Genomic DNA, 72,089 nt, shown 5'->3' with positions numbered 1-72,089 from the left:
GCTTCTCAAATTGCCAGAATGCCTTCATCATTTGACGTGAATAATAATATCTAAAGTACAGAAAGCAAAATATTCTACAAAGGTAAGGATGCCTTTAAAATAGACTCCAACACTGCTGACCTGAAGAACATATTGGGCTAACACCCCCATGTTATGGATTAACTATGTTATAGTAAAAGAAAATGGAGGAATGTATTCTATAAAAATAACGGCAAATGCTAAATATTAGAATTTGTAATTGTAAATTGTCTTAACCCCAGGTGACCATAGGCTGCTCTCTCCTTTGAGAGGGAAAACTGACTGGTGGTGATTTAACTTGAGGGTCACCACACCTTAGGCGAGAGGCAAGGTTGAAAAGGTGGACCTTCATGAATAACCTCAGCCAGTATGGGAATATATCCACTGTGGTTAGCATTACTCTGCATCACTAACCAGCCATCCAACCAAATGAGCTGAACTAACCCCCAAATATTATAAAACAAATGGCAATGTACTTATGGAAGGAATATTTAACAATTCCACAGTGAAGTAATCACAACTAACTAAAAAAACATTCTGTGTAATGGAATATTAGTTTATAGTTGATGTATTCTGTTTGGCATCTGAGTTACTTGGTCAGCTGCCATTTGTCGTTGCTCAGAATTTTCATTTTGTCTTGTTGTGTTGTATAATGGGTGGAAATATATAAGGTTAGGAAAGAAAGTGTTGTAAAATGGATCTCAAAGGGCCATATTCTTCTCCATTTTGGAAATAATAACATTACATTTTTGTAGATTTTCATGAGCCTCAAGTTTGATCTTCCTGTTGGATAATTTCACCTAATGAGATTTTATTAGTAAGAACAGTAAGAAAGTCAACAAAGTACAACATATCAGCATTAATCCTCTATCAATATTTTGGAAGCAATTCAATTAAGTTGCTATTTAACTGGCATGAACTATGAATAGTTCTCTTGTGCCATGTATAATCTTTAGGAATATGTAATAAAAGTGGAGGAAATCCTTAATTTTATCCTGCATGCGATAAAAATTACTGTTGAATCATTGAATGGCCAAGTGCTTATGTTTGCGATAGATTAGAAAGCAGCTACATTAATTTGAATCAGAATATGCACCATATATGTTGGAGTCAATTATATAATTAATGCTCCTGGCATGAAACTTCAGGAATGCACATATCGAATGTTAGAGAATGTGATTTTGACAGTCAAATTCATTAAATTCACCCAATTTCTTTAAAAGACAATAAAGCATTCATTGTTCAAAGATTCCACTAACAATTATATTAGCTCCACATATTCTATATATCCATGGAAGTTAAAATTAACATAGAAACATAAAACATAGGAGCAGGAGTGGAGCTAGAGTGTGTCCCACCTCGGCTCCATTCCATTGAGTATCCTGGTAAGGGGTCTTTCCATGAAACGCGGTGTTGCCTTCTTGGCTGCCATCTCCTGCAGTTGCTGTTTATATGAAGCTCCCCGTTGCTTGCAGCAGTTAAGCCATTGCAGGGTGGGTGAATCTGAAGGAACCACACTGCTGGAGGGGCATGAAACTTGTGGGCATATAAATTGTTGCAAATGAGGTAGAAGATTTGGCCCAAAAAACACGTTGGTGCTGTCAATGGGAAACACTCGTGTTGGAATCAATGCAATGCTATTTTTGGTAAGACTTTGCCTTGAATGTTCTGATTGTCATTTTGGGTGAGAAAATCAGTGTTTCACCAATTTTCTTCTGTTTTCCTACAAAATCGTGTTTTGAGAAGGTGGTTCTGAGAGAAGCGAGGCCTGAACATGGCTTCACAGAGAGGAAAAATAAAAGTGCTTGTTCTCAAATTGAAATTAAGGATTTCCTCAGTCCCCAGGGGCATCAGGAACCCCTCCTTCCCCTCATTGAAGGGATGTCTACCCAACAAAGATTTCAGACATTAGGCCATTGGTGTCATTCCAATTGGTCACCCTTCAAGACGCTCATCTTGAACCTTGTCTCTTCATGCTCCTCTTTGTGACTCCCCACTTGATGATGTTGCATTCTTGACCTCCAATTCATGCCATCACTATTTCATGAACTCCATTTAGAAACCATCCCTTCATGACCACCCACCCATGATCCCCCCATCATAACAACCCTCATCATGACCGCCACCCCTCCCCTTCATTTCACCCCTCATGCCACAGCCCCCTCAGGCTCCACCCCTTTCATGCTCCAGTGTGCCAGGGACAGTGTCCCCTCGGCACGGTCCCAACACCTTGGCAGTGACAGCTGGGTACTTCATGGCAATGCCCAGCCATATCTCCAACCGCCAGGGGCTTCAATGGCCTCTGAGCACCACCCCCTCCATCTCCCGCCATGACCATCATGCCTGGTCCCACCAAGTGATTCTTGCTGGGCTTGTGCCCGAGGGTACCAGCAGCAGGGTAGATCCAATCTTGAGTGGACTCAGCATATTTAAATGTTAATTTAAATATACTGATCTTGTTCTCACCTTTACTAGGTGGGAAGCAGATTATATCAGGGAGCAGTAGATGGGGAGACCCCAATGGCATCGGCACAGTACGTGCTAAACCACCCACTTGCAATTCCCCAGTTCCACTCTAATGCATTCTGCACTGGGCGAGATGCCGCTGGAAATTTGCAGCTAATGTGTTCCTATTAACCTCCGTCCACTAGCAAAGGTTTATGTGTACAGTTGTTATTTCTCCATTGACCAGCTGGTAACTGTTTGGGATGAAGGTAAGCAGGCTCTCTTTGACTTGCGGTGGCAGTGAAAGCACCAAATCAAACCTGTGGCAACTGTAACCTCAGGTACCCAAGAGAGATGGAAACACCTGACTCGAGAGCACAATTGATGCATGAGCAGCCAGTCTGGTTCACAAATTGAACCTGAGGGGAGAATGGTGCTGCTGAAGCCTAGGCTCTTTCCAATTGGCTTTTACTAAAACTCATTGTCACAAAGTGGATATCAGTGGCAAAGCTGAAATTCATTGTCAATCCCTGATTGTCTTTGAGTAGGTAATGGTGAGTCTTTGTCTTGAATTGCTGCAGCCTGTGTAGTGAAAGGTAAGGTGCTTATACAGTGTTTTATGGTAGGGAGCTCCAGGATTTTGACTCAGTGACCATGAAGGAACAGCTGACAATCTATGACCAAATATGTGACTTGGAGGAAAATGTTTATTTGGTTGTATTTCTATGCACTTGCTTATTTAGGTGGTGGTGCTTGTCATTTTGGGATGTGTCTCAAAGAAACCTCTTCAGTTAGCTGCAGTATGTTCTGTGGATAGCACACACTGCAGTTACAGTGTACCTGCAGACTGCAGAGGGAATGGACATTAAAACAGCGGATGGATGCAAATCACATGCAATGCTTTGTCCTGAACAGTGTCAAGCTTCTTGAGAGTTGTTGGATCTGTATATAATACCCCATGTTATTAAGCTGCATGGATTTAGCTGGTTAAATTTCAGAGCGCTCCTGGACATACTCAGTCTTTGCCAAACTTGGTCAATATGTACCTGAGAAAGTAAGACATGCCTCTGTGGGCACTTTTGTGAAATGTAAGCAAAAATTCAGCTTCTTGGTAGAGCATTGAAAGAATTTAAACATAGTGATAAGTCTCTTTGTGTGACAGACATTGACTGAAAATAGAACATTATTTGGGAAGATTGTAAATTCATATCAGTGGAGTTTACTTCACATCTTTGGAACTCATGTTTCAGACTTAGTCTACGCCAATGACATACTCCATCTAATAGATTTGAGGGTTATGTATGAAATTAATGTGGGCAGTTTTACCTGAATTACTAGTGGGTATGGGGTCCAGAACCAAATCTGACCACAAGCCAACAGAAATTGGCATTAATTCAGCACTCTGGCAAAGGGAAACTTTAGGCACGATGGATGTGCAGCTGAAAAAGTTCAAACATCTTCCAAACTATGGCACACAGTGGTTTTGCGAAGTAAAGAGATATTTGCTCTCCATCTAGCAGTTCCACACTTGGTTCAGAGTACTTGTCAGCGGCATTGAGGGCTCATTTTTCAATGAATGTCAACACATTTAGCCATCTTTCCAGGTTTGTCATTACTCTTTTTGTTTTTGTGTTTCAGAAGAGGTAATTTGTTATGGATAGTGGATTTCCTGTAGGATTCAGGACATCTGGAGGGAGCCAGCCACTGTAAAGCCATGATATTTGGGCAATTTGTAACAACAACACAGGCAACTGGATATTTAAAGAGACAGAGGAGACTGAAAGAGAAGGAAAACTCTTTGTTGGCATTTAGGCTACTGGAACAAAATGAGAACAGTAGATTTCTAGAGACACTCCAATCTAAATTTGAACACTTTGTAGATGTTATTGCCACACTATGTTGGATCTATTATAGCTTTTCACTTGGGATCAGTAATTAAAAACAACAAACACAGGGGATGAGAGACTTTGGTTCCCCTGTCGACTTTTAGATGTGTTGGACAGTAGAGAAGGGAAAGTACAAGAATATGACAGTTGTACCAAGCCAATTTTTTTGCTGTATCCTATAGTATTTGAGTAGGATTATAGAGCAAATTCCAGCCCTCGGTATCCAAAATAGATGCCATTTGATACCTCTGACGTCCATCATTATTCTAAGTATTATAAAAAGTTGCTAGCTTGTTGCTGAAACAAGCAAAATTATGGATGAGACTGGCTCTGGGAACATAGAACATAGAACATGGAACATGGAACATATAACATAGAACAGTACAGCACGATACAGGCCCTTTGACCCTCTATGTTGTGCCAAGCTATGTCTGAACCCAAGATCAAGTTATCCCACTCTCTATCATTCTGGTTTGCTCCTTGTGCCCATCCAATAACCGCTTGAAAGTTCCTAAAGTGTCCGACTCCACTATCACAGCAGGCAGTGCATTCCACACCCCAACCGTTTTCTGAGTAAAGAATCTACCTCGGACATCCCTTCTATATCTCCCGCCATAAATCTTAACGTTATGCCCCTTAGTACTGATTTAGAATTTTTTCGGAATGTTGGTCAATCACACCTGGAAACTTATCCAAAAGTTCTGTCCATGTTGCAATTGCATAAAAGGGATCTTTTAAATTATCTTTTTTGACTATTCATTTGAATGGATTCAAAAATCCATTTGAGTGCATTTTAGAATTTAAATTAGCATCATGAGTGCTTTACATGTGAAAACTATTTTGTAATTCAACAACTTTAATTTGAACTTCTACTTTGTTTGCACAGTCCTGAAACTGTATTCCATCCATCAGCCATTATTGCTGAAGTCTACAAATTGTTTGAACATTACTAATTACTAAATAAATGGTAAAGATAAAGGGAAAAGAAGAACTTTCATTTTTATTCTGTTTTTCATAATCACCCTGAAGAGCTTGTCAGAAGATAAAGTACTTCTGAAGTTGCACACCTATGTAGTCATACTCAGGGATTTTTGGAAAATTAAACACTTAAACAAAGTGGAGAATGGACACTATGGCCGGAATTTTACCGGCACACCCATCCCAGAATTGGGGCAGGTGAGGCTCATATATACAACACATGGTACCATACAAAGTTGCAAGCGAGTTTGCTTATCTGGACAGGACACTGAAATGCAAATGACTTTTTTGGGACATTTCATTGAGAAGCATTAAAATGCATCAAACCTTTCTTGTGGAATATTCTTCACTTGCCTGGATTAGTGGAGCTCCAACAACACTCATGAAGATCAACACCATCCAGGACAAAGTAGCCTGCTTAATTGACACCCCTTCCACAAATGTTCCCTCCACCACTGACGCACAATGGCAGCTGTATATACTATCTACAAAATGCACTGCAGGAACTCACCAAACATCCTCAGGCAGCACATTTTAACCACTCCCATCTAGGAGGACAAAGGCATCTGACACGTGGGAACATCAACACCAAGAAGTTCCCTTCCAAACCACTCACCATTGTGATTTGAAAATGTAATCACTGTTGCTGGAACTCCCTCCTTATCAACAAAGTGGTGTACCTACACTACATGGACTGCAGGGATTCAAGAAAGCAGCTCATGACTATTTTCTCAAGAGCAATTAGGGATAGGGAATAAATGCTGCCCTAACCAGTGATGCTCAAATTCCAAGAACGGATTTTAAAAACAGTAATGGTTGCCATTATCCAATGCTTACAGAATCTAGTTCAAAATGTGCTTGCAGAATAAAATTACACATAATGGGTTTGGGAAGAAACCTATCCTATCAGAAGGAGATGCAAATGGGTGAAAGTCAAGCACTGTTGTGCATTAATGCTAAAGTCAATAAGAAACCATTTGAGTGAATATGGAAAACAGATATATGGCCATCTTATAGTAACCAAGTTATGATAACTTGGTGCGTATTGACACAGTTTGAGAACAACCCCAGTCAATATGTAAGACATAGAGACTCTGAGGGAATAGATCCAACCCAACAAAGGAAGGGTCCTGCCTAAGATTTACCAATGCACAGAGAATGGAGACCAGCCCTTTTACCTATCAATTTGAAGAACCAAACCAGATTTTCACTATATGTTCTAATGCGCTTGAACTGGAATGAAGCCTTAAACCTGCTGCTGCAAGCAGTGAGTCGCTGCAACTCTATCACTGGAAACTTCCACTCTCCATTCCTTCAGTGTACCAAAGGGGAATGATCAGGTCTGCAAGATTTCAAGATTCCATCTTGAGAGAACCAACTTTAACCATGAACTTTTGGAGTTTTAAAACTTAAGTGCATGCTATCTCTTTTGTTATCAGCTTTTATTGTGTGTGTGTGTGTGGGTGTGTGTGTGTGTGTGTGTGAGAGAGAATTGGTGCTGTTCTGCATAAATACAGCTGTTGAGAAATAAACATTTTATGATGCTCTTAAAAAATGAGAAAACTTGTCTTTTCTTGACAGTCACAGCATTTAAGGAGTAAAAAAAAACCCTTTAAAGCACAATTGTGTCCAGCCAGTCAAGAGATGGAAAAAACAGTACATATCCTATCATTTTCCTCCTGTCTGTAATGTTGTATAGTCCTTGTTGCACTGTAGGATATAAGAAGATGCTCACAACATTTTTTTTGTCTCATATTGCACGAGCCATATAATCTAGTTAAGGTCAGAAATTGTTTTGTTTGAATAGTTAAAGCAATTCAGAAGAGAAAGCAGTGCCAGAAAATTTATTATTATTTATACTGCAGCTACAAGGGTTGTCTTTAAGCTAATCGCTGCAGAGTTTCAAGAATATTGTATTAAAACATTACTTAGTTGAGAAATTAGACTTTGTTCTTAGACATAAAAAAGTGTTCATCTACTGACGGTAGAATAACTTTGACATTACCGATGCAATCGTCCCTAGTGCAGCACTGAGGCATCCTTGATAGCAACTCCATCAGATCTTTCACTTCATTATGTCAAATGTTTACAAGTTACAAAACATCGATGGAGAGTTGTTTCTGCAGGACTGTGAATGCTCAAATTGAATTTGTTTTAGTTACCCGCACACTTATGTAAGCGACCTTATATTGATAAAGCAACCCTATCAAAGGGGGACCCACCAGACAATCCACCTCAGGCTACTCAGCTATCAATTTTACATGGGTAGTTCAACATAATATATTTGGAACCTAACAAACTGATGTCAACTGTCACTTGGACCCAGTGAAAGATTGGTGTTAAAACCTCTAACCAACAGGCAGTGTGAACATGGGCGGCACTGTGGCACAACAGTGCTTAGCAGTGCTGCCTCACAGCGCTAGGGATCCAGGTTCAGTTCCAGCTTCGGGTGACTATCTATGTGGAGTTTGCACGTTCTCCCCATTGTATGCGAGGGTTTTCTTTGAATTCTCTGGTTTCCTCCCACAATCAAAAGATACGTGGGTTAGGTTGATTGGCCATGCTAAATTGCCCCCTGGTGTCAAGGTGACTAGCAGGATAAATACATAGAGTTGCAGGGATAGGGCCTGGTTCGGATTGTTGTGGGTGAAGGTGGGATGGGCCAAATGGCCTCCTTCTGCACTTTAGGGATTCTGTGATTCAAAGTAATCTGATATCGTACCATGGACATTCATAAAGCAGAAGAGGAAAATGTTTGCCAGTCTACATCGGTGGTATGCATGCAGAAACAACATCCATAGTTCAGGAGGTTGAACTTATTCGTGAATATCTCAGTATAATTAGAGTTGATATATGCCTATAAATTAAAATGGATTAAAATCCTTGACATTAATTGGATCCTTATGATTCTCATAACAGAATCTGTAAATATGTAACTTATGTTTTAGTGTTCTGCTTTGCTGTATATAAAATAGTGTGAAAGAATTACAACCCTCTTCATATCATGGACTGTCTGAGTTTGGCAAGGTTTCTCATTATTATGGAAATAAAGAGTTGTTTAAAGCAGCATCATTTCTGTTTCCAGCTGCTTTCCTGTTTGACTGGTCTGCACAGAGGGAAAACAAAGTGCGAATGGACTTTATTCAACAGCACTTCATGTTACCTTGTGTAAAATATATGTCATTTTTAATTGGGGAAAGAAAGCTTTCCAACACGGACTTGATGGCTTTATTACTTTTGTTTTCAAAGTAGGATTTTTCTTTGTTTTACAATCTGACTATAATAAACTGACAGCTTGGGAAGGAGATTTCTTGTGTGTGATAGGTGTAGCAAAATTGTGAACCCATTTATAAAGAATAAGCTCAGCATGTCATTGAACTCTTTCCCCTTAGTGATCCATCAGAATCTTGTTCAAGCTCTGTCTTAAATAATTAGTCAATGTCAAAAGTGGTTGACAGAATGCAGTTGCAAAGTAGTGAACAACAAAATGACTTACCATGAAAAGCTAGCAGCATCTATTCACATAATATTAAATCAGAACTACTTTTCATTCCAGATAGACCCAATTCATAGTTTATAAGGGCATCTGCCATGATAAATCATTCCTGCTTTGCACTGTGAGCTTTTTTTAGGCTAACGTATAACTTCACCATTACATTCATCCATAGAACCATCAAATTCCTACTGTGCAGAAAGAGGCCATTTGGCCCATTGAATCTGCACCAACTCTCTGAAAGAGCATCTTACACAGGCCAACCCTACTCCAACCCCTTCCGACCCCCACCCTATCCCCGTAACCCACACATTTACCGTGGCTAATCGATCTAATCTACACATCTTTGGATGCCAAGGGTCAATTCTTTTAGTATAAAGGCAAAATATTGCAGATGTTGGAATCTGAAACAGAAAGAGAAAATGCTGGAAAACCTCAGCAAGTCTGACAGCATCTGTGGAGAGAGAACAGAGGCAACATTTCAAGTCAGGATGACCCTTCGTCAGAGCTGACAATCCTTTTTGCATGGCTAATCCATCTAACCCACACGTCTTTGGACTACATGTTTATATGATGACAGCCTTTTTATTTTGTAAATTTATAATCAAAACTATCAAAAAAGAGACCTGGCAATGTGACATGAAGAGCTAGAGACTCTGAAATTAAGGTACTTGACCAAGGGTGACTCTGAGATTTATTTTGCTGTTTATATTAATAAAATGTAGGACCATGACTGAATTTATTAATTTACAAGGAGCTAGCTCTGCAACAGGTTTTCAAAGGTTCAGGTTCCCTACATTTTTACGGTGCATTTATAACAAAAATCACATCCTGCAATGCAAAAGAATGACCACAAATGACAAAAATTATAATGCATAATGAAAGTATTGGTGAAACAATGCAAGAAAACATATTCTGTGCAAAGAACTTTTACCTTATTTTAATTTAAAATGAACTGCCTCTAGTCTAAAAACAGCCTTTAAAAAGCTCTCCGCCTGCTAGAAATAATGGGGTGGGAACAGCAAGGGTAGTGGCATTAAAGGGTTAAATTTTACGAAGGGCTTTGGTACGCTCATGTTGGCTAAAATGGTGGATACCAAGGTCACACTTGCCGGCGTGGGAATAGAGGGGCAATTTTAGCCACAGTTAGTTTCCCAATTGTCCACCTGTGGGCTAGTAGTCAAATAAAGGAAGGGTGGATGAGTTCCTGATGTTGCTGGCCCAATCTGGTGGCTGGGAGCTCTGAAGCTTCAGCAGTGCCATCGAGACAGACGGTCACTACAGAGGAAGGCAGGAGAACTGGAAACTCCAAGATGCAAGCTAAGAAAAAGAATTCACAGGGCTGAGTGTTGGGATACACACCCCTTAGAGAGGTCATTGAGGTCACAGGTCCTTTCCTAGTTAGGATCTTTTCTTTAGCCCATGGAGCCTTGTCTGATGGACAATAGCAGGAAGGCTACCTCCATTTAGCTGGCAGTAATCCCCCATGACGGGAGGGTTTGCCTTGCTATCGGCAAAATGCTGACGGGCACTATAAAATGACCCCTATTTCGGCCTTTAATTGTGAAAATCAGCTGCTACTCATTGGAGTGGGCAGCCCCTCCACACATAGTTCTGCCATTAATTGGCATGTCCCTTGCCACCCACAATTTTACCCATCCTGCCATCTCACACCCCAGTTCTCAGACACCATAATATCCGAGCCAAAATGGCGGACTCTCTGCCTCTTATCCACTCTACTGGCATTTTCCCCACGGCCTTGTGTTTGCTCTGGCTGAGTCTAGCTGAAGCCTTACTAATGCATGCAAATCAAATTCTTGGAACATCTGCCTTGGAAATGTAGCTCAGTAAAATTTGACAGCACCACCAGCAGAGAAGCATTCGGAATAAAGTGAATGAGCTGGTGGCGCAGATCAGCACAAATGGATATGATCTGGTGGCCATTACAGAGACGTGGCTACAAGGTGACAGGGACTGGGAGCTGAATGTACAGGGGTATCAAGTGTTTAGGAAGGATAGGCAGGAGGAAAAAGCGGGGGGGCATAGCTCTGCTGATTAAGGATAGCATCAGGGTGGTAGTAAGGGATGATATAGGAGCCAAAGAGCAGAAAGTGGAATCGTTGTGGGTGGAGATTAGGAACAGCAAAGGGAGGAAGACGCTGGTGGGTGTTGTTTACAGGCCCCCAAATAATGATCTGGAGGTGGGGCGGGCTGTTAACGCGCAGATAAATGTGGAGTGCAGGAATGGAACGGCGATAATTATGGGGGGTTTCAATCTACATATTGATTGGTCGACCCATGTTGGACACGGTGGGCTTGAGGAAGAGTTCTTGGAATGCTGCCGGGATAGTTTCCTTGAACAGTGTGTGTTGGAGCCGACGAGGGAGCGAGCTATCTTGGATCTGGTGTTATGTAATGAGGCAAGTAGAATTAGGGACCTTGTGGTGAGGGATCCTCTTAGGAAGAGTGATCATTGTATGGTGGAGTTTCTGATGCAGATGGAGGAGGAGAAAGTGGGTTCCCGGATATGTGTCCTTTGTTTGAACAGAAGGGAGTACAGTAGGATGAGAGAGGAATTGGTGAATGTTGATTGGGGGAGCACGTTGGAAGGTAGGTCTGCTGAGGAACAGTGGAGGATCTTCAAGGAGATCTTTCTTGGCGCTCAGCAGAAATTTATTCCGATGGTTAAAAAGGATCGTAGGAGGAGAGATAATCAGCCGTGGATAACGAAGGAGTTAAAGGAAAATATTAAATTAAAAGCAGATGCGTTTAGAGTAGCTAAGAGTAGTGGGCGAGAAGAGGATTAGGAGAGGTTTAAATGTCAACAAAGAATGACAAAGAAGTTGATAAAGAAGGGTAGGATAAACTATGAAGCTGGGCTAGCGCTTAATATAAAAAAGGATAGTAAGAGTTTTTATAAATATATAAAAAGGAAGAGGCTGGCTAGGGTGAACGTTGGACCCTTAGAGGATGAGAGGGGTACTTAGTGGTAGGGGATGGGGAAATGGCTGAGGCCTTGAATAACTTTTTTGTTTTGGTCTTCACGGAGGAGGACGTGAATAATTTGCCGGGTGTTAGCAATGGAAAGATGGTAGGAGTGGAGGGCCTGAATGACATTATTGTTACTAGAGAGGCAGCGCTCGACAGACTGGAGGGACTGATTGTGGACAAGTCCCCAGGACCGGATGGAATGCATCCAAGGGTTCTGAAAGAAATGGCGGAGGTGATAGTGGATGCCTTGGTGATTATTTTCCAAACGTCGCTGGATTCCGGGGAAGTGCTGGAAGATTGGAAAACGGCTAATGTTACGCCGTTGTTTAAGAAGGGTGGCAGGCAGAAGGCAGGGAATTATAGGCCGATTAGTTTAACGTCTGTTGTAGGTAAAATGTTAGAATCCGTGACCAAGGAGAAAATAGCGCGGCATCTTGAAGAGAATTGTTTAATAGAGCAGACGCAGCATGGTTTCGTTAAGGGGAAGTTGTGTCTGACGAATTTATTGGAGTTCTATGAGGATGTGTCTAGGGCGGTCGATAGAGGAGAGCCGGTGGATGTGGTCTTTCTGGATTTTCAGAAGGCGTTTGATAAAGTACCTCATAAGAGGTTATTGCAGAAGGTCGAGGGACATGGAGTTGGGGGTAGGGTGTTAGCGTGGATCGGGGATTGGCTGTCAAATAGGAGGCAGAGAGTGGGGGTCAATGGGTACTATTCGGATTGGTGGTTGGTGACTAGTGGAGTGCCCCAGGGGTCGGCGTTGGGGCCTCAGCTATTTACCATTTATATAGATGATCTGGGGGAGGGAACCGAGTGTATGGTGTCGAAATTTGCTGATGACACCAAGATTGGTGGAACGGCAAATTGTGCAGAGGGTGTGGAGAGTCTGCAGAAGGATCTAGATAGGCTGGGCGAATGGGCCAGGAAATGGCAAATGGAATTTAATGTTGGCAAATGTGAAGTTGTCCACTTTGGTAGGAATAATGGTAGGAAGGACTATTACTTACATGGCAAAAAACTGCAGCATGTGACGGTGCAGAGGAACCTCAGGGTCCTTGTGCATGAGTCGCAAAAACCCAGCCTGCAGGTGCAGCAGGTGGTCAGGAAGGCAAATGGGATGCTGGCCTTCATAGCGAGGGGGATTGAATATAAAAGTAGGGAGGTCTTGCTGCAGCTGTATAGGGCATTGGTGAGGCCGCAGCTGGAGTACTGTGTGCAGTTTTGGTCGCCGCACTTACGCAAGGATATTTTGGCCTTGGAGGGAGTGCAGAGGAGGTTTACTAGGCTGATACCGGAGTTGAGGCGGTTGAACTATGAGGAGAGGCTGAATAAACTAGGCTTGTACTCGTTAGAGTTTAGAAGAATGAGGGGAGATCTCATTGAGACGTATAAGATGATGAATGGGATGGATAGGATAGAGGTGGAGAGGCTCTTCCTGCTCAGAAAGGACAGTAGGACTAGAGGGCACAGCCTCAAGATAAAGAGGGGGCGGTTTAGAACGGAGTTGAGGAGGAACTTCTTCACTCAAAGGGTGGTGAATCCTTGGAATTCTCTGCTCGTTGAAGTGGTGGAGGCTGTCTTGGTAAATATATTTAAGGCACGGGTTGATAGGTTTTTGATAAGCAGGGGGATTAAGGGTTATGGGGAGAGGGCGGGAATGTGGAACTGAGACACAACAGATCTGCCATGACCTTATTGAATGGCGGGGCAGGCTCGAGGGGCTAGATGGCCTACTCCTGCTCCTATTTCTTATGTTCTTATGACCCATAAAATAGTAGGAGTGAAAATATTTTTTTGTGTGATTGGGAAAAGCAGGAGTTTCCCACCTGTCTTGAATTTTTCGGTCTTGATAATAAAAAAGTAGGTTGCAATACAGATAGTGCCATTGCATTAAAGGTGGAAAACTCACAATGTAAGACTTCCTTTTTCATGGCTATTCATTTTTTTTTCAGTTGCTATGACTTTATTTGGCTGAATAAAGTTTCCTGAATACGTTTGCATTCCTGAATGAAAAATCAATGCAGTCCAATTTTAATTATTTCTTCACTCTGGCTTGTCAAGTGAATTTGATGAAACAAATTGAGACTGAGAACAGCCTGGCTGGGATTTTCTGCTTCTGTTCTCACTAGCTTGCAATTTTCCATCCAATATCACAGCTGGCGAGCACTGAAGTGAAATATTCCAGCCACAGTCTTCCGTCTAGATAATTTATCAAGCCCAGGAGTTGACATTCTCCAATTTTCTTTTCACTGTGACACTATGGGGTAGATTGTACGACTTACTGCTTTCAACATAGAGCTACACACAGCGGGGAAATATGTCAGAAATGTAGCCATCAATGACATTGTGGTCAATTTGCTGACCATGAAAATTTCTGTCAGTTAATTGTTTTAATTGGCAGTGCTTGCACTTTTTATTTCAGAATGCGGTCACAATGGTTGCAAGGTGTCCATGTTTCTGGTGTAAAAGGAATAATTTGTGGTGCAAAATTGCATCTATGGTATACTGGCATCCTCCCGGTTAGTGCAGGTGCAGGGACTGTGTATTGGAAGTAGGTAAATTAGGCAGGTCATGTCTTACATGCTGACTTGACTCTATTTTGAAACACAACATTCAAGCTGTACCCTTTCTTAAATTTACTCAGATGGGAAATAGTCTAATAAGCCATTTCCCATCATCATCTCTTAAGGGCAACTAAGGACAGGCAATAAATGCTGGCCAGCCAGTGATGCTCATGTAACATGAATTAATTAAAAAAAAGGAATGTACCCAAAGGATAAACTCCCACTAATGCTTTTTTAAAAGGGTCTTCGACTACTTTTAAGTTAACTGCTGATTGACTCCTTTGCTGAGTTTGTAGAAATGATTCATAATTTGTACTGTTAATTAAATTTGCTGAGGACAGCAGGGATTTGTGCGGCAAATGCTGAAGGACTTGGTCCTGGCTTCAAGAATTCTGCTCAGATCAAATGCTCCCACATGGGTGCTGTAGTTTCAGCTGGTGGGATGACTATTGGAATAAGCAAAAAGTACCACTGAGGAAGGTAAGTTGCTCGAAGAGGAAGGACAAGGAGAGGGCTCCAAAAGGTGGCCATGTTTATGCAGGCTCTTCAAAGAGCAATTCTCATATCTCATCGTATAGACAAAGGCATTTTCGGTTAAGGGGATGCTCACCGGAGCCAGGAGGGCTGCAGGGAGGAAGGCTTTATTAGTGCCTGTGAAGGTAACTTTTGTATATCTGGCTGTTTCCAGTTTGGAGCAGGTGCCCTTTGCAAAATCTCTCAGTTTGTCACTCACTGTTGTGGAAGATCATAGAGCTGTTATATGCAAATAGAGCTGAATACTTGTCATTTTTTTTTGCCAGCCAGAGGCAAGTGCAGTGAATACATAATTTCACATGGATTGCATCTTCTTCCATTGTGTAAGCTGCCATTTACTGCGCACATATCAGTTTGGAGGTGCTGGATGCCAATTCTGAGATGTACCATAGCTGGAAGGAATTCCAGTCCCTCAACTTCCATATCACCACACTCAACATATCCTGCAGGTCAATGTTCAATATCTGAATTTGGTACACAACAACAAACTTGCGGGTGACTAATGGATGACAAGGGCAATGTGTTGATCACATGGCTTATGATTTTAGTACACCAGCCACATAAATGTAACCAAAACAGAAAATGCTGGAAAATCTCAACAGGTCTGACAGCATCTGTGAGGAGAGAAAAGAACTGACGTTTCAAGTCCAGATGACCCTTTGTCAAAGCTAAGAGGCATAGAAAGTGGAAGATATTTATACTGTAATGTGAGGCAATGAAAGATGAGTCATAGCCACAAAAACAAAAGGAAAGGTTAAGAGGTGCTAATGGCAGTCCACAGAGAGAATAGAAGATGTGAATGGCCTGATTCCCTCACAGTTTAATAAAAATAGCTCACACTTTCTAAGCCTCTTAGCTTTGTCAAAGGGTCATCTGGACCTGAAACATCAGTTCTTTTCTCTCCTTACAGATACTGCTAGACCTGATGAGATTTTCCAGCATTTTCTCTTTTGGTTTCAGACTCCAGCATCCGCAGTAATTTGCTTTAAGCCACATATATATAAGCAGCATGCAAATACAAGGACCTATGCTGCCACAGTAGTGGAGGAGCCCAGAAATCAAATCTTATGGGCTGTCTCGGACTCAAGGAGGACTTGCTTCCACCTCAGTTCAATGGTTTCTGAGATGGCTGATAAGCTCATTGCACAATCTGCGGACCTACCATGTGCAGATTGGTTTGACCACACCAGGTTAAAGTCCAACCAGTTTATTTGATAGTAATCCCACAAGCTTTCAGAAATGGTTTTCCTTTGTCAGGTGTGTGGAAGGTTCGAACCTTCCACACAACTGATGAAGGAACGTTGTTTCCGAAAGCTTGTGGGATTACTATCAAATAATCTGGTTGGACTTTAACCTGGTGTTGTGAGACTTCTTACTGTGTTTACCCCAGTCCAATGCCGGCATCTCTACATCAGATTGGTTTGGGCAGTTGAGATGTTTGAAGGTTTGTTTGCTTATCCAGTGACCCGATATGTGACGTGTGTGTGCCCATTGAAATTTCTTGACGTGTTTGGTGCCATCCCGAATAAACCTTCTCCATTTTGGTCAGTCTCAAGCCAGTTTCAAGGGTGATCTCCCTGTCATGATTGAATAACTTGGAAGTGTATGGAAGCAATAAGCTGTGCATCTAAGACTTGCAGCATTATTAAGCACATGAAAGTGAGGTGAAGCTCTGAAAGTGATTATAGGAGTCTTATTCAATTGAGATTTTTGGCACCTAGACATTAATCTGCTCATTGATTGTAAGAGGGTACAAAGAAGGTACAAAAAACAGAGAGAGATGGGGCTCCAGATTACCCCTTTTATCCCCCTTTTCATGCCCTTCTTGAAGATTCTGCGGCCTAAGTCCAATACCAGCATTCAGTGGAAGCAGGAGAATCCAATGAGATGACTACTTTGCATCTTTGAAGGTCACAGAACCTTCAACTGCCAACAATTGACCTTGTCACATTATGCCCCTGGCCTCCAACTGAGTTGGGTGCCAACAAGTCTTCTTCCAACAAAGTAGGTTCATTGGAGACGTAAACAATTGTTCATTCTGAAACTTTGTGGCCGTTGGCACCTGGCCAGGCAGTTCCAGCCTGTCTGGTTTTGACAGGAAGTTGATTATCCAAGGCCTAGAAGCATGAAAACAGTATGTTCCAGCTCTGCACTTTGCGAGTTGCAGAGTCTAGCTAGGTTTAAACTTGGCTTCCACATTTTGAGTTTTTATCTATGCTAAAAATAGTCATGTAAAAATATCAATATTTCTCTAACAATCCTGGAGGTCATGGATCAACTGGCCATACCAAACTGGTGTCTTGTACAATGAGGCTAAGATGATTACACTAAAGAGAGGAGAAAAGTAATGCTGCATCCACACCAGTCATCAAAGAGTGGATAGAGCCGTGAAGAAGGCCTATAGTGTGTTAGTGTTTATTAACAGGGATTTGAGTTTAAGACCCGTGGAGTTATGCTGCGACTATACAGGACGTTGGTGAGACCACATTTGGAATATTGTGTGCAGTTCTGGTCACCTCACTATAAGAAGGATGTGGAAGCATTGGAGAGAATGCAGAGGAGATTTACCAGGATGCTGCCTGGTTTGGAGGGTAGGTCTTATGAGGAAAGAAAAAGGGAGCTGGGGTTTTTCTCTTTAGAGCGGAGGAGGATGAGAGGCGACTAATAGAGGTTTATAAGGTGATGAGGAGGATAGATAGAGTGGACGTGCAGAGACTTTTTCCTCGAGTGGATGTAACTGTTACAAGGGGGCATAACTATAAGGGTCATGGTGGGAGATATAGGAGGGATGTCCGAGGTAAGTTCTTTACTCAGAGAGTGGTTGGGGTGTGGAACGCACTGCCTGCTGTGATAGTGGAGTCGGACACTTTAGGAACTTTCAAGCGGTTATTGGATAGGCACATGAAGCACTCCAGAATGATAGGGAGTGGGATAGCTTGATCTTGGTTTCGGACAAAGCTTGGCACAACATCGAGGGCTGAAAGGCCTGTACTGTTCTATGTTCTATGAATTGAGTCTGGTGTGAGGAAGGTGGGAGAAGTGCTCCACTAGGCAAACAGAAGTAATGAGATTAAGGATGACATTGTCCACTGCAGTGCTTGTAATGAACAGCAAGCTAGGCAAGCTAAAGAACTGCTTATATCTGATGATATCCCAGACAGACCATAGATGTAGCTTGGTGTAGAGTTCTTAGCGGAATGGATTATCTCATCCCAGTCAATTACTATTCAGACTCCTTGTAGTTAGATAATAATAACTTATATTAATGACTACCAATGAGATGGTAGAATGGCTGAAATCACTTTTCAGTTATCATTCCTGCCATTGTGATGAGCAACAATAGTCCTTAATTCACAAGTGAAGAATTCAGATAAATTATGATTGGAAATTTCAGCTTTATACATTTTCTCCACACTAGCCCCAGTGAAATGGAAGGGCTGAGGGAGGGGTGAAAATTGCCAAAGGGATCTTAAAATAAAACAACTAGGTCCAGCAGGGATATGAGTGAGACACAATTAGAATGGAGAAACACACCTACTGAAGGCATGGGAAACAGTCAGGCCAGGTCCTAACGTCACATCATACTCAGACTATTCTTTCAGTCATCAAGAAACTAATGAAGCCAGAAGTAGTAACCAGAGCGAATTAGGAATCACAGAATCATAGAATTTCTAAGATGTAGAAGAAGGCCATTCAGTCAATCATGTCTGTACCAGCTCTCCAAATGAGCAAATGACTAAGTATCATTCTCCTGCCTTTTCCGCATAACCCTGCACATTGTTTTTATTAAGAAAATTAAAGTGAAATGACCAAAATCCAAATTCCACTTTGGAAAATCTGCCAAATGATTACCAGAGCTCAGAGTTGGAGAGTCAGTCAGAGTGCAAACGTTCAATGCATTCAACAAAAGTCAGTTCACTTAGTAACTTGGGATCTGGGTCGGCTAAGATCAAGTGTAGTATCAACACGTTGTGGCTGGTTGAAGTTATTATGTTAACGTTTTAGCTTCATTTGAAGCAATTTTTAAAAGCGGCATCTCGGCCTTTTGGCTAAGATGCAAATGAATCAAGCCTTGGAGGAAGGGCTATGCCTACTCCAATCAGCTTGGATCACGTAGATCAAGCCCAAGACAGGAGGTGAGAGCCCCGTCTTGGATCGGGAATGTGTCAACTTGTTGAGACTCTGAATTGGACTTGATTTGATTGAATTGGAATAAAAACAAAAAAAAGTGAACAAATTATTCTATCAGCACAGTGTTTCCAAATAAACAGACATTAAAAGAAACATTTCAAAGAAGGAATAACATTATGACCTCATAAACATGTTCCATTAACCTTGGTGCTCAGCTCAGATGTCTGACCATCTGTTTCTGTTGATGCGGTTTGTGGATTATATGATTATGAATGTCACAACATTCTACTCCAATACCTCTGAACCATCTTCCAGTTGGGTGGGAGTGCAGGCATATGATTTCGTTCTTATCTATGCAGTTGCAGCCAGAGAATCAAGACAAAAATTTTCTCTTCCTGCTCCCACTCTGTTACCTCTGGTGCCTCTCAAGAATCTAACCTTGGCCCTCTTTCATTTCTCACTTAAAAGCTGCCCCTCATCCAAAAACGCAGCGTGAGTTTTGATTTGTAAGCTGTCGACACCCAGCTCTATCGTACCACTGCCTCACTGAATGATATCTTGCCTTTAACATAATTAACTGCTCCAAAGTCCTTCACAGTAGTCTTAAAATGCAAAATTTGATACTGAATTGCGAAAAGCAATTTTAAGGACATGTGAACAAGGAACAGGAGGAGGCTGTTTGGCCTCTCGAGGCTACTCTGGCATTTAATGAGATCTGCAGCCTGCCTACGCCCTATAATCTCTCACCCCCTTGTTAAGCAAGAATCTATCATACTTAGCCTTAAAATTATTCTAAGACTCAGCTTCCATTGTCTTTTCAGGTAGAGGGTTCCAAATAATCACCACCATCTGAGAGACAAAATTTCACCTTATTGTCATTTTAAATCTGCGACCGTTATTTTTAATTAGTGGCCCCTAATTCTAGGTTCACACACAAGAGGACACAACCTCTTCACGTTTACCCTTTAAAGACCTTTCGGGGTCTTATATATTTCAGTCAAGTCACATCTTACTTTTCTAAACTCCAGGGGATACAAGCCAAGCCTGCCCAACCTTTTCTCTTAAGACAACATGCCCATTCCAGGTACAAGTCCGCTAAACATTTTCTGAACTGCTTCCAATGAATTTACATCCTTGCTTAAGAAAAGGTGATTAATACTGTACACAGTGTTCCAGATGTGTACTCATTACTGCTCTGTGAAACTGAAGCATAACCTCCCTATTTCTGTAATAAATTCCCTTCATAATAACTGATAACATTCAAATAGATAATTACTTGCTCTAACTGCATACTAGCCTTTTGTGATTCATGCACCTAGGAAACCAAGTTCCTCTGCATCTCAGAGCTCTGCAAACTCTTACTATTTAGATAAGATTCTTTTATTCTACCCTTCCTGTCAAAATGGAGAATTTAACATTTGCTCACTTTATACTCCATTTGCCAGATCTTTGCCCATTCACTTAACTTACTAAATCTTCTTGTAACCTCCTTATGTCAAAGAACAAAGAAAATTACAGCACAGGAACAGGCTCTTTTGCCTTCCAAGTCTGCTTCGACCATGCTGCCCGATTGAAATAAAACCCCCTACCCTTCCGGGGGCCATTTCCCTTTCTGCCCATCCTATTCATGTATTTGTCCAGATGCCTCTTAAAAGTCATTATTGTTTCTGCTTCCACTACCTTCCTCAGCAGCAAGTTCCAGGCACCTAACACCCTCTATGTAAAAAACTTGCCTCGTACATCTCCTTCAAATTTCGCCCTCACCCCCTAAACCTGTGCCTCCTAGTAATTGACTCTTCCACCCTGGGAAAAAGCTTCTGACTATCCACACTGTCCATGCCCCTCATAGACTTCTATCAGATCGCCCCTCAAACTCCATCATTCCACTGAGAACAAATCAAGTTTCTCCAATTCTCCTCATAGCTAATATTCTCTTCACAATTTATTTTCCTATCTTATCTTTGTGCCATCTGAAAATTTGGCAACCATCTCAACCATCCCCTTGTCCAAGTTATTTTTTATAAATTGTAACAGTTCAGGTCCCAGCGCTGATCCCTGTGGTACTCGTTGCAACTTGCCAATCTCAAAATGATCCATTTATACCTACTTTCTGCTTCCTGTTAGCCAGTCAATCTTCTAATACCTCCATTTCACGAGCTTTCATTTTCCACATAGCCATGCTGCCAATTTAAAAGGGGATGCCCAAGAGGCAAGAATTCAATGAGTGTACATATCTTGGAGGGTTGTGGCAGTGGGGGAGGTTGCAGTGATAAGGAGATGCAAAGCCACGGAGGGATTTGAAAACAAGGAGAATTTTAAAATTGAGGAGTTGCTTGCCTGGGAGTCAATGGATGTCAGTGAGCACAGGGTGATGGGTAAATGGCATATGGCCTGAGCAAGGAACCAGGCTGTAGATGTTTGCATGACCTCAAGTTTATTAAGGGTGAAATGTGGGAGTCTAGCTAGGTGGATGTTTGAATACTCAAGTCTAGAGAAAACAGAGACATGAATGTGCTGTGACATGGGTAGATAGATGAAAATGGAGAGTATCCCTCCTCCTATCCACCTTCAGCACTAAGGCCTATAATTCTGCATCTGTGAGCCCTTTGAACATGTTCTGTGTTTAATTACACTGTCAGTCAATCTTCTGATATAATCTCATAATTTCTGCCCCTGCCACTTCTAGTACCTTCCCAGCCAAAATATACCTCTCCTTAAGGCCAGCTTGAGTGGTGCTAGCTTCACACAAACATTGACCCACTGCTGATTTTGAATTGATTTATTATTGTCACATGTATTGAGATACAGTGAAAAGTATTGTTTCTTGTGTGCTTCACTGACAAAACATACCATTCATAGAGTACGTAGGGGAGATGGAAAGGAGAGGGTACAGAATATAGTGTTACAGTCACATGTGTAGAGAAAGATCAGCTCAAAATATTGTCGATCTGTTCGAAAGCCTGATAGCAGCAGGAAAGAAGCTGTTCCTGACTTGGTTGTTATGTGACTTCAGACTTTTGTACCTCTTTCCTGGTGGAAGAAGGTAAAAGAGAGTATGTTAGAGGTGTGTGGAGTCCTTGGTGATGCTGGCTGCATTTCTGAGATAGTGGAAAATGTAGACAGAGTCAATGGATGAGAAGTTGGTTTGCATGATGGACTGGGCCACATTTACAAACCTTTGCAATTCTTGCAGTCTTCATCAGAACAGGAGCCATACCAAGCGGTGATACATCCGGAAAGGATGCTTTCTCTGGTGCATCTGTAAAAGTTGGCGAGAGTCAAAGTAGACATGCTGGATTTCCTTAGCCTCCTGAGAAAGTAGAGATGTTGGTGGGATTTCTTAACTATGACGTTGGTGTCGAGGGATCAGGACAAGTTATTGATGATCTTGACACCTAGAAACTTGAAGCTCTTGACCATTTCCACTTCATCCCCATTGATGAAGGCATGTCCTCCACTATGCCCTACCTAACCTCTTTGGGTGGACATTAAAAAAAATCCCTTGTCAGTTGTTCTCTGCAATATTCTGTCAATTTTTTAAAATCTCAATGAATGCCACAAAATGGATTATTTAGACATAATCATGTTTCTGCCTATGGAGCTCTGCTGTGTGCTAATCAGCTGACTACACTTGCAAAAATAATTATTTGTCTCTGGATTGCTTCCTTCCTTACTTTTGTCCTTGTTTCATGCCTCTAGGATAAGCTTCTCCTTCTACATTTTTCATGCCCATATTGACCTTTGATTAATTTTCTCACGGGGGTCAGCAACATGTGATCACAAAAATGAGATATTCTTTGGTACTCTCGAGACATTCCCTAATTGTGCAATCCAGAGTTAAATTGATGAACATGTGTATCTGTTCAGTGGTTAATTAGTTGCTTGAGAAATGTGTAAGTATTATGATTGCAAATTGATATTTTCTATTGCCAAGTCAGGTTTTCAGATATTACATATTTCATTAGCACAGCGTTCCTGCTATTTCTTTCATGCTTTGTTAATCGTAGGAACAACAACGAAGAGTGCTTTTATTTTTGTCCCTGTAGGTGTTTCTAGACATCAAGTTGTCAAGTCTGAAACCTTGAAGCAAGTTGTCCCTATTGGTAACCGTGAAGCATTGAACTGAAAAAAGCACGTACTATTTTCAAACATATTAGAAGTATCTATTGATGGTAGCTTACAGTGTTAGTCAGAGAAGCCTGGAGTTTGTTCACATTAAACGCCTTCATCAATTTTTTTTTGCCTATAGACCTTCATTTCTCCCAAAATCTTGGCTTGGAAATGAGATTTTTGTCCAGAGCTCAGAATTCCTGAGCTGTATTTCAGAACAGGGACACTGGAGTCAGGCCGTGTGTAAGAGATGGAGGGGTGAACGAATGAGTGAGAAAAAAATACTAAGGCAAGTGAGAAAGAAAGAGACAGTTTGAGCTTTCGCCATTTACTATTATTTCAATCTTCAAAAAAAATTGAGGCAATATTACTTGGGAACGGCAACCTGTTGAACATCTTAACATTTTTGCCATTGAAGTCAAAACATGGACTAATTTAATACAATTGCATATTCTGTGGTAGGGTGGGCCTGATGGTGCTTATCCTGCCATCATACATGGGCAACATATTTAAAAGGGCCCAAAATCAGTGACCCATTGTTAAATGGAAAGGTTGAATTTCTGCATGAAAGTAGCTGGATCTCCAGGAACACTCTGAGGCTGGAAGATGAGCTGTCTTGAAAACACTGAAGGTGGAGTGTCTGCCTGATAGATGCTCTCCTAAACCACTACTGCGCTGTTCCAGGATCACTGGGGGCCTCCATCCAACACTTTGGAGGCAGCCCCACAGCCTTTACAATTAAGTCCTGACTTTTGTGCAGCACCTTAATCCAGATGTATTCTGAGCCAGTGTGTGTTTTCCCACTGGCGTGACAGAATATTGGGCAGGGAGGCAAGGTTCTGGTCGGATCTTCATCTGTATGTGCATCGTATCAGTGAGATGCAAGTTGGTTTCATACCATCATCCTGTGGGGTACGCAATCTGCCATGGGCAACATCAGAAAATCTTGCTGTAACTTCATGCCAGTGTGAAACCAATTTTTGGGCCTCCCACTGAATTCCCCCACCCCCTGCCCATACCATGATTGATCCCACGATGAGGGAGAGCTCTGCCTAGGGAGGGGGAGACACAGAATAGAGAGAAACACAGTCAGTTTCATTTCTCATTCTAATTTATTTTTCTTGTATTGACTTCCATTCTGTGCTCATACTCTTTGTTTGCCAGTCTTATTTGCCTCTTTACTTCTCCTCTTAACCTAGCATACTCAACCTGCTTCTCTCTCGAAGAACTCATCTGATATGCATCAAACATCCCGCTTTATTTGTTTCATGAGGATCTCCATCTCTCTTGCTTGCTCGAAATAAGTTCAGAAGTTAGTTGCTTCTTTCATTACACTACATCTTACTGTTATTGATTGACTGATAGATTAACTATTGTCACATATATTGGGATACATTGAAAAGTATAGTTTCTTGTGAGCTACACAGAAAAAACATATAGTCCATAGGGTACATAGGAGAGAAAGGAAGGATACGGTGCAGAATGTGGTGTTTTAGTTACCGATAAGGTGATATAATGCTGGTTTAAGCAATTAAAGTTTAAAGTTTTTGAAGCTTATTTATTAGTGTCACAGTAGGCTTACATTAACACTGTAATGAAATTACTGTGAAAATCTCCTAGTTGCCACATTGTGGCACCTGTTCAGGTACACTGAGGGAGAATTTATCACGGCCAATGCGCCTAACTTGCTCATCTTTGAACAGTGGAAGGAAACTGGAGCATCCAGAGGAAACCCATGCAAACATGAGGAGAACATGCAAACTCTGCACAGTGACCCAAGCCAGGAATTGAACCTGGGTCACTGGCGCTGTGAGGAAGCAGTGCTAACCACTGTGCTGCCCAATTTATATTTGTGCTGTGGGTATTATAAATAAGATATATGTTTATGTTTAATTTGGTTTTTGTTCTTGTGTGCTAAGGAAGGTAAACACGTCAGTTAGCTTCATGTTAAACAAAGGTGCCTGTATGTTTATGGGTTCTGGTTTCATTTTACATGGTGCCTGTTTTCTAAACAAATGTTTACAATATGAAAATAATTACAGTGATAAAATAAACTAAGCCATTGCTTAGCAACAAAAGACCCACACCAAAGAGTAAAAGTACTTGGGTTCAGATGGAACTAAGTATCTGAGAACGAAGCAGCTCTCGCTGTATCTGTCACCACTGGCAAGGCAATGGAGTAAGAGGCAGAAAGCAGGCCCCAGAAGCTAAAGAATGGATAGCTCTGGAACCCAGGGAATAAAGAGAAGTCCCAGGAAGAATGAAGAAAAAGAGACAAAGAACTGCAATCTGCAGTTAGAATCCTCCTCCTGTGCTCTGTCTTCCCTGGCTGCATTGTTATGCTCCCCAGTAAATTTCCCTTCCTTTCAGTACACTAGGAATGCAATTGTCAAGTCAACTCTGAGAATTTGGATGCAATTTAGATACCACTTTGAGTTTCAGGCCTGATCGCTGGCCACCCCAGTATCAGCTAAACATTTTTTTCCTCCATCTGTTTTGGACGGTGCCTTCAACATATGGGTCAAGCACAGGATCAGAACATTCTGGGACTTGTATGTGGACGACACATTTGCGTCATTCCAGCAAGCAGTGGACAAGTTTGCTTTACTTCCAACACACCTTTTCAGATATTTGTAAATTCAAGACTTTGTGCAGAGGGCCGACGCCCAATTTCCGATGCTCCCACCTCTTGCCTCCATTGACATCTTCTTAGTGCCTTCTCTTGTTATGCACGGTATAATTTTTGTTCTTTATTCTCAAATTCTGTCATAACAAAACTCTCTATTAGTGGTTAAATCTTTATGGGAACGAGATCTGGGGAGGAGTTCTCGGAGGAGGATTGGGACATGGTGCTGCACCGAGTACATTCCTCCTCAATACGTGCCAAGCTGGGTGTGATACAATGTAAACATCTTCACAGAGCATATTTAACTAGGGTTAGACTCTCTAGAATATAATTTGCAAATGGTGCCGGCAATCTCCCGCCACCATCTTACTTATGTTCTGGGCTTGCCCATCACCGTACAACTACTGTACATCAACATTTAAGACGATTGCGGCAATGCTAGATTGGGAGATAAGTGCACCTCCCAAACTGCTCTGAAGGTGTCGTGCCTGTAAGTCCGCTACTGCTGAAATTCCAAGTGGATTTTCTGTCTTTTGCTACACTCCTGGCAACATGACTGAACCTGATTCAGTGGAAATCACATGCATCCCAACGCAGTCACAGTGGGTGAAGGAGGTGGTAGATATCATTAAACTGGAGAAGATGAGGTGCCTGCTACATGAATCCACCGCAGCGTTCTATAAGACCTGGCAACCATTTATAGCACGTGTTGGGACACTGTAGCTGGAGCCGGGTGAGTGGATACCCAATGGCCCCAGGACCCCAGGGTGTTTTCACAGAATCAACCCCCTCTTCCCCCCAGTTGGTGGATGCACCCTGTCCCTTTACCTGAGTACACTCGCCCACCCTGCTGAGGTGTGGGGACCAACACAAGAACTTTTCTTTTTTCCCTCTCACTCTCTTTTTTCCCCTCTCCTTTGTTGTCTCTCTTTCCATTCGCTGCTTGCTAATTTATAGCCTGGACTATTTGGCTGTTCAGTTGGTTCTCCAGCGGTGTTCCTCTGCCTTTTTCTTTTTACATTATCACCGTCAATACCCGTGCAATTCAATGGGACTTGGGCCAGGTGGGTGCCGGAGTTACCAGGGGTTTGTCTGCTGGTCACGAGGAGCCTTGAGCCCAGTCGCACTGGAATGTACACGCGAGCACTGCGTGGATCTGTATCTGTATTTGCTGTGTAAAATATAAGAAAATTTTCAATAAACATAGAAAAAAGGTGCAATCTGAACAAGTTGCTGTTTATTGAAGTTAATAATGGCTGTCCTGTGGCTCTGTTCATCTGTGTATTGAAATAAAAAAAAAGTTACAACCCTGTGAACCAGAGTTCCACTCTGACTGTCTAGTCATAACCTCAGCTCAGATCATAACAATACCACTCAGCACCTCCCACCCAGAAAGGAAAGCAAAGAAGAGAAAGACAGAGTGAAAGGAGCAGAAAAGGTCTGAAAGAAAGTCAGAAAAAAAAGAGATGGGGGGAGAGAATGACCAGAGAGATGTAAGATAATGACAGAAACTGGAAAGTAGACCAGCTCCCCCTCTGTGATCAGCTTACTGCTAACACATACTGATTGCTCTAACTCAAGAGGGGGCAATTCTTCCAGCCTGCTGTACTCTTCCAGCAGTGCAACTGGCCGGGAGACATTAGTGAAGGCAGTTTTATGGGCTTCCCGCCGGGCGCTACAGCCTCCGCACATGAGCGATCAAGGGACAACGGGGGAAAGCAGGATCAGTATATTGAATTTGACGATCAGCATGATCAAGATTAATGGTGGAGCAGACTTGAAGGGCTGAATGGCCTACTCCTGCTTCTAGATTTCTGATAGACAAGGGAATTAAAGTTTATGAGGAGAAAGCGGGAAAGTGGAACTGATCCACTTCAGATCAGCCATATTCTTATTGAATGGCGGGGCAGGCTCGAAGGGTTAGACGGCCTATTCCTGCTTCTAGTTCTTATGTTCTTAATTTCTATGTTTCAATGTTTCTATGATATGAGAGACCCAGAAGCCACTTGTTTGGCAACAGCTTATGTGCAGGAAAGAGGGGTTGCCATCATAGGTCCTGAGACTACTTCTTGTGGGACTCAGATGAAGACGTATGTTATTCCTGATTTCACAGGTCTAATTTAAGATTGGATTATTTGAATCCTGTTGGTGTGTTGGAATGTGTGTGGTGCATGTTCCGTCTCCCAAAATGACAAATGTATGTGTAAGGGGTTTCATTTTTAAGTTAAGAGGAATTATTAACTGGGATAGAAACAGAAAGGTCAGTTTGATTGCTTAGCTATAGATTTTGTTAAAACTGACTGGTGCATTGGCATTATTCGGTCGAGGTTGGCTGCACCTGAATCACTGACTGTGTCAATTCAAATTCTGAAACCGAAACACACGAAGGATGTGAAAAATTCAAAAAGAAATGTTGTAGCTTTTTCTTTGTAGGAAGCACTTATTATTCAAGCTGATAAGTTTAGGTTATTGCTGATTGTGTCAGCAGAAGATATAAGGGTGGAATTTACCCATCTTGCCTGTCATGGGAATCATAGCGGAACCATAATCATCCATTGACCCCAGCAGAGATTTTCTGGTTTTGGGGCAAATGCAGCTGAAAAATGCTGCCCACTTTGCTTTGATTTGATTTATGTATTTATGTATTTGATTTATGTCACATGTATTAGTATACAGTGAAAAGTATTGTTTTTTGCACACGATACAAACAAAGCATAGCATTCATAGAGAAGGAAAGGAGTGTAGAATGTAATATTACAGTCATAGCTACGACGTAGAGAAAGAGCAACTTAATGTAAGATAAGTCCATTCAGAAGTCTGACAGCAGCAAGGAAGAAGCTGATCTTGAGTTGGTTGGTACGTGTGTGGAAGAGAAAATGTCCGGGGTGCATGAGATCCTTAATTATGCTGGCTGCTTTGCTGAGGCAGCAGGAAGAGTAAACAGAGTCAATGGATGGGAAGCTGGTTTGCGTGATCGATTGGGCTACATTCACTATGTGTTGTACTGACACCAGTATAAATTATATCGAATGTTCTCAAGGAAAGTGGGGTATTTGAAAAGGGAATTTTATGACTGTCTAGGCTTTGCTAAACACCTGACCAGTGATAGCTACTCAAATCAAGCTGATAGGAACAGGAATCAACATCAGGATGTGGATTTGTACAAGTTAATGCAGTCATAAAGTGAATCAGCTTTAAGAAAGGGTGTTTCTTACATGGATGTAGGAACAGCAAAAGCTGTTCCACAGAGGAGGGAGTTAGGGAGATGAAAACCAGATGGTATCTATCTCTTTTTTAGCAAATTTCTCCTGATTTATGGTTGGTGGTGTAGTTTTCTACTAATTTTAAACCCTGCGGAGACATTGACTTCACTGAAGCTGGATTTAACAGATCTTTGTGAATATTGCACAAGTGTTAGGTAGGTCTACAATGGGTAGCCATGGCCTGTGAGGAATCATTCCCCATTCTTGTTCAGGTTCAAGCAATGAAAGATTGGACAATGGCAGCAAGTAGAAACGGGAAGTGCTTGCTTGATGCTATGTTAATGGTCACAGTCCAATTGACAGAGTTGAATGCCTTGTGATTCATGAATGTGTACCACTGTGAGCAGGAGTATACAGCTGTAGACAAAAATAAGGGCCCTCTTCAGCAGTTTCTGCAAAGATTGAGAACAATACTGTTCAAGTTACTCTATCATACAAGTCTATATTTGTATGGACTGTTGATTGTTATATTTTATGTATTTGCCGGTTTACTTTATACATTAGATGTCTGAATTATTTCAAGGCAGTGCAGAGATGAGAACAGGGTATACTGTGCTTACAAATATCTCAGAATGTACAGGATTATCTGCTCATACACAGAAGTTCCCAGATCTTTCCAGAACTATCTCTCCAATATCACTTATTTCTCTAGTTCTTCCCACAATCTTAAGAAATCAAGTGCAGTTAACATAGATCAGATAACCAACCAACATGATCAAACCCAGAACAATCAAACCATTGACCACTCCATCTTTACCTCCTTTCAATTAAAGACATTATTTTCAATTAAATTATTTTAAATATCAGATACATATACATATTAAGTAATTTCTTAGGGTTCAACTTGTCTGTTTGTTCTAAGAAAAGAAATGGTCTTTCAGATACAAAGGCCTCTCCAAACTGTGATTAGGCCTCAAAATTGGTATTTCTTAGTGATCAACTTTATGAGATGAATGATCAACATCACTCACTATAAAAGGAAATGTATGCTCATAATCTCTGTCCCCCAAATTTCCCACTTTGTTCACCAGCAAGCACTTCTTATTCCACTAGGTGCAGTCATTCAACAGGTAAACATTGGTAATGAGCCAATGACTCTACCATACAAGTCTGTAGTCCGAGGGACAGGACTGGCAACTTAATGTTCCTGGGTACAGACGCTATAGGAAAAATGGAACAGGAGGTAAGAGAGGTGGGGGAGTTGCACTTTTGATTAGAGAAAGCATCACAGCCGTACTGAGAGGGGTATATCCGAGGGTTCAGCCATTGTGTCTATATGGGTAGAACTGAGAAATAAGAAGGGAGAAATCACTTTGATAGGGTTGTTCTATTAGCCCCAAAGTCAGTGGGAAATTGAGGAGCAAATATGTAAGGAGATTACAGAAATCTCCAAGGAAAATAGGGTGGTAATAGTCAGAGATTTTAATTTTTCCAACATTGACTGGGACAGCCATAGTATTAGAGGGTTGGATGGAAAGAAATTTGTTGAGTGTATTCAGGAGGAATTTCTCATTCAGTATGTGGATGGCCCGACTAGAGAGGGGGCAAAATTTGGCCTCCTCTTGGGAAATAAGGAAGGACACGTGACAGAAGTATTAGTGAGGGATTACTTTGGGACCAGTGACCATAATTCTATTAGTTTTAAGATAGTTATGGAGAATGATAGGTCTGTCCCAAAAGTTAAATTCTAAATTGGGGCAAGGCCAATTTTGATGGTATGACTTTCAAAAGTTAATTGGTGGAGTCTGTGGGAAGGCAAAGGGACATCTAGTAAGTGGCATGCTTTCAAAAGTGTGTTAACCAGGGTTCACAGTAAACACATTCCTCTTGGAGTGAAAGGCAAGGCTGGCAGAAGTCAGGAACTCTGAATGACTCGGGATATTGAGGCCCTGATCAAAAAGAAGAAAAAGGCACATGACATGCATTGGATGTCATGTCATGTGCCATGATCAAGTGAATTTCTTGAAGAGTGTAGGGGGTGTAGGAGGAGAGTTAAGAGAAAAATCAGAAGAGCAAAAAGGGGGTCTCGAAATTGTTTTGGCAGAAGGAGAATCCAAAGAGCTTCTGCAATTACATAAAGGGCAAAAGAGTAACAAAGGAGAGGGTAGGTCCTCTTAAGGATCAACAAGGTTATCTATGTGCAGATCTACAAGTGATGGGTAAAATCCTAAATGAGTATTTCTCATCAATATTTACTGTTGAGAAAAGCATGTATGTTAGGGAACTTGTGAAAATAAATAGTGATGTCTAGAGGGGTGTACATATTACAGAGAAGGAGGTGCTGGAAATCTTAAAGCACATCAAAGTAGATAAATACCCGGGAGCTGATGAAATATAATCCCAAGAGTTGTGGAGGCTAGGGAGGAAATTTTGGTTCCCTTCCTGAGATATTTGGATCATCAATAGTCATAGGTGAGGTGCTTGAAGATTGGAGAGTGGCAAATGTTCTGCCTGTGTTTAAAGAGAGCTGCAGGGAAAAGCTTGGGAGCTACAGACCAGTGAGCCTCACATCTGTGGTGGGTAAATTGTTGGAAGGTGTTTTGAGAGACAGGATCTACAGGCATTTAGAAATGCAAGGACTGATTAGGGATGGTCAGCATGGCTTTGTGAGTGGAAAATCATGTCTCAAAATTTGATTGAGCTTTTTGAAGGGGTAACCAAGAAAGTAGATGAGGACAGTGCAGTTGATGTTGTCTAGATGGACTTTAGCAAGGCCTTTGACAAAGTACTGCGTGGTTGATTGTTGCATAAAGTTAAATCTCAGGGAATCCAGGATGAGGTATCTAAATGGAAACAAAATTGGTTTCTTGACAGAAACCAGAGGGTGGATGTAGAGAGTTGTTTTTCAAACTGGAGGCCTGTGACCAGCGGTGTGCCTCAGAAATCAATACTGGGCCAACTCTTATTTGTCATTTATATTAATGATTTAGATGAGAATATAGTAAGTTTGAAGATGACACCAAGATTGGTGGCATAGTGGACAGTGAAGAAAGTTATCTCCAATTGCAACGGGATCTTGATCAAGTGGGCCAGTGGGCTGACAAATGGCAGATGGGGATTAATTTAGGCAAATGCAAGATGATGCATTTTGGTAGATTGAACCAGGGTAGGACTTACTCAGTTAATGGTAGGAGTTAGGGAGAGTTATAGAACAAAGAGATCTAGGGTACATGTTCATAGCTCCTTGAAAGTGGAGTCACAGGTGGACAGAGTGGTGAAGAAGGCATTCAGCATGCTCGGTTTCATGCTCGGTTTCATCGGTCAGAACACTGAACACAAAAGTTGAGACGTCTTGTTGAAGTTGTACAAGACATCGGTAAGGCCACACTTGGAATACTGTGTGCAATTCTGGTCACCCTGTTATAAAAAGGATATTATTAAACTAGAAAGAGTGCAGAAAAGATTTACTCGGATGCTACTGGGACTTGGTGGATTGAGTTATAAGGAGAGGCTGAATAGACTGGGACTTTTTTTCTCTGAAGTGTAGGAGGCTGAAGGTTGACCTTATAGATGTCTATAAAATAATGAGGGGAATAGCAAGGTAAATAGTCAATATCTTTTCCCAAAGGTAGGGAAATCTAAAACCGGAGGGCATTGGTTTAAAGTGAGAGGGGAGAGATACAAAAGTGTCCAGAGGGGCAATTTTTTCACACAGAGGGTGGTGAGTGTCTAGAACAAGCTGCCAGAGGTAATAGTAGAGGTGGGTACAATTTTATCTTTTAAAAAACATTTAGATAGTTATATGGGTAGGAAAGGTATGGAGGGATATGGGCCAAAAGCAGGAAATTGGGATTAGCTTAGGGGTTTTGAAAAAAAAGGGCAGGATGGACAAGTTGAGCCAAAGGGCCTGTTTCCATGCTGTAAACCTCTACGATTCTATGACTTGACCTGTTTTGGTCCTGATAGAAATTATCCAATTTTGTGGTTGCAATTTGGCCATTTGATTTGCACTGAATCTCCTGCCTTAACTCATGGGTGTTTTATGTATTTTTGTCAAAATATGTTTTTAATTTTACCTTTTTGCTTTGAGGTTCCATCTGTTTTTGCTCTGATATTCTCATTAACTGATGGTGTTGGCTTAAGAATGGTCAGGGACATGCAAAAGCCAGGTCATACCATAGGTATGGATGGTGTCTTTCCATTCAGAAAGTGTCGGATGGATCAATACCATGAAGTTGGATGTCAAACACTTGTCTGAATGTTTTCCCCTCTAACTTACTAGCTCTCAGGTTATTATAGAACCACAGAAATATTATGACATAGAAAAGCATTGGCTGTCCCAGTGTGGCTGTGCCAGTTGAAAAATGAACCACAAGCCTAACCCCACTTTCCAGCATTTGGTCCACAGCCCTGCAGGTTATGACACTTCAAGTACATATTCAAACACTTCCGAAATTAGTTGAGGGTTTCTGCCCCAAGAAAACTTTCAGACAATGTGTTCCAGACCCCTACTATCTTCTAAGTGAAAAATAATTCCTCACACTCCCTCTAATCTTTCTACCAATCACTTTAGATTTAGTTACTGACCTCTACACTAATTAAATAGGCCCTTTGCAGTCATTCTATCCAGGCCCATCACTACTCAATCAATTCTCTCCTCAGCTTCCTCAGTTCGAAGAAGTGAAATCCCAGTCTACCCAATCTTTCCTCATAGTTGCAATTTTCCATATTGGCAACATCCTTGTAAAGTTTCTCTGTACTCTTTCTAATGTCATTACATCCTTGTAATGGGATGACCAAAACTGCACACTATACTCAAGTGGTGACCTAACTGATGACTCATACAGTTATACAGTCCCTTATCACCCCGTTGAATCATTCAACATCACCATTTGATTGCAGGTTGCAGTGCAGTGTCAGATGGTGACAAATTGTGTAACTTGCCAAGAACTTTGTAAATAGACAGGAAACAAACTGTCCATAGTAATAATCTATGGCAAATTCCATCTTATAAAGAACTTGTCTGGAATCAATGACCTAAGTGACGGTTGTGGACTTTGTTGCAGTGAATCTGATTATTTGCTATACAGAGCGTGAATATCAATTAGGAAATGTTGATTCCCAAAGGCTGCTTGTACTTCTCCAAAAAAAAATCCACTTGAGTTGTTACTGCTGTTTTCTTGGTTATGGGGTTAATTGTAAAGGTGCAGGACACGGTTTGACTGATTTCTCTTATACAAGCTAAGCAGTTTTTAATGAATTATTCTATGCAATGATCTATTGTTGGCCAAGAGGTTGCTTGACAGAATTACTATTCTATCTTAACAGCATCAAATGTTCTTCATGTTTAAGATGGAATAAATATAGCCGTAGGGCTTTTTTGCTTGAGTTCTTTCATCACCAAATAATGTGTGTTCACTGAGTACTCTGTGTTTTCAGGATTAATCTTTCCCCTATTTCATGAGGCCACTTGGTTTTTAGACACCAGCATACTTTCTGCAGTGCGCTGTCTGTCATCGATCCTGCCTCCAACTTCTTTATTCTGTCTCCAACCTCTCTCATGTAACAGGGCTTGCACTTATGTGTGTATTCAATGTAATCATGTAGTTTTCAACATATGGCATGCTTGCCTTTATTAGTCGGGACAGTGAATACAAGAGTCAGGATGTCATGTTGCATCTTTGTAAAACTTTGGTTAGATCGCACTGAGAGTATTGCATTCAATTCTGGTTACCAAATTACAGGAAAGATGTGGAGAGGGGTAGAAGAGATTTACCAGGATGCTACTTGGATTAGAGGGTTTAAACTATAAGGAGAGGCTGGCTATACTCAAATTGTTTTCTCTGGAGCAGTGGAGGCTGAGGGAAGATCTGATAGATGTCTATAAAATGATAAGAGGCGTAGATAGGGTTGACAATCAGAATATTCTTCCCAGAGTTGAAATGTCTAATACTAGAGGGTATGCACTTAAGGTGAGAGGGGAAAGTTCAAAGGAAATGTGAGAGGTAATTTTTTTTCATAGAGAGCAGTAGGTGTCTGGAACATACTGCCTGGGGTGGTAGTGCGGGCAGATGTGATAGTGGCATTTACAGGGGCTTTAGATAAGCTCCTTAAATTGACCTTTTCCTGTGCTGTACTGTTCTACGTTCTATGATGCTATCACTGATAACAGTGTGGATCAGCATGTCAGCTACTTGGTTGCAGGAACCTGAAATATACTTGACCTCGAAGTTATACAGATGAAGATCATCTGACCATCTGTAGATGCATGGAGGTTGATGACCTGATTCTGACCTAGCTAACAATGTTGTCTTCAAGCTTGAATCTGCTTTTCTTTCCACCTGTATTTGAATTCTCCATCCCACTCTGAACATCATCCCGAGTCTCTTACACTGTTCCAAAGAATCTTAATGTGAGCTTGAGGAAAGACACGTGATCTTCCCAATAGGCACTTCAGCACCTTTCAGATTCAGCATTGACAACTGAACAGTTTTTTTGTGCTTCATAAATAACTAACATCTTTTTCAACAGCACCATTTTACATGGCCATCACATCCTACTGTGGATCCTGCATTGTTTCTGTACTTGCTCATTCAAGAATACAGAATGATATTGGTTTAGCAGAGATACTAAATAATGAGGGACTAGTGGGTGCAGTAAAGTTCCAGTGTATAGAATGCTTCATATAAAGTTTATAAAGGCTTACTTTAACAGTGCATTGAAGTTACTGTGAAAATCCACGAATCACCACACTCTGGTGTCTGTTTGGGTGCATAGAGGGAGAATTTAGCATAACCAAAGCACATAATCAGCAAGCCTTTTGGACTGTGGGAAGAAACCAGAGCACCCAATGAAAACCTACACAGACATGGGGAGAAGATGCAGACTACGCACAGACTGTGACCCAAGCCAGGAATTGAACCCATATCCTGACACTGTGAGGCAGCAGTGCTAACCACTGTGCCACTCTGCCACCCACAATTAATTGCTTCAGAGTATGCACCACTGAGATTCTGCTTTCCAACAGAGGACATTGTAACATATGGGCAGTGTTGAACAAACTCCAAAATTAGACAAAGCATCTTTGGAAGGATTCTTTGTACTCTGCTACCTCAAAGCAGGGTGCATCAAAAGTAGCGAATGCATTATCAACAATCGTTACACAGGCCATAGACACAGTGGACATGCCTCCCTAACATTTTCACAGTCGTTACAAGAAGCAGCTCAGCTTCAACTCATTTGGCTTATTGACAAAGAGCAGGAAATCAAAGGTGCCTCTGTTCTGTGCTTAGGTAAGTGTTTAGTCTGTATCATAGTGCGGTGCTGGCATTGTTGCAGATGCATGGAAGTTAGTCTCAGATGTAGGCGGTTTGCCAGTTGGCTGAGCAATCATTACTGCTGCTTCTTCTCAGGAGGAGCACTCAGAGCATGACGCATGACATGGAGGTGCACGTATTGCAGGAGCTAATTTAAAACATTTTGTCAAAACACATTCAAGATTCACATAACACATTCACTCAAAGATCACTGTGTACTCATTAACAAAATAAAGTTATGACATTTGAAGAGAGCTCATCTAGCTCAAAGTTTGTCAATCGCTTCTGGAGCAAGAATGAAAGCAGCAGCTTTTAAATATAAACCACACTGAAGTGAGTCTGTTCTTAAGAATGAATACGCAGATAAAGTAACTCGTAATTCCACCAATGCAAATATGTTCAGTAGAAAGAATGCCAAGAGGATTAGTGAATGAGACAATCATCCACCTGTCTTCCTGTCAGCTGGTCTACTGGTTCATGCTGAGTTTTATAAGTAGATATGTGGTGAGGCAGGACCCAGACTTTCTTCTGCATTGCCTTGATCTTGGCATTTCACTGGGTTGGATTTCCATTCACCCACGACTGACCTCAATATATTACCCTGGCCATCCCCATTAGCATTGTCCAAGTAAAATCTTGACTGTGTTGCCATGCACATTTGGACTCACCTCAAACAGCACGTGAACGGTGACTGCTGCAAGCCTTAGGCAGGGCAGTACAAAGAAAGAGGGCCTCCGAAGGTATCACATCAAATTTGCGAGTGAGCCAATCAACTGAATACCCCATTGCTAATCCATCCCTTGAGGAAAGGATTTAAAACTTCAATGGATCATGTGCAAGTCCACAGCAATGCTTAACATCGGTAACATGGTGAAATCTCTGTCCAATGTGGCAATCATGGAAAAGAGGCTCTTTATCATGATCACTCACGTTTAATACCCAAGGATATTTTTATGGAGACATTCAACATCAATTATTGCTTTCAATGGAAAATCCCAAAGCGATGATGATCAAAGCAACCTTACAAAATGGTTCCCTGGCACCATAGTACTACCCAAGATGTGCCAGTAACAGTGAGAAAATGCAGACTCTAGTTTCAATTTGAGCAGACATGAAAAAAGTATTGGCTCCTGAAAACTCCCTTATGGATGACTTGGTGCATAACAATGAAGGCTACCAATGAACAGGGCAGAAAACAACTATAATTGAAGCAAACCCCTGAGGTTTTCTGGGTCAACACAGTCTGTTCACATTCTTTTTCCATATTATGGGCTTTCAAATGTTGAGCATGAATATTTGAACCAAGATAGTCAACATCAGATAACTGAATGTGAACATGCTCCATTCTAATTCATTTCATTTGGAGAAATAAAAATCTTTCTAAAAGTTCCTAATTTTAATGCATGAACATTCAAATTGGAAGTTGTCATTTTGCAGGGACTGCACCCCCCACCCCACCAGCCCCTCGCCGCAACCCCCATACGCAACATTACTGTCCTTTGCACTATTGAATACAGGCTCCTAAAGAGCTGGGAGTTGGTAGAATAATTGCTTCTTTATTGTCCTCTCATACATAATGTTATCCATTCAGATTTGTACACAACTAACTTACACAGTCTCTACTGTGTATATTCCACTGTTAGCTTTTTCTGACTTTTACTATTTTTTAATTGGCTCTCATTTGCTACAGTGTGGGCATGTCCATGTTTCTATGTCAGTTGGTTGGCAAACTATTTCTGTATTTTGCTTCAAATTAAATGCATTCACCTTTACATTCCCACTGCGCTAGATGGTTACGTCTGGTAGAACGTTAGCCCTGGAAGGAGTTCATTTGTGTTGGAATATGTTGGAGTGGGATCAGTTGGGTTGAGGTACATTGGGTTGAGACTTGTAGGGTTGTATTATGTCAATGGGAGCCAGGTTGTGACAAACAAGTTTTTTTTGCCTCAGATCTGGGTTCACAGAGGACCCAGATTAAAGCAGTTGCTGAAAATTGGGTTAATATGAGGGATAAAACCTGAATGACCCAGCCCCAACTCCAACAAAATCCAATATAGCTTTGCATCTGTTAGTGCCCTAGAAATCTTGGCTTCCCACCCAATATCAGACTCAAAGGGCCCAATTTTACCATTTTGATTCTAAGTGCTGAATCCGGGCACAATTCAAATCCAATTTGGAAACCTGTTCTCTGGGGCCCCAATATACACTTAGCCTGAAAAAAAAATCGTGAGTCTGAATCGTGCTGTGGGCGGGGCTTATCGCGCCTCAAACGCTGCTGCTCCGATCAAAGCTTTGAACTGCGCATACGCAGTGAAAATAGAATTGAAAATCGCGCCCCTGTCACATCGCTCCCGGGTCATATAAAGCGGATAAAGTGGTTCAGGAGCGAAAAGCGAGAGCAATGGACCCCATAGATATTGCCCCACCTCCACAACATAACTATTCCCCTTATCCAGCTCCCCCCCACCCCAGATCGATCACAATCCTCCACTGATCGTCTGAAGAGTAGCAGTGCCCACCCCCCGCCCCCTCTACACCCCCCACCAGAGATCCATCTGGCCTCCCTTCCCCCTCATCAGAGAATGATTGGAACTCCTGTTCCTCCAACCCCACCACGACCCCCACCAGAGAACAATCTGGTCTCCCTCCTCCCGACCCACTGCAGAGCGATCAGGCCTCCCTCCTCCCTCCCCCCTCCCCGCTGCCGGAGAATGCTCTGGCCTCCATCCTCCCCTCATCCCACCAGAGAATGATCAGACCTGCGTCCCTTCCCCCACACCATGGATCTGAGTTTGAGAGCCATTGGAATCTCTGAATTTACCTCTTCTGAACCTTTGTCAAGCATGTCTGTTTTGCATCGAATCTGGATGCGCAAACTCGCTGGTAAAGGGAGAAGTGCTGGTAAGGTTGAGCAGGCAGCCCATTAATTCAATGTAAATGCATGCCTTGGTAAAGTGGGCATCTGCGCGGATGCAGGCGTGGATCATACTAATCACCTCATGCCTGACTTTAGCACATTTTCGTGCCTGTGCAATGGTAAAATCAGGTCCATTTTGGGTCCTAAATGCTGGGTGGACTTGAATTTGGGAGTGTCTCCCAGAATCCTATTAGCTTCTCTTTAGGCTGTTCTCTAGTAATGCTAATATTTTCAAGGAATTATATGCAAGAATCCTTAGAATTTAACTGTTTATTCTTACCCGTCCAGCTTTTCTGTTAACTCTATATGTTTTTTTTCTCTATCCAAATCTATCACCTTACACTTAATACTAAATTCCACCTACCTTCTGTCTGCTCAACCCACTAACCTACCTGTATCTTCCATGAAATCTTCTCTTAGTGCTCTTTACCAACTTTGCCAATGCTCCTAGTTTTGTGTGACCGTCAAATTTCGAGACTGTGAGGATAACATTTCTATGGGGATACAAAGTGGATGCCAATGGAATTTACTGTGGTTGCTGGAATGGAGGAGCTTCTGACGTCCCATGACCATCTTCCTCTGGGCTACGTTCCTCTTGCTTCTTTAGGGATTAAAAATAACAATACTGATCTTAAGATAAGGGGAAGTGATGGCATGACAGCAGTTGGTGGAATTTAAATTCAATTACTAAATCTGGAATTAAAAGCTAGTCTCAGTAATGGTGATCATGAAACTGTTGTCAATCATCATTAAACCCTATCTGCTTTACTAATGTCCTCTAGAAAAAGGGAATCTGCCGTCCTTAACTGATCTGGCGTACATGTAACTCCAGACCCACAGCAATGTGTTTGACTCTGAGGTGACCCAGCAAACCACTGAGTTGTATCAAACCACTGGAGAAAGATTAAAAAGGAATGGAACTAGATGGACTACCTAGCATCGACCTGGACGCCAGAAACAACAAGGCCAAACTCAGTCCTGTTGATACTAGAAAGTCATTCTCACGAGTAAGTAGCAGCTTCTGCTAAAATTGGGAAAGCTGTCCCACAGATGAGATGAGCAACAGCCTGACATATTCATACTCATCCAATCATACCTTACAGACAATGACCCAGATCCTTAGACAGAATCTTCCAAATCCATCACCTCTACCATCCAGGGCTGCAAATGCATGAAAACATCATGTGCCTCTCCAAGTCACAAACTGCACTGACTTGAAATATATCACTTCACTTTCTCTATCTTGGAACTCAATGGTACTGTCGGTGCCTGCATGAGATGGACTGTAGCCATCCAAGAAGGCACTTCACCATTACTTTTTCAAGGGCAGTTAGGAATGGGCAATAAATGCTGGCCTAGCTAGTGATGACCACATCCCATGAAAGAGTAGATGAAAAATTATGTAAGCTAGGAGTTATGATTTTTTTTCTGCCTCATTAAGTATCTTCATAACATTATCTTCATAAAGCAAACTCTTAATTTCCAACAATACAACTGATCGTTAAAAATAATGAGCTGTAGGGCCTATAGATTTTCCATTTTTTATTGAGATGCCCTTTAGGATCTCCATGGCTTTTTTACTTAAAAAGTATATTTCCGTGAAACGTATGGGAACTTTATCCTGCAAAGAGACAGTTCACATGACAATATATAGATAAAGAAGAGGTCGAGGTGTTGGAAGTACTCCAGCTGTTGGAATTATTCCAGCTGTCGATTTCATGCTCACATTGAACCACAGAGTTTTGCTGAATAACATGAAGCACCCAATTCACATGAATCTCTGGCTCTATGGTAACATTTACATTTGACACCATATTGTCATAGCTTCTATCTAGGCGGCATGGTGGCATAATGGTTAGCACTGTTGCCTCACAGTGCCAGGGACCCAGGTTTGATTCCCAGCTTGGGTCACGATCATATGGAATTTACACATTCCCCTTGTGTCTGCGTGGGTTTCCTTTGGGTGCTCCAGTTTCCTCCCACCATCCAAAGACGTGTGGGCTAGGTGCATTGGCCATGCTAAGTTGTCACTTAGTATCCCAGGATGCATAGATTAGAGGGGTAAATGGGGTTGTGGGGATAGGGCCTGGGTAGGATGTTATTGGTGTAGACTCGATGGGCCAAATGCCCTCTTTCTGCACTGTAGCGATTCTATGATTCAGATCATCAAAATTCTTACAGGTAGTATCTTGCTGACTAAAGATGTTCTTCTTATTACCACTACCATTTTATTTTCCACTTCCTTCTAAATACTTCTTAAATCATAGCTTGCAGGCTTTTTGCCTCTTGTGCGAAAACATACGTTGGTACTCCCCACTTTAGCTTATTGTAGAGATACTCTGATTCACTTTCACTAAAGGTAGATATCGTTATCCTCCCATTTGTTGCTGCAATCTCCATTTCCTGGACACTGATGTTTAGTGACTTGAGTCATATCTGGCACAATGAAAGATGATTCTGTGTATTGGAATTCAAGAATCACAGACTCAGGCCATGCTACAAGAGTTCCTCAGAGAAGTTTCTTTAACTAAACGCCTTTATCTGCTTCATCAATAAACTTCACTCTGTCATAAGATCAGGAGTTGGATTCTTGTTAATGATTTCACAGTGTCAAATCCATTCGCAACTCCTCTGATAATGAAGCAGCCCATGCCAGCTGACAGGATATAAACAACATCGAAGGTTGGCCTGACAAGTGGTAGATAACATTTTTGCCATGTAAATGTGAGGTCCTGATCAGCTTGAACAAGAGAAAGCTTAGCCATCTTTTTAGACTTTCAACAGCACTAATGCCCAGAACTTGCTCATCATTAACATCTTGGCAAATGATTGTCTGAAGCTTAACTGGACCAGTTCATCAAGACCACATCCCATGAAAGAATGGGGATGTGGCACTGATCTCATTGTGGATTGACCATATCCATGTTTCCAGATGGTGCCGGAGTGTGGTGACTCTTTGCAAGCTATGTGTGGTCTGATTTGTATGGATAGCAGGCAAAACAGTACTTTTCACTGTATCTCAGTATTTGTGACAATAATAAATCAAATCAAATCAGAAAGAGCAGGACAGAGACCTGAGCTCCAAGGTCCATGCTTTGAACATGTCACTTCTTGGCCCTTCAAAAGCTTTGCACTATCCATAAGGCATAAGTCAGGAAGGAATATCCACATGAGATTGAGAACCTCAGTATGCTCAAGGATGGGGCAGATCCCTTGATTCACGTCCCCTTCCATCACTGATGGACTGCAGTTACAACAATTATCATTGTGTTTTTTTTTTAATAGACACAGGTTACATCAATTTCAGCTTATTTTCCCTCCTGTCTACAAGGACAAGGGCAGCAATGATATACAAATGCCATCAACCAGTCACACATTGTCCACCTTTGATAATATATCACCATTCCTATCCTGTCATTAGATCAATATCTGAGAATTACCTCCCTGACACTATTACAAGAGCACCACCACTGCTAGAACTATTGTGGTTCAAGGAGAGTGCCTGCCACCATCTGAAAGGCCAATTATGGATGAGAAATAAATGCTGCCTCCCATCGCCTGGGAACACATAAAGCATTCAAAAATAACCTTTCATAACAAAGTACTTTTGAGTTCATTAAGAATGGGCTACCCATGGTTTGTCATGGGAAGAGGTCTAGACTTAAACCGCTTAGTAAATTTGTAGAGTCTTTCATGCTAAGTAGTGAAAATAGGCTTTTCTTCTTTATGCCCCTTTGAGACATAGCTGACACTCATTACGGAAGAAGTATAATACTGTCTGTCTCCATTAAGTTAGAAAGAATAGTGCAGAAACAATTAAACTTGAACTCTTGTGTAAAAACATTATGCAATTTACAAAGTACAGATTTGTGGAGTTTCCCAAAGTTTCTCCGGATCGTCTATAATGTATAATTTCTTTTCTTTAAATCCGGCATAATTGACACTTTAGGAGCACAACAGAGAATTTCTGTTACGAAATAACAGCAGCACATTTGTTAAACAAATTAGAACAAGCATTGCCGAAGCACAGGGCAATATCCTCAGTGGCAAAATATATTTTTCAACCGCAGGCACTCGGGTCTTTTGTTCCTATTCCTTTTGGATTTCTTCAATATAACCACAACATAGAAATTGCTGTACGCTGAATTGCTGTATGAATTTTGATATCATTCTTTGTTTGCTATTCCAATAGAGATGTTAAATTCTTTGCCTTTTTGGAGCATTAGGGTCCAGTCTTAACCCATTCAAAATTTATATTCTTACAATACTAAAATCATTTTCTGTTAAAATGCCAGAGAAGGTGATGCCATATAAAAGTATTTACCCGTTATCTGTTAATCTTGCACAAAATTATCTTTAGCCTCAAAAGTACTTTGCCTGAACATCAAATTTTAGATCAAGCAACATGGAAGTGTCAAATGACAAAATTTGTGACAATATTAACACTGTTAAGTTAAAATTTTTTGTTCACTTTCATTTACAATGACTTAGGAATTGCCACAACAATGGCCAGAATTTCCAGCTGTTCACACTGGGATCTTCTGGTCCCGGCGAAGGCACATCCCCACTACAGGTCTCCCGGCAGTGAGTGGTGCATTCAAAGGGAAACTTCGTTGACAACAGTGGCTCCAGAAGGTCCCACCACTGGCTAATGGTGGGTTTCCTCCACTTCCACAAAACACTTGGAATATCCCACCATTAAAGTGAAAATGGAAAAGATCATTCCCTATTTCATTTGCCAGCAGGGAGCGATCTCCAATATCAGAAAGTTATGCATACATATCAAGAATTTCTAATTTTACACCTCAGGAGTGAGACTGAAATTGCAAAGGCCGATAGGTGGTATGAAAAGCGGTATTGAGCCCGCTGATAACAATGGTGGCTTTTCTGTGAAAAGGAGGGGATGGCGGTGCCTGTTCTACAGATAGAGGATGAAGCCCAGAGAGCCATCACTCAGAGGTTATTTGTTGACAGCGCCTAACATATCTGTAGATGTTCGGTAGCTAGTGTCGCAGAAGGCAATACATGCCCAGGGATCTGGTTCGTCACATCTGCAACCTTCTGCAGGATCTAGCATCACAGGGATTTGGAGGGCATCCGCTGCCAGTGTTGCTGAAAGTTACATCGATGCTCCATTTTTCCACCAATGCTCCTTCCAGGCCTCCAAAGGTGACCTCTGTGGTGCTTTGCAAGCCTCTGCAAGTGAAGTCAGGAATTGACGGATGTAATTTTTACTAGAGCACGCAAGTGTGTCCATTTCGAAAGGGAAACCAGGATACAAAAGCAATGAGATTTATTTGGTTTTCCACAGGTGCAGGATGCCATTAACTGCACTCATGTGCCACTCAGATGTCCGGGGCATGAAACAGTGAATTATGTGAACCGCAAGGGTTTCCACTCACGGCACACAAACACCAAATGCATGTTCCAGGTGGATGCTTGATTCTCATGTGTCCTACACTCTTAGCCACTCCCGGACACGTCTCAGAGTCCACAGAGGCTGCAGTGAATAGCTCCTTGGTGATAAAGGCTATCCGTTGAGGAGGTAGCTGGTGGCTGATCATGCCTGTACTGAGGTCACAAAGTGTAGCCAAGGTGCAACGAGGCTCATGCTGCAACTTGCAATTCTGTGGAACAGAATGCTGAAGATGAGCTTCTGGTGTCTAGATTTGTCTGGTTAAACCCGGCAACACAATCCACAGGGGATTGCATTACTGGTTCCAGCTTTGAACGTTTGGATAAGTCACGTGGAATAGAGCATATAGAAAACGGAGTTATAGATGGTAAAAAGGGAGGCTGGTATTCCACAGGAGAACTCTGCTGGATCCTGCCACAATGATCTTCTTCATTAGTTTAATATGTTAGGATTACTTTAACCTGTAACTTTGAATAATCTAATCAATCCAAGGGCTAGATTTTAAAGAGGCAGCAGGGGGACTGGGGCCACACCATTGGGTTGAACCCCGTTCAGTGATCAATGAGACCCATGCCCCACATCTTGCTGATGGCAGCCAATTAAATAGCAGTAGATGGGTCTGTGGTGCCCAGTATGGACACCTGCAAGAGTTGCTGGCTGTACAGCAATTTCAGCAGTGCTAGTGTTGGCGTTGCAGCTGCATGGGATACATTCACGGCTGTGCATCTTCAGAGACAGGTTACAGAGTCAGGGGCCTGGGATCACCAGAGTCCATCAGGAGGCCCCTGCGAGGGGCTGCTCAGATACTGTCTTGGGTGTGGTTCTTTACCACTGACTGTCTTTCCAATGGCGCCTGAAAAAGAGCGCACTCCAACCCCTCCCCATTCCCCATCCTGGAATCTGCCAGGGTTTAATTGGCAAAATTCCCCACAACAGATGGCCCCTCCCCCCAGGTGTAAGTGGAGATGGGGAGAGGCCCTGAATTAGCCAATTTCGGGGCTCAATTGGACTTTGGATGGGCAGCAGACTGTCTGGCACCTTTCCCACAGCTGATAAGTTGGCAGAGAAGTGGAAAAACAAAAGGCACCCCATCTCTCCATTGTGGCATGCAATTTTGCAGCCTTTCTGCCCCACAGGCCATCCCCAAATGGCTGACAAAACACAGCCCCATGTTCCTATATGGTTACACAGTAGAATCTATCATCAAATGTGCACAGTACCTTGGCTCGCTGCTATAAAATTAATCTGGTGATCAAAGCTAACAGAAAGTGGACATTTTAAGGAGGAACTACTACTTTATCTGAAAGTGTAATTTATCTTTGCATTAACGTCACCTTCAATACTTTTATCTATATATTTTTGGAGGATTTTGGTTGAGTTTTAGTTGCCACACTTTGAATTGCTAGTTATAATTATTTTAATGGATCTTCTGGTGTGGAAGCCAGTACTTGTTTTTGGACATTTAGGAAAAGGATGTAAAAGTGAATAGAAGGCAGCTCATATTGCATTAGTGTTTAGTTACTCACAACTGCATCCATAACCACAGTATAGTCATCTTGGAATGTTGTAGTCATGTTTATTTTCCAGTCTGTGAATCATTCAGGAGGCAGTGATGGAGCTGTGCTATCTTCTGTAATCTGAGCTCACAGAGGCCACGCCACAATTGATTGGAAAGGTCACTGCAACCCAGAGTGATGATGTGCATTACTTGTTCCAAGATGCCAGACGGAATATGGATATCAGTGAATCAGTGAATTTTGATTTGATTTATTATTGTCACATGCATTAGTAAACAATACAAAGTATTGTTTCTTGAGTGCTATACAGGCAAACCATACCATTCATAAAGAAGGAAAGGACAGAGAGCAGAATGTAGTGTTACAGTCATAGCTAGGGTGTCAACAAAGATCAACTTAATACAAGATAGGTCCATTCAAAAGTCTGATGGTAATAGAGAAGAAATGAGCTGTTCTTGAGTTGATTGGTCTGTCACACAAATTGAAATGCCGAAGATAAAAGGAAATTTAACACACAATCCATGTACCAGAAATAGAATACCATAGCCATTTACTTCACAATCAGTCCAATTCAAAAATAGGAGATTCTAGAAATGGAAATACAGGCATGTGTAGGATCCATTCACACTGCAATCATGATGCTTTGGAATTTTAAGAAATCCAGCCATCTGAATAAGAATGGACAGCCCCCTCATCAAACCTTTGAGAGAGAAGGGAAGAAATATGCTGTTCTTGAGTTGATTGGTCTGTATCCTCAGACTTTTGTATCTTTTTCTCCGTCAGAAGAAAGTGGAAGAGAATATTTCCAGAGTGCGTGGGGACCTTAATTATGTTGGCTGCTTTTCTAAGACAGCGGTAAGTATTGACGGTGTCAAAGGGTGGGTGGCTGTTTTGAGTGATGGACTGAGCTTCGTTCACGACCCTTTGTAGACGCATTGTTCAAGCGATCGATTGGTTGGTTGTTCGGGTAAACAATTTTGGAACCTTCTTTCTCAAAGGCCATTGGTTTGATGAGGGGGCTGTCCATTCTTATTCAGATGGCTGGATTTCTTAAAATTCCAAAGCATCATGATTGCAGTGTGAATGGATCCCACACATGCCTGTATTTCCATTTCTAGAACCTCCTATTTTTAAATTGGACTGATTGTGAAGTAAATGGCTATGGTATTCTATTTCTGGTACATGGGTTGTGTGATAAAGTTCCTTTTATCTTTGGCGTTTCAATTTGTGTGACCATTTCAGCAATTTAGTTCTGGCAGGTAATCACAATTTTCTTCACTGCCTGAATCGTTGCTCTGTCTAGTTCTCTCCAGAGCAACTTCCACAGCTACTGTCTATTAGATTTCTGATGGACAAGGGAATTAAGGGTTATGGGGAGAAAGCGGGAAAGTGGAACAGATCCATTTCAAATCAGCCATGGTCTTATTAAATGGCAGGGCAGGCTCAAGGGGCTAGATGGCCTACTCCTGCTCCTATTTCTTATGTCCTTATGTTCACAGCTGAGTGGCTTCATTTTCCAATCTTTTCTTTCTGTCTTCTGTATCAACTAATCTTCTACTTGAACCTGAGTAGTACTCTATTCCAGGCATCCACTTCCTCCTCCACCTCTGCGGCCATCAGTTACTGTTTGATCAGTTCCATTTCCCACAGTTGCTTTTTTTTTTAGATAACTCTTACCTTTATTTTGATATTGACCTGGAAGTGCCCTTAGATGAACTGACAATTTTAAACATCCCATTTTTGTTAAAGGAGTTCAAGAACAATAACAATGTGGTAATTATATTAGGTGATTTCAACTTTCCCAACATTAACTGGGGTATACATTGTATTAAGGGCTTGGAGTAGATTTCTTGAAATGTGTACAGGAGAACTTTTTAAATCAATATGTGGAGGGCCCAGAAAGGGAGCTGTACTGGACCTGACTCTGGGGAATGAAGCCAGACAGGTGGTTGAGCTGGTGGCGGGGGACCATCTTCGTGACAGTGATGGTACAATTTAAGCTTGTTATGGACAAGGAAATAGACAAGCTACAAAAAAGTTCTGGATTGGGGGAGTGTGGCTTTTAATAAAATAAGACAGGATCTGCCCTATGTAGACTGGGATCAGCTACTAATGGGAAAGTCTACAGAAGAGCAATAGGGACCATTCAAAAAAGAAATGGGAAGGGTTCAAGCCCAACATGTTCCTTCTTGGGTGATAGGTAGGCATAACAAGCACAGAGAACTACGGACAACCATAGATATCCAGGATATAATGAGAAGGAAAAGAAAGGCTTTTAAAAAGTACAAGGGGAGCAAATCAGTGGAGGCAGTAGTGAGGTAGAGAAAGTGCAGGGTGGAGCTTAAGAAAGAAATTAGGAATGCAAAGAGGCGATATGAGAAAGCTCTGGCTGGTGAAAGTAGGGAAAATCTCAAGATACTGTGTAAATATATCAATGGAAAGAGGATAACCAGATAATGAGTAGGGCCCATTCAGGACCATGGGGACAATCTATGAATGCAGCCAGAGGACATTGATAGAGTATTGAATGAATACATGCATTGTTTTCTGAAGAGGAGGTCATGTCTCACAAACTTGATTGAGTTCTTTGAGAAAGTGACAAGAAAAATTGAACAGTGAATGTTGTTATCAGGGACTTTAGAAAAGCCTTTAATAAGGTTCCTCATTTCTGGCTGATACAGAAAGTGAAATCATATGGGATCCAAGGTGAACTCGTAAGTGGACACAAAACTGGCTTGGGCATAGAAAGCAGAGAATAGCAGCGGAAGGGTACTTTTTTAATTGGAGGTCTGCGACAAGTGGTGCTCCAAGAGGATCAGTGCTGGGGCCTCTGTTGTTTCTATATATGTAAATGATCTGGAGGAAAATGGGGGTGTTCTGATTAATAAATTTGCAGATGGTACAAAGATTGGGAGAGTAGCAGATAGTGAGGATGATTGTCAGAAGATACAGCAGGATATAAGTAGGCTGGAGACCTGGGCCAAAAGATGGCAGATAGAATTTAACACAGATAAATGTGAGGTGATGCATTTTGGAAGGTCTACTGCAGAAGAAAAGTATACAGTAAATAGTAGAACCCTTAGAAATATTAGCATACAGAGGGATGTAAGCATGCAGATCCACAGTTCCCTGAAGTAGGCAACTCAGGTGGACAAGTTGGTCAAGAAGTATGTTGGCCTTCAATTATCAGGGCATTGAGTATAGGAATTGGAAAACCATGTTGCAGCTGTATAAGACCCTGGTTAGGTCATATTTGGTGTATTGTGTACAGTCCTAGTCACCACACTACTGGATGATGCATTGGAAATGGTGCAGAAGATGTTTAACAGGATGTTGCCTGCTTGGAGGATATGGACTATGAAGAAACGTTGAACAAACTTGGATTATTTTCATGGAGAATCGAAGGATGAAGGGGGACCTGATAGAGGTTTGCAAGATTATGACAGATTTGGATAGAGTGGATGGTCAGAGTCTTTTTCCCAGGGTTGAAGGGTCAATTACTTGGGGGCATAGGTTGAAAATGAGTGGGGGAAGGTTTAAAAGAGATGTAAGGGACAATTTATTTCACAGAGAGTGATGAATGCTTGGAACATGCTGCCAGAGGAGGTGGGGGGCACAGATTCTAGAACAAAGTTCAACAGGCATCTAGATAGATACACAAATTGAGGGGGATAGAGGAAAATGGACCATGTAGAGGTAAGAAAATATTAAGTTAGAGAGACATCTGCATCAGCATAAACTTGGTGGGCTGGTCTTCATTCTTTGTATCTTCCATTCATCCATCTTCACCCAAGAAAATGAGGATGATGGTATGGAACTCAGGGAGAGAGATTTTGAGGCTCTTGAGCAAATTGACATAGAGAAGGACAATGTATTGGAGGTATTGGCAGCCTTAGAAGTGGTTAAAGCTCCAGTCCAGGGTCCAGATGAATGGTACCCTAGGCCTCAGCGAGTGGCGAGGGAGGAGATTGGAGGGGCTCTGACCCAAATTTTTAATTTCTCTCTGACCACAGGAGTGGTGCCAGTTGACTGGAGAACAGCTAATATGGTTCTGCTATTTAAGAAGAGTTGTAGAGATAAGCTGCTGAACTACAGACAGTGAGTCTTATGTCAGTGGTAGGGAAACTATCAGAGAAACTTCTGAAGGAGAGCAATAATTGATCAGGGACAGTCAGCATGACTTTGTGAGAGGGAGATCATGCCTAAAAAAATTGATTGAATGTTTTGAGGAGGTAATCAGGCGTGTAGACAAGGGTAGTGCAATCAATGTAGTTTATATGGATTTCAGCAAAGCCTTTGACAAGGTCCCACATGGGAGATTTGTAAAGCAGGTAACTCCACATGGGATACAGGATAATTCGATCAGTGGATTCAAAACTGGCTCAGTTGTAGGAGACAGACATTAATGACAGAAGGCTGCTTTAGTGACTGGAAGCCAGTGTACCATGATTTGTGTTTGGCCTCCTATTATTTGTAATTTATATAAATGACATTGATGACTTTGTTGCCGGGGGGGGTGTGGTGGTAGGATTAGTAAATTTGCAGATTACACAAGATTGGACAAGTGGTTAACTGTGAAGTGGTGTGTCTTGGGCGACAAGAAGATATAGACGGAATGGTCAAATGGGGAGGTAAATGGAATTTAATCATGCAAATTGTGAGGTGATACACTTTGGAAGTAGTAATTTGGCCTTTGCAAGTGCGTGTCTAAATACTTAAATGGTGTGAGGGTCCCTGCCTTCACCACCCTTTAAGGTAGTGAATTCCAGACTCCCACCACCTTAGAGTGAAAATGGTTTTGCTCACATCTTGTCTAAAACCTCCTGCCCCTTATTTTAAATCCCCAGTCATCAACCCCTCTACCAAAGGAAAAAGTTCCTTCCTGTTTATTATGCTCCTCATAATTTTATACATCTCAATCATTCCCCCCTTCAGCCTCCTCCTCTCCAAGGAAACCAATCCCAGTCTATCCAATCTCTCTTCATCATTAAAACTCTCCAGCATGGGCAACATTTTGGTAACTCTCTTTTGCATTCTCTTCTCGTGCTATCACATCCCTTTTATAATGTGCATTCCAGAACTGCACACAATACTCTAGCTGTGGCCAAGCCAGCATTTTATGTAGTTCCAGCAGAACCTTCCTGCCCTTAAACTCAATGCCTCAGCTAATAAAAGCAAGAATATCATATGCCTTCTTAACCCCTTTATTCACCTGTCCTGCTACCTTAAGAGACAGATGCAAATGCACACCAAGGTCCCTCTGATTGTCAGTGCTTCCCAGGACCTTACTGTTCATCATAAATTCCCTTGCCTTGTATATTATGTCCAAGTGCATCACTTCACATTTATCTGGATTTAATTCCACACCAGTGGAATGAATGAAGTTCAGTGCTGAGTGATGTCTTGTCGTTTCTTGTTTTAGGACTCAAATTGGGAAAAAAAGAACATATCATCAGATAATAGCAGGAGACCATTTTCAAAAAAGAAATTGCAAAGCTAATAGTGTGTCCATCACATTGTTCTGCTTTAACATGTGCTCAGGGTGTTGTGAATAATGGAGGAAAAATAGCTAGAGAAAGATTATATGAGCTGTGAGCTTTGGGTGTTACAATTATGGTGTTCATAAGATCAATATGCATTCGACTGTGTTTTTAAATTTAAATTAAAATGAAGGGAGTCCTGGAACAATTCCAAATTCTGCTCCTCAATGAGACTTTCTTAGTCAAGGGACCTATGAGTCAAGGTGCGAAGTTCTCCCACCTGAGAGCAAAAGGCAAGGGCAGCTATGTTAACAGTAATTTATTAGACTTTCTGGCTTCAAACTTTGGGCAGAAGAGAGAAAGAAGAGCAGCAGTTGGTGTGGTCTGGAGAGAGAGGAGGAGTCAGGTTCTTTGTGAGTTACCAAAACTGAATATAACAGGAAGAAGGTCTCTAGTTGAAGAGATGCATCCCACTGCTATCCGAAGAATAATTGTGATTTAGCCTGGCATAGCCAGGGACCAAAAGGCATCATTAGAATGGGCTTCACTGCTATTTGTGGATTTGGGCAATACTCTTGTGACACTAGTGTACCTTTCAGAATTTTTTTTTAAATCATGTTTTCTGCAGGCCTTTTGGTTTCATTGTTGCCAGTTTATCTGGTTAGAATCCTTTTATTGCTGCTTCAATGGTTTAAATAGAGTTTTGTTTATTTTCACTCTGGGCCTCAGGTACTTTCTGTGATTTGTTTCATGATCCTGCAATATGAGGGGAAAGATTAACTGACAAGTTAAAATCCGGTGGTTCCTCCCCAGAAGAACTCATGGACATGCTTTCAGTTTTGGTTTTAGAGTCAGAAGCTGCCTTGGCCACCAAGTAGCAGGCAGTTTTTCTTACTTTCCCCTTCATCCTATAGATTCTGCTGGCCGGCTGGAAGCAGGTCTCCTAGCCTTCCTGGAGTGAAAATTTTGTTGTTGCTTGTTTTGCCAGTTAGAACCTAAAGTCTCTCTCTCGCTGGTGTTTTGGGTAACTATTCTGACTTCAACCTTGTGAGTGTATTTCTCAGGAGAACTACAACATCTAATGAAAAGACTGAGTTTCAGCATCATGTAAGCATTTGTATTTTCTGTGCTAAACCTGTGGCAAGGGTTTTGTTGGTCAGAACATTTTATATACTTGTTAAAGGTTATACAACATCAAGGTTTTTTTTTCCTTATTTATAATTGGTAAGTTATTGCTAATTTTCTTTCCATACGTGTTAACTGCATTCTTAAATAAACTTTGTTTGATAAAAACTCCCTAGTGGGTCAGCTGAATCATACCTGAAGTGAAACATCTCCTGCTCACCCTAGCCAAATTTAAATTGCAAAATGTATGATCCAGGCGGACCTCATAAAACACTTTGGAGTTTCTAACCTGAATTCTAGAACTCTGAAAACTGAAGAAAAGTTCAACGTCACTATTCAGTGAAATGGGAAAAGATGTTGAAAGTTGGAAGTGATTGTAGATAGTTTGCCATTAGGACTGTAATTCTGTAGAGAATGTGAGCTGCTATAAGTATAAAAGATGATAAAAGTTTGAAGTATAACTTTCCGACAAACATCGTGATCAGTCAATCTTATTTTTAGCCACTTTTTAAAGTTAAAATCTTAAAATATCAAATCTTATCTTAACATCCATTTCAGCTTTCAACTGGAAGTTCAAATTTACTTTAAAATTCATCAGCCTCCATAGAGATTGTAATATGTGGTTCCTTCAATTTACCTCAGTTTCATGAGCAACAAATCTTACAAGTGGGAGGGTGGGAAGAATTGGAAATGAAAGCCTTTATGAAGTCACAAAAACCCACTGACTCCTGGCTTTTGCTTAGGACAAAGGTGGGCAGTAAATCTGCCCCGAGGAGATGGCTTGGTATGTTAAATATTTTAATGAGGTTGGATGCCCAAAATTTAACCTGGTATAAGAGTAAAATACTACAGATGCTGGAATCTGAAAAAACAGAAAATGCTGGAAAATCACAAGAGGTCTGACAGCATCTGTGGGGAGAGAATAGAGCTAATGTTTTGAGTTAAATTGTTAGAATGTAACTGGTGATAATATTGGATCTGTTGTAATGTGACCGATGGTAACAAGCTGCAAGGGTCAGCTGACTCAGGAAATCATGTAACCAATGATGTGATGAGCAGCTGATCAGCAGACTCAGTATAAATTAAAACATGTTAGGAATTGTGGGGAACTTGGAATGGCCTAGGATGAGGTCTCAAGCTTGGAGTAATGGAGTTTTTTTTCCTTAAACTTTTTCTTTGATTTAGAAGTTGGAGTAAGTTTTGTTACATTTTTATTGTCTACACTGAACAAGTTCTTTTTAGGTCAACATGAAAGACCCTTCATCACAGCTGACTTGGTGTAACCTGGTGCATATGTTTAACTGTAGTTGGCTGGGTCTCTCAGACTTGGAAAAATTTCACCAGGTGTAAGGAAACCCCAAACATCCAGGTTCCCTGTGTGCTCCCAGCTCCACCACCACCCTCCCCCATCCCCCGACCTGTAAACAATAGTCCCCACCCAGGCCATCGCTTCTGATGGGTCAAAACATTCAACTTGCCCCAATAATGCTCAAAATGAGTTGTGCAAAGTAACTTTATATCTAAAGAAATTATCCAACAGTTCAGAGCCTGCTACGTGTCATTTTGTTCTCTAAGCTACCCCTTCACAGTGAATTGCTCTATGATAATATTAAGAACAAAGAACAAAGAACAACCCAGCATGGGAAACAGGCCCTTCGGCCCAACGAGCCCCCGTCGCCGCATCCTCCTACACCTACCCTGCCCTGTGTGTATGTGAGTGGAACCCCTAACTTAGCCAGATTCAGGGGAGAATAGTGTCAATTTGGTATACCAATCAGCCTAAGAGCACATCTTTGGGATGTGGGAGGAAACCGGAGCACCCGGAGGAAACCCACGCAACCACAGGGAGAATGCGCAAACTCCCACAAACACAGGCCCAAATCCATGTATCTGCACAGCTAGCAGTGCTAGTCACTGAGCTGTTGCAGCATCCATCTACTGGTCCAGGATTAAGCACACACACCGGCACGAAGTACTAGGCCACTCCCGGAACCTCCAAGAGCAGCCCACGCACAACCCACCATGTGCACGCCCCTTGTTTGACAACAAGGTGGACCGACACCTGCGAAATAAAAAGACAAAAATGTTAACATGTAAGTCTGCATTTCCGGTGTCTCCCAAGGCTCTGACCCTATTGGGCCGAAGGGCCTGTTTCCCGTGCTGGGTTGTTCTTTGTTCTATTTAATACCCTCTACTATAACCCTCCATCCTTGTTTCGCTCATGTGTCTGTCTAAGTAAACCTTAAACAAGTAATGTGGTCATATGAAATGAATGGATTTCTCCTTGAGTGAACCTTTCTAAGCCAATTGACATAAGCATCGATCAAGCAAATCTAACTAAAGCTTTAAATACAATTAGCACAGCATGATGTGCTAATCATGGCCTTATGCCCCTAATCAATATGTTTTGCATGGACGAGGTCTTCATGCTTGATACTGTCCATAGTCCAACTGCCAATTGCCACATCATTTGTGCAGGCATCTGAACAGCTCGGGCCCTATTTTACCATTTTGATCCTAAGTGCTGGGCGAACTTGAAACTAAATGTTTTGGATCCGACTTTTAGACCCATTCTGAGGCGCCCCTACACGCACTCTGCTTGTAAAAATATCAATGATTCCAAATCGCTTTGCACAAGGCTGTGGGCGGGGCTTAACGTGCCTGAAATCCTGCAGCTCTGATTGGCACCTCCAACTGTGCATGTGCAGAAAAAATAAATGATGGAATGCAACTCCCCTGCCCCAAAACTCCCAGGCCGGTTAATGCCTCCCCCTGGCTCCCACAGACGTTACCCCACCCACACTACATTACTGACTTCCTTATCTCCCCACCCCCTCCGCCACCTAGACTGATCATGGGCTTCTCCCCCCTTCTCCCTCCACTGATCGCAGGCAGAGTGGCAGTGGACCCCTCCCCCCCTTCCCCCATACCACTCTCAAGCAGAGAACCATTGGGACCCACCTTCCCTCCCCCACCAATTTCAGCAGAGAGCTCTTAGACTCATCTTCCCCCACCACTTACCCCACCATTCCACACCCCACCCCCCCCCCCAATCCCCTAACAGGGTAGAAGAGTCAACTACTAGGGGCACAGGTTTAAGGTGTGAAGGGCAAGGTTTAAAGATGTATAAGGCAGATTCTTTAGTAAAAAGTCTGACAACACCAGGTTTTAGTCCAACCGACTTATTTGATAGTAAACGCACAAGCTTTTGGGTTAGTCCCTTTGTCAGGTGAATGGAGAGTTCTGGCCTGAGACAGAGCATATAAAGCACAGACAGTTTACAGATTACTGATTAGAATGCAAATCTTTGCACCTAACCTGCTGTTCAAGTCTTGAAGTGGCCGACAATGTGAGTGGAAGGAGCACTGATCACAGGTTAAAGAGATGTGTATTGTCTCCAAATAGTACACCACAGTACACCAGACACACAGCACCACAGTAGAAAACAGCACTACCGCAGGGAGGTCTATTGTCAACTTGTCAGACTACACACTTCAACCAGATGAAATCGAAGTTCTCAGCCGAGGGCTCAATTTCTGCCCCACCACCAAAATGGACCCCATCAGTCTCGCAGCAGACACAGAGGAATTCATCAGGCGAATGAGGCTGCGGGAGTTCTTCCACAAACCCCAAGAGACCAACAGCGAACACAATGAGACAGCGGATGAACCAGAACAGCCGACAGAGAGATCTGCAGTGCAACAACCTAAGAGGAAGGAATCCAATTGGACTGCTCCGGAAGGCCGCTGCCCTCGACTGGACTTGTATGCCCAAACCATCAGGAGGTGCGTTTACACCAGATTCATCAACCGCACTCACAAGACAGCCCCAAACATCACCCAAGCACAACGCAACGCCATCCACGCTCTCAAGGCCAACCACAACATTGTCATCAAACCAGCAGACGAAGGAGGGGCCATCGTCATACTGAACAGAACGGATTACTGTAAAGAAGTGTACCGACAACTAAACAATGAGGAACACTACAGACAGTTACCCACAGATCCAACCAAAGAACACACTCGTCAACTCAACAATCTGATCAAGACCGTTGATCCGGACCTTCAGAGCACCCTCCGTGCTCTCATTCCACGTACTCCCTGCATTGGAGATCTCTACTGCCTCCCAAAGATACACAAGGCAAACACATCTGGCCGTCCCATTGTATCGGGCAATGGGACTCTGTGTGAGAACCTCTCCTGCTACGTCGAGGGCATCCTGAAACCCATTGTACAAAGAACCCCCAGCTTTTGTCGCAACACTACGGACTTCCTACAGAAACTCAGCACACATGGAGCAGTTGAACCAGGGACACTCCTCATCACAATGGATGTCTCGGTGCTCTACACCAACATCCCCCACAACGATGGCATTGCTGCGACTGCCTCAGTACTCAATGCTGACAACTGCCAGTTTCCAGATGCAATTTTACAACTCATCTGCTTTATCCTCGACCACAATGTCTTCACCTTCAACAACCAGTTTTTCATCCAGACACACGGAACAGCCATGGGGACCAAATTTGCACCTCAATATGCCAACATCTTCATGCGCAGGTTTGAACAAGACTTCTTCACTGCACAGAATCTTCAACCGATGCTATACACTAGGTACATCGATGACATTTTCTTCCTTTGGCCTCATGGTGAACAATCACTGAAACAACTATATGATGATATCAACAAATTCCACCCCACCATCAGACTCACCATGGACTATTCCCCAGAATCAGTTGCATTCTTGGACACACGCATCTCCATTAAGGACGGTCACCTCAGCACCTCACTGTACCGCAAGCCCACAGACAATCTCACAATGCTCCACTTCTCCAGCTTCCACCCTAAACATGTTAAAGAAGCCATCCCCTATGGACAAGGCCTCTGTACACAGGATTTGCTCAGATGAGGAGGATTGTGACGGACACCTCCAGACGCTGAAAGATGCCCTCTTAAGAACAGGATATGGTGCTCGGCTCATAGATCGACAGTTCCGATGTGCCACAGCGAAAAACCGCACCTATCTCCTCAGAAGACAAACACGGGACACAGTGGACAGAGTACCCTTAGTCATCCAGTATTTCCCTGGAGCGGAGAAGCTACGACATCTTCTCCGGAGTCTTCAACATATCATTGATGAAGACGAACATCTCGCCAGGGCTATCCCCACACCCCCACTTCTTGCCTTCAGACAACCACACAACCTCAAACAGACCATTATTCGCAGCAAACTACCCAGTCTTCAGGAGAACAGTGACCACAATACCACACAACCTTGCCACAGCAACCTCTGCAAGACATGCCGGATCATCGACATGGATACCATCATCACACGTGAGAATACTATCCACCAGGTACACGGTAAGTACTCTTGCAACTCGGCCAACATTGTCTACCTGATACGTTGCAAGAAAGGATGTCCCGAAGCATGGTACATTGGGGAGACCATGCAGACGCTACGACAACGGATGAATAAACATCGCTCGACAATCACCAGGCAAGACTGTTCCCTTCCTGTTGGCGAACACTTCAGTGGTCACGGGCATTCAGCCTCTGACCTTCGGGTAAGCATTCTCCAAGGTGGCCTTTACGACACACGACAGCGCAGAGTCGCTGAACAGAGACTGATAGCCAAGTTCCGCACACATGTGGACGGTCTCAACAGGGATCTTGGGTTCATGTCGCACTATCTGTAACCCCCAACACTTGCCTGGGTTTGCAAAACCTCACTTACTGTACTATCTGGAGACAATACACATCTCTTTAACCTGTGATCAGTGCTCCTTCCACTCACATTGTCGGCCACTTCAAGACTTGAACAGCAGATTAGGTGTAAGGATTCGCATTCTAATCAGTAATCTCTAAACTGTCTGTGCTTTATATGCTCTGTCTGAGGCCAGAACTCTCCATTCACCTGACGAAGGGACTAACCCGAAAGCTTGTGAGTTTAATATCATTTAAGTCGGTTGGACTAAAACCTGGTGTTGTCAGACTTTTTACTGTGTTTACCCCAGTCCAACGCCGGCACATCCACGTCATGACTACTATCGACGCAGATTCTTTACACAGAGGGTGGTGGGTGCCTGGAACTGCTGCTGTGGGAGGTAGTGGAAGTGAATACAGAGTGACTTTTAAGGGGCGTCTTGACAAATACATGAATAGGATGGGAATGGAGGGATAATGTCCCCAAAAGGGTAGGGTGTTTTACTAAAGTCAGGCAGCATGGTTGATGCAGGCTTGGAGGGCCAAGGGGCCTGTTCCAGTGCTGTAATTCTCTTTGTTCTTTGTTCAGAGAGTCATTGGACACTCAGCATTTACTTCCACAGTAACTGGAGTGCCCAAATTGGACTTTTATGGAGCATGTCTGTTTCGCGCCAATTCTGGGAATGCGAGGGGCACAGTTCAGCTTAATAGTCAATATCTTTTCCTAAAGATAGGGGAGTCTAAAACTAGAGGGCATCGGTTTAAGGTGAGAGGGAAGAGATACAAAAGTATCCAGGGGGCAATTTTTTTCACACAGAGGGTGGTGAGTGTCTGAAACAAGCTGCCAGGTGTAGTAATAGAGGCCGGTACAATTCTGTCTCTTAAAAAACATTTAGATAGTTACATGTGTAAGATGGGTACAGAGGGATATGGGCCAAATGCGGGCAATTGGGATTAGCTTAGGGGTTTATAAAAAAAGGGCAGGATGGACAAGTTGGGCCAAAAGGTCTGTTTCCCTGCTGTAAACCTCTACGACTCTATGACCTCTATGACTCCAGAGGTAGGGCGATGGGGGTGGTTCCCTTGGGCATGGGCAGCCGGTCAGTGCCAGCCTGTGCCCCTGGCACTGACCAAGAGGAAAAGTGCCCAGGCTCAGGAGGAATCTTGGCACTGCCATTTGGGCATGGGGCAGTGCCAAGGGCATGGGGCAGTGCCAAGGGCATGAGGTCAATTGTGGACGGGACTTAGGGTGATTGGAGGGGGTGGGGGAGTCCTGCTGCCACTCTGCATTGGGATTTTGTCAGGCTGGCGGAGGCAAGTGATTGGGGTGGCAGGGTGGGGGGGTGGTCTGCCAGTGTTCTGCCTCTGGGGGGAGGGTCTGCGTCCCATAAGAGGCAGTCTGCCAAGATGAGGGATTCTGCTGGGGCAGGGAAGGATCATCGCTGCTGTGAGGGGAGGGCCTGGAGATCAGGATGCTCTAGGACGGTGGGGGAGGGGGAGGTGTCAGGCATGGCCTAGAAATGGTTGTGGGGTCTGCAATCGTGCCATGAGAAGATTGGGGGAGGCAGCACTGGAGGGTACTGGGCTGGCCAATGAATGAGGCTGACAGGTTGGAGGCCACTGTCCACACGCAGAGTTCCAGAACTGTCAGACTCCAGCGTGAGTTGGCCCCATCCTAGAGCTTTTAATGATGTTCATGATTGTGACCTCTGCAGCGCACAGAGTGAGCGAGTTTTGAGTCTGAAGTTGCAATGAGAAAATAGTCATGAATTACACCTTTTTTTCCCACCAATTCAGCATTTAGAATTTTTTTGGGAGAATTGGGCCCTTAGTATCAGGGAGGCTAATAGAGTAAAAATGTATACTAACAGAGATAGTGCCTGGGTGGGCCTGATGTTGGTGCCAGCTCGATGGGCCAAATGGCCTCCTTCTGCACTGTAGGAATTCTATGATTCTATGAAATTCTTTTAATGAAGCCCTTTTTGTTGATGGATCTTATTGATTGGTTGCTGGGTGACTTGATGCCTGTAGCAAAATTGGTTAATAGTTATGGTTATGAGATAGCGATGCATACCCTGATGCAACAGTGGCATCAGCAGTCATGTGCTAGAGACTCACGCAAGATGGAATCATCAGCGCTCAAGGTAGATGTACTTGCTTAATAGTTTATCTTGTACATTGTGTAAATCAAATAGTGATGAGGAAACCTTCTGAAGTTTCTCTTGAGTAGAGGAAAACCTGCCAGTGAGATTAGGCCAGGAAGGATAAAGCAATACCCAAATGGGTGCAATCAATGAGACAAAACCAAATGTCTTCTTTTCCTGCAAGACTATATCTGCGATTAAAAGAATGTGCGATCCAGCTCTGGTTGAGAGGGCAGTGACAGTGAGATGCAGTGACGTGCAACCATTTTTGAGATGCCAGTGAGGTCCACAGTTGATTACGAGAAGGAGTCAGAAGTAAGGAAGTTCCAGCCCTCCTCAGCGCCCATTCTAAGTCATCTCTAGTTAGCTCCATCATCGGAGGTAGACTCTGTTAAAGGTCTGGTCTCCATCGCCTGCCTGTTCTTCTTTCCACTCACGTAACCTTCAGCCTTCACTTGTTCTGCCCTTTTTACAGCCTTCTGAATTTGTTTGAGATTTTTAGAATTAGCAGTGTTTTAATTTGCATTTAGAGGTTAAACATTTTTAGTCATGCCAGCAAAATAATTATCCTCAATGATTCATGAAAAAAGTAAATAATACATTTTTACCAAATGAGAAATATTTGAAAAGAATAATGTCCAGTCTAGTTGACATGGGATTTATATGACCCACTTGAATATTCCACTACGATGAGAAGATTAGATACTGATGTGCATCAGATTTTATACACACTTTTGTAAGGTGATTTAATCATAATATAATTTCCTGATTATAGCATTAAAATTTCAACACTTTTGTAACAGAGTCTCAAAGTACCCATTATTTCAAGGGCAATAGATTGTTGTGGGAATATTATTTTGTTGTTGAATGAATGGCACATCTTAAGTTGAGAATTTGACATTATTAAAAAAATATTTTCAGTGTAATCAAAGGACGGTGCTATTGTCTGCAATTGAGATGCATTTTTTTCTAATGTGTACAAAGATTTAACTTATTCTTCAGTAAACCCACTTGTCAGACTGAATCACAATTGCACAATAAAGGTTGCTTCTGATAATTTTTTCATAGCCCTCACTTCATATTTTCCCCTCCAACCCCAATTTCATCAGCATCTTACTCAAGATAACTCTTCCCTTATGGGTTCCCTGTGTCCTGTAATTCAGTTTAATTACAGGCCATTGATTCTAATGGTGAACACACCTTCAACTGACTACCCCTGAAGCGTTGGAACACCCTCCAAACTTTTTGTCCTTTCACTGCACTTCTAAGATACTTTTAAAGGGTGGCATGGTGGCACAATGGTTAGCACTGCTGCCTCACACCACCAGTGACCAGGGTTCAATTCCAGCCTTGGGTGACTGTGTGGAGTTTGCATGTTCTTCCCATGTCTGCGTGGGTTTCCTTCGGGTGCTCCAGTTTCCTCCCTCAGTCCAAAGATGTGTCACCTAAGTAGCTAGGTGGATAGGCCATGCTAAATTATCCCTTAGTGTCCAAAGCTGTGTAGGTTGGTGAGGTGGGAGTGGGGATGGGGGGTGGGGATGGGGGGTGGGGGGGGGGTGAGGTGGGGTGGGGTGGAGTGGGTCTGTGTGTGATGCTCTGTCGAAGGGTTGGTGCAGACTCGATGGGCTGAGTTGCCTCCTTCTGAACTGTAGGGATGCTATGATCCTATCTTTTTGATGAATCTTTTAATAAACCCCTCTAACATTTCCTTTATTTGCCCCGTGAGACACCTTGGGATTTTTTTTATGTTCCGTGTAAACAGGAATTGTCATTGCTGATGTGAAAGAATTTTCTATTAGAATTTTTTTTAAAAAAAGCAGCACTGAAAATCAGTCATTCATCTCATTAATGTTTGTGGAATTTTGTTTTTTTAATAGTTGCCACATTTTGTGTTTTATTCAGAAAATAATCATTCTGGTACTTAATTAGGTATTTTGATTTAAAGAAAATAATAGGTTAGCACTGCTGCTTCATAGCTCCAGGGACCTGGGTTCGATTCCCGGCTTGGATCACTGTCGGTGTGGAGTTTGCACATTCTCCTTGTGTCTGTGTGGGTTTCCTCCGGTTTCCTCCCACAGTCCAAAGATGCGCGAGTTAGGTTGATTGGCCATGCCAACACTATCCCTTTGTGTCCAGAGATGCGTATGTTAGAGGGATTAGCGAGTAAATATGTAGGGATATGGGGGTATGGTCTGGATGGGATTGTGGCCGGTGTAGACTCAGTGGGCCAAATGGCCTCTTTCTACACTGTACGGTTTCTACGATTCTATGATAATAGAGTTAATGCACCTACATTGCAGTTGTAACAATAGATTTCTTCTGAAGTATTCTTTTAAATATATTTTTAAAAATGGAAACATAGATTCATCATTCTTAAAGTCATTGGAGGAAGTGACTTTTCTAATTTATTTGAGTTAAGAAACATGGAAAAGTGGAGAGGCAGTGGTGGGAGGAAGTGCAATAAGTTTGGAAAGATGGTGGCGTGGGGTATTGTCACGAGACTAGTAATCCAAAGACCCAGGGTAATGATTTGGAAACCTGGATTTGAATCCCACTGTGGCAGATGATGAAATCTGACTTCAATATAGATCTGGAATTAAAATTCTAATGATGACCATGAAACCATTGTCAATTGTAAAAACTCACCTGGTTCACTAAGAAAGAAAATTTGTTGTCCTTACTTGGCCTGGCCTTCATGTGACTCCAGACTCTTAAATGCCCTCAGGAATGGGCAATAAATATTAGCCCAGCCAGCGATGCCCAAATCCTATGAATGAATAAAATAAAAACCTCAAGTGTTATACAGGCAGTGTATGTTTAGAAAAAATACAAGCGGCACAAGGTTTGATCCCTGTCCTGGCAGGGATTAAACTTGGGACCTGCTTCCTTGCTCTGTCTCATTTGAAAATTACACATTAAGCCATGGTTTGGCAACTCTTGAAAAATTGAGGATGCCACTCGAGGAGGATGAAGAAAAATGGCACAGTAAATCAATTGCAAGTTGGTAAAAGTCCACAGTAGAGTTTGACATGAAATTGGTAGTTTTACTTTAAGCTGGAACAAAAAGAGACCAGCATTGATGTGGCATCCATCGTAGCCTCAGGACACACCAAAGCACTTTACTGCTAGTAAGAAACTTTGCAGATGTAGTCACCATTGTAATGTAGGGAACATGGGAGCTACTTTCCACATAATAAAGACCTACAAACACTAATGTGATAATCCAATGATGATAGTAAAGGTGAACACTATTAATCAGGATAGGAGAAAATCCCTTTGCTTTTGTTCATGCTGTTTCTGTGATTGTTTGCATTCTTCTGAGGGAGGCAGAAGGAATCTTAATTTAACATTTTTTTTAACAGTTTTAATACCAAGGCACAAAGAATTAAAAAGGTACAGGCAAATATAATTTATTTCTCTTTGTCAATTTGTTTGGAAAAGGAATTAACTTGTTCTCCAAGTTCAGGGACATATAATCCAGCCTCCAATATTTTTATTAAATACTTTTAAGCGGCAAGTAATTACAATAGCGCACATAATAATTATTAACTCTTTACTTCCATCTTTCCAAATCCTGCCATGGTTTTGTCCCTGCCGTATTTGTGGCTTGCTTCAGCCCAATATCCTTCTGAAATATCCTCCAACGCTGACCCAATATGTGATTTTAATCACATGAACATTGTCAGTTGTGCCTTTATTAGCTGACACTCTTTGCACTGGGATTTTCTTCCTAAACCTTTCTGTCTTTTCACTACTCTTTCCTCCTGCCGGATGTTGCTTAAAACCTACATATGCAATCAAGTTTTTGGTCAGCTACTCAAATATCCCCTTATGTGGCTCAGGGTCAAATGTTGTCCAAATGTTAGTTATTGAAGTTTACTTTCCCTTTAAGGACATAGGGTGATATTTTCCAGCTGTTTACCCCAGTCCTGCTGATGGCGCACCCCCGTCACAGGTGTTGCAACAGCCAGGGGTGCATTCAACAGGAAACTCCAATGGCATCAGTGGGAGCAGAAGATCCCACACCAACTAATGTCAAGCCACCTTCCACCACTGCAAAATGCCTGGCAATTTGAACAGAAAATCCCGCCCATAGAATTATCCAAAGGAAACAAGATTAGGATTCATTCAGATTCCAGATCCTGATAGTTGGCTGGTACAACAAAAAATGGAGTTCTTGATGAATTATAGCAATCATTCATTGCCAAATAATTCACACTCTGCCTCATAGGACCAGGGACTCAGGTTTAATTCCGAGCTCAGTTGACTTACTGTGTGGAGGTTGCACAATCTCTCCTTCTCTGCATAGGTTTCCTCCAGGTTCTCCAGTTTCCTCCCATAGTCCAAAGATGAGCAGGTTGGTTTGATTGGCCAAGCTAACTTGCCCCTAAGTTTCAGGGGAATTAGCAGGGTAAATATATGGGATTACGGGAATAGGCCTGGGTGGGATTGTTGTTGGTGCAGGCTCAATGGGCCAAATGGTTCCCCTCTGCCCTGTAAGGATTCTATGCAATTTTCTGAATTCAGAACCAGATAAGATGCAAAGAAACCCCATTTGGAAAGGTTTGCTTCAAAGTCACTTTCTTTGTACCAAGGGTGCCATACTGAACATTTGTCATGTCTCAAACTATTCATAAACCGCATGACAAAATGTTATTTCCTGAAGTTTGGAGTTCTTTGAAGGAGTAACATTTGCTGGGCATAAGGGGCAGCCTGTAGACATACCTGTACTTGGATTTCCAGAAGGAATTTGATAAGGTGCCACAGCAAATGTTATTGTGGGAAACAAATGCTCGCGGTTTAGGATGTAACATATTAGCATGGTTTGAAGATTGCTCAGATGGCTAAAAGCATAGAGTGTGATTTTCCAGCCCTTTCCATCAGTTGAAAGCAAGGCCTGGTGGGAGGCTTTCCATTGGCAGGACAGGCGAGGTACACCAAACCCTGTAGACATCAGAGAGGACCGGAAGATCCCACCAACAGCCAATCGCAAGTCACTTTTGCTGCCACAGAACAAGCTGTGGGAGGAGGGGGGGAGGGGGCAGTGGGAAGGGCTGGAAAATCCCACCCAGGGAATGTGCATCAGTGGGTCTTTTTCTAATTGGCTGGATATGATGAGTGGAATCCCGCAGCAGTCTGAGCTTTTACAAATTACATCAATGACTTAGCTGAGGGGGGCAAAGGCGTGGTAGCGAAGTTTGCAAATGATATAAGGAGAGGCAGGAAAGTATGTTATGAAGAGGAGATAGGAGATTGCAGATGGATATAGATAAGTGGAGTGAGTGGGCAAAAATATGGCAGATGAAAATAGTTAATATGAACTAGTTCACTTCAGTAGGGAGAATAAGGCAAATGCTATCCTTCATTATGAGAGGAACTGAAAATAAAAGTAAGGGTGTTATGCTTCAGATATGTAGGACATTGGTAAGACTATACCTCGAATACTGTGTGCAGGTTTGGTCTTAGTTAAGGAGAGACATAATTGCGTTGGAGGCAGTTCCAAGGAGGTTTATAGATTGATACCAGGAGTGAACAAGTTGTCCCACGATAATAGGATGGACAGGCTGGGCCTGTTTCCACTGGAGATGAGAAGACCAAGGGATGACTTGTTTGAAGTATATAAGATCTTGAATGGTGTCAATAAGTTAGACGTGGAAAGGATGTTTCCTCTTGTGGGTGAGTCCAGAATTAAGGAGCACTGTCTTGGAATATGGGGCCACCATGTTATGACATAGATGAGGAGATTTCTTTTCTCTGAGGGCTGTGTGACTTTGGGACTCTCTGACCCAGAAGGTGGTGGAGGTGAGGGAATTGAATATTTTTAAGGTGGAATTAGACAGATTCTTTTTATTGGGATAATGTGGAATTCAAAACATAAACAGATCAGCCATGATCCTATTGAATGCCAGAGGAGGCTCGAGGGGCTGAATGACCTGCTTATTCTTCTATTTTGTATGAAGGAAATCTATTTAACTTATGGTTGAATTAGTTAAATCTAGCTGATTCTATCGATTTACCCGGATGCAATTTCCATAGATTGACCAAATTACATCCACCAGTCCTCTGATGACCTTTGCCATATCAACAACTTCCAGTTCCTTGGCCCAAAATGCCTCTCTATATTTCCACTCTCCACCAGGATGGTCTGAAGAGTTCTCCACTTCTTCCTCAAACAATGGCCTGAACAATCCCCATCCGCTATCACTCTCCTTTGTCTGGTTGAACTTCTTCACTTATTCAAAAATTTCTCCTCCAACTTGTCTTGCTTTCTCCAAATAAAAGCTTGAATATGAGTACTGTAATAGGCCTAGTTATGTCTGTCTCTTTATGGGGTATGTGGAATATTCCTCGTTTCAGTCCTACTCCGACCTGCTCCCACAACTCTTTACCGGTATATTAACAATTATTTTGGTGCCACCTCATATTCTCGTTTGGACCTGGAAATTTTTAAAATCAATTTCACTTCCAATTTCCACCCCTCTATTACCTTAACATGGTCCATCCTTGATACTTTCTTTCAATGATCTCTCTATACATCCATAGCTACCTCGATTATAGCTCATCACACCCTACAAAATGACAGTGGCAGCACTTCAAAAATAAAACATTAACAATGAAGTGCTATGAAAAGTCCTGAAGATTTGAAAACTGCAATAAAATGCAAGTATTTCCCTTTTTTTTGCAGTGTTTTTTGCACAGAAGCCATGTTTTTATTTCCATCTTGAGTCAAAGGAGTTTATTGTCTTCCAAAATCATTCAGAAATGTGGCTACCCAACAATATTATGTGACAACAAGTTAATTGTAGTTGGTAGGTACTCCATAAGGATAGGCTGCAGTGCGCATTGCTGATCAATAGTTGATATCAATGTCATTTATCTTTTATGTCACCCTACATGCCCCTGAGTTTGACATGTGGTGCCTTCTGATAATCAATACTGGCACTGATAATCAAAACCAATTATTAGGTTTATTTTTCTTGGGTAAGTCACAACTCCACGTGTATATCCAATCATTCTGAAACTTGCTGAGATCCATTTTGCAGTTAAATTCAGGACTCCCGCAAAGAACTTGGAATTAAGCCACCCTCATGTCTATGTGTATTTGTGAAATCTCAAAATGCCTCACTAACAAACTATGCACATCTTTGCATGTACATTAAACAGCTGGCCTGCTGCATTTGATAATCTATCCTCCTGAGGGTAGCCCAGAAAGGCATTGTGACCTTCTTAAATTCAGTTTGCAATTCAAGTTCATTTTTATATTCAAACTTGATATCTACTGCTTTTGATATGTATTCTTTGATCCATTTGATACTTATAAATGCGCTTTAATGTTGTCCTGCTATCCCTCAAAATTTTATTGGCGTTTTAATTCCACTACTCTGGACTATAATCTTTCAAACAAAAATGATTTTATGTTTTACTTGAAGTCAATTAAGTTCTTTTCCATGTTCCTGGGCTACATTTTCAGGTATTTAGCACCTAAACAAATAATGCTGTCATTCCTTTTGACAATTATTCCTTGATCCCAGCGGTAATATCATGGATCAAACAAACAGAGGTTTTAGCAGCTTCATTCTTGTAAAGGGCAAAACATTATGGCTGGAATTCTCCGACTTCATCCATGGCTGGAATTATCCGGTCCTGCTGTTGTGAATGGAGATTTGGCTGAGTGTCAAATATTCCATTCTCACCGGTATGGGAATGGGGCATGCAAGACTGGAGAATCCCAGCCAATTACTGTATGCCGTTTGTGATGGCACCTTTTTTCATGAAATGTCTTTTTTCCTGTTTCATGGAACTAACAGCATAACTGAGAAAGGAGGAGGCAGTGAAGAAAAAAGAAAATGAATTTAGTCTCTATCATTTTTATTTCAGTTACTTACTAGACGAGTGCTAATAAAGGAAAATAAAATGAAGACTTCTGGGATGGTCCATTCATGACAATTTATCTCACTGACAACTTCATTGCTCAGGAAGTTATATTCATATGTTTAGGGGAACAGAATTAGAATGTCACAACCCCTTCTAACTGATGTTTATTCAACTATCCATTCAACTTTGTCTTCCCTGTGGTCAGAATCGATTGCATAATATATGCATTACAGACAAGTCAAATATCAATGGACAGAAAACATAGATGGAACGTTTATCCTGTGGAACAACAAACCAAAGTATCACACAGTAACTTTGCTTGCAAAGTTGAAGTCCATGAGATAAAAGGAGCAGTAGTAGCATGGGTACTATGTAAAGGGAAATAAAAGTAAAAGGAAATAAATCAGAGAGTTGTGATGAATGCCTGCTTTGCCGAAAGGAATTAGATGCACAGTGGTGTTTCCCAAGGTTCAAAAACTTCAAGACCAGGTCCGCTGCTGATTTTGATATACATTAGTGATCGCAACTTGGAGTGTAGGGCACAGCTTTGAAATTTGCAGATGATATGAAACTTGCAAGTCTATTAATCAGTGTGGAAGATAGTCACAGACTTAAAGAAGATATAAGCAGGCGCATAGAATGGATGGATACATGACTGATGATCGAAGTATGACTTGATACATTTGTTGCGTGGGATGAGGGGAGGATATAAGTATGAATGGTTTTAATTGAATAATTAGTTTTACTTATTCAAGGGATGTGAAGGAAACTAATAAGGCCAGCATTTATTGCCCAAATCTACTTGCCCTTGAGAAGGTGATGGTGAGCCTTCTTTTCAAACTACTGAAGTCCATATGGTGTAGGGACAGCCACACTATTCTGGAGGGAGTTCCAGAACTTTGGCCTGACAATCATTAAAGAATGATGATATAGTTCCACATCAGGTTGGTGTATGACTCGAAGGGCAACTTGCGAGTAATGGTATTCCCATGCAATGCTACCCTTATTTTTCAAGGTAGTAGATGTTACAGGTATGGAAGGCACTGTTGAGGAAACCTTGGTGATTTGCTGCAGCACACATTCAATGCAAGATACCTAGCTACCACTGTGCACCAGTGGTGACAGGAATTAGTGCAGGAGATCAACAGGCTGTTTTACTTTGGATGGTGCCAAGCTACCTTACTGTTGTTGGATCTGTACGTTCTCTCGATTTTCATGAATGTGCCTAGTAACAAGCAATACCAAGAATGTAACAAAATTAATGGATAAAAGCCACCATCATTTCAAAATCATTTCAAAAGACTCACACAGGATGTGAGTCTACCAGTAATGTGATCAGCAGTTTTAGAATGACCAGAAGAATACTTTGCCCTGCATACTTTAGTTAGACAATTTAACCATCAAGTGGAGGCATACATATATTAAATTGTAGAGCCACAGAAGCTGAGGGGCAGACGGCAACTACAGAGTGAGAACAATCAAAGGGAAAATTAGTAAAATTGCCAGCTTTTCATAGAAGCAGGGAGGCAGATTCCACTTAGCAGCCTGTAAGTCAAGTTGCAGCTAGCAGACCAGAAGCAAAAGTGCAGAAACCTTTGTAGAGGGAGTTAAAATCGTATCTTCACTGAACTAAGAAGACACATTTCCCAAAATAACTCCCCAATCAAGTGAAGTGTGGTAACGATAAAGAGGCATTTATTTTTAGATCTATTGAAGTGGCTGATGTTTGGGAAGAAGGAAGTCCTGAATGAGTTCAGATCTTTCAAATATTCTTTGGATCAAAAAGGGTAATTTCTACATAAACAGTGTGGTTGTGTCTCTTAGTTCATATACATAACTGTCTTGGATCATTTTAGTCCTGTTTGTGTACAGGTGTCTTTTCTTTATTGTAATAATCTTTAATAAGAGTTATACTATGACTGTGCTGGTTTCTCACTGGGTCTTGTGCAAACTCCTCACACCATTCCAATAAACAAATTTATACACCACCACAAACTGGTATTCCAAGTTGGGATACCCTCAAAGATACAATTAGCCAGGACAAGGCATGACTTGTGCCTTACAAATAGAAGAAAGGCTTTGAGGAGTCAGGTGGTGAGTTACTGACCAAAGAATTCCCAACCTCTTATCTACTCTTGTAGTGAAGTGGTGTATCATGGATAATCCAGACTCAACTAATTTGCCTGTTTGAATTTTAAAAGTTTTGCAGTGGAAAAGAAAACTGGAGTGGATGTTGTAAAGAACAAACAAAATAAAGTTGTCTGTTGGCCTTACTCTTTTGCAATCAGTAAACATATAGTTAAAGATAGACATTGAGAAAATTCCTTCGTCCTCCTGCATTCACAAGCTAACCTGTTGCAGTCAGAGAAACAGAATTAATATTTAACGTCCAAATGATTCTTCTTCAGAGCTTCCACAGGTTCTGCCAGACCTACTGCATTTTTTCCAGCATTTTCTGTTTTTATTTCAGATTTCCAGTATCCACAGTATTTTACTTTTGTTCTGTCCTACTCATTCATGAAGTGATATATAAGGAGAGCCAATGTTTACTCCTCCTCATAACAATAGCTTTTCCCTTCTCAGATATACCAAGGATACCTTTCTTTTTGGATTAGGTACTGGAGCTTTTGGGTTTCTTCCATGAAAGGTATTGTGAAATGCTGCAAAATAATGAGCATTCACTTGCCACTCATCCATCACCCTGTGCTCTCCTACCTGGCCCCTTTGATAAGCAATGTGAACTTGTCTACTTTTGCAGGAAGAATAAAAAAGCAGTATATTGTTTAAATGTAGAGAGACTGCAGAACTCTATGGTACAGAGGGATTTGGATGTTCTGACATGTGGATCACAAAAAATTAGTTTGCATGTGACAGCAGGTGATTAGGGAGGCAAATGGAAGGTTGGAATTTATTTATGGCAAGGTACATGGATTATAAAAGTAAGGACATTTTACTGCAGTTGTATAGGCCATTGGTGACACCACACCTGGAATACGGTGAACGGTTTTGGTCTCTTTATTAAGGAAGGATATAATAAGCAGTTCAGAGAAGGTTCCCTTGATTGATTTATGGGATGAAGAAAGGTTGAGTAGTGCGGCTTTATACCCATTGGAATTTAGAAGAATGAAAGGTGATTTTACTGAAACATAAAAGATATTGAGAGGATTAGACAGGGTGGATATTGAGAGGATGCTTCACCTGTGAGGTAGCCTAGACAGGGGTTGTTTAAAAATTGGGGGAGCTCCTTTAAGACTAAGATGAGTATTTTTATTCCCTCAAAGAGTTATCAGTCTGTAGAATTCCCTTACCCAAGATGGCACTGCCAAGAATGGACCTCTGAATGTTGTTGAAATCATGACTTCCGAGTTTGATTTTAACACAGACACACTTTAACACAAGATACTTAGCTGATAGATTGTCTTTTTTTACTTGCTAGGAAGGGGGGGTGGTCAGCTCCCGACACAATGGGTTGAGACACTACTCCACCAGACAAAGAAAATCATCCTCATTTTTACAATTCTGCAGCTCACAGTCAGTTGGACACAATCCAATCAAATGACATACTTTACATATTGATCCAATAGAAAAAATACTGAACGACCCTAATCTATGAGATCACGA

Source organism: Carcharhinus amblyrhynchos, chromosome 8 (genome assembly GCF_965287045.1).
Source record: "Carcharhinus amblyrhynchos chromosome 8, sCarAmb.v2.hapA, whole genome shotgun sequence".
Classification (NCBI taxonomy): Eukaryota; Metazoa; Chordata; class Chondrichthyes; order Carcharhiniformes; family Carcharhinidae; genus Carcharhinus; species Carcharhinus amblyrhynchos.
This window is presented reverse-complemented; position numbering follows the sequence as displayed.